Source organism: Cervus elaphus, chromosome 4 (assembly GCF_910594005.1).
Source record: "Cervus elaphus chromosome 4, mCerEla1.1, whole genome shotgun sequence".
Taxonomy (NCBI): Eukaryota; Metazoa; Chordata; class Mammalia; order Artiodactyla; family Cervidae; genus Cervus; species Cervus elaphus.
Genome location: NC_057818.1, coordinates 51,862,529 through 51,915,785, shown reverse-complemented (window position 1 = coordinate 51,915,785; position 53,257 = coordinate 51,862,529). Strand labels below are relative to the sequence as shown.

Here is a 53,257-nt window from a genome sequence, read left to right as displayed (position 1 = left end):
ATGGATATGATACGATCAACAAGCATTTTTAAATGTCTAAGTACACTGTACATGGACAGAGGAGCCTGGTGGGCTACAGTCTATGGGGTTGCAAAGAGTCGGACACGGCTGAGCACACACACACACACATACACACACCAAGTATACTGAAGAGGGGGGAAACCAAATAACAGTAGAAAATGGTTATTTCTCCCACTTTCCCCTCACCTCCTTCCTGGAAGGAGACCTTTGTAAGACACAAAGACTGTGCTTGACATAACTGAAGTTCTCAGGGTGAGCTCTAAGTGTGTGTGCTCAGTCGTGTCTGACTCTTTATGACCCGAGGGACTGTAGCCCACCAGGCTCCTCTAACTGTGGGATTTTTCAGGCAAGAATACTGGAGCGGGTTGGCATTGCCTACTCCAGGGGATCTTCCTGACCCAAAGAGCGAACTTGCCTCTTGCGTTTCCTGCATTGGCAAGTGGATTCTTTACCACTAGCGCCACCTGGGAAGCCCTAAGTGATTGTCTATATTAACAAGAGAAAAGTCTGTCTTGGGAGTGTCTTACATCAGTGCAGCTGAGAGACCAACCCAAAGTCCTCTCCCATGGGAAATAGGACCCAACATCCCTTTTCAAGTCCATAGAGGGGAAAATCAGATGGAGTGAACCGCTTAGGGAGCCAGGACTTGGGGAGACGATGGGGGTGAACAGATTGAGGGGACCTGGAGGAAGCTGCGGGAGGAGCCCCCTGATTAGCAGCCTTGGGGCAGACTGGAGGAGGACTCGATGAGGAAGTAAAACACCACCTCAGGCTCCATGTGTGTGCGTGACCTTCTATCAGAAAAATGTTTTCCTGATAATGGACTGCGCTTTCACATGCTTTCTAACATAGCAGGTCTAGATAAAGGCTTACAAAAATATCAGTCAGTTCAACAAATATTTGCAGAGCACCCACAAAGTGCCAGGCCCTACGTAAGTTTAGGAACTTACAAGTGAACAATTAACAGCCCTGCCTCAAAAATCCCCACCCAGTCAGCTCTGTGCTCCTTCTCAGCCCTACCCTCCTCCCTGCCTTCCATCAACAGAAACCCTACCCCACCCTCCAGACCCAGCCCAAGTTCCACTGAACCCCGAGGTTTTGGAGCTACTCATCGTCCACCGTGAACTGCTGCCACTTCTGAAATTTGATTGCACAATATCCCCAGGTTTTATGAAGTGTGTGTCGTCTCCCTGGTTAGACTTGAGGGTCCTGAGGACAGAGAGCATGGTTAGAAATTTCCAGGGAGTAGTGGCTCAGTGGATAAGAATCCACCTGCCAAAACAAGGGACATGGGATCGATCCCCGGTCCAGGAAGATTCCACATGCCACAGAGCAATTAAGCCAGGGTGCCACAGCTAATGAGCCGGTGTGCTCTGAGCCCATGAACCACAACAAGAGAAACCACCACAGTGAAAAGCACCACAATGAAGGGTAGCCCCCTCTCACTGCAACTAGAGAAAGCCTATGCAAAGCAACAACTCAGGGCAACCATAAGTAAATGAATAAAAAAAAATTTTTTTAATAGTAATTTTCCAGGGAGGAGCCACATTAGTGCTTTACACATTAGACCAAGCTCAGACGGCGCCTTCAACTCAAGGACAGTCTCCACTATCCAGTGAAGTGCCAGGCACCTGCCGATGCTTATAAACTTCATAGCAAAGTCTACAATCAAAGTCTCCAACAGGTCCACAGGTGAAAATCATCTGAAAATGACAGAGTAGGGATGAGCAGACAAAAGCCACGCCTGGCCTCTTCCCTCCTCTGGACTAGAACAAAGTCACACCACCTTTTCTCACACCTGCCTGGAGGAACAGGGAGGACTTCCTTGTTAACCTTCCCCTCAGCCCCACAAGGGCTTCCGCAACGGCTCAGCAGGTAAAGAATCCGCCTGCAATGCAGGAGACACAGGAGACTCGGGTTCAGTCCCTGGGTCAGGAAGATCCCCTGGAGGAGGACATGGCAACCTGCTCCAGTATTCTTGCCTGGAAAACCCCGTCGATAGAGGAGCCTGGTGGGCTATAGTCCAAAGTGTCACAAAGAGTCGGACATGACTAAGCACTTATTTTCTTTCTTTTAGCCCCACAAACAGCTCTCAGCCCTTAAGACCAGCCTCTCTTCTACTTTTGAGCCCAGTTCCTGAAGTCTTTGGAATGAGTCACGTCAGTAAGTGCTGCCCTTCTGGACCCTTGATGTTTGCTCCAAGAAATATCACTTCTCTCTTTCATCTTGGACTGATTTCAAACAAGATCTCGCACCAGGAGTCCCAGCAGCCTGGGCAGACATTGTCCCTACTGTGGCTTTTACTTCTCAAATCCTCTTGGACCTGAAGCCTTGAGGGTCTTCCGCCAACCCACGTCCCTCTCTGCTGGGGTCCAGCCTCAGCATGATCCAGGGGATACCCTCAGGATGAACGGCATCAGCGAGTGAGCGAGAGAAGACACGTGAGACCAGCCTTGATAGGGCCAAGTCTGTGAGGGAGACAGAGAGAAAGAGAGAGAGAGGGTAGGGGTGGGGGGAGAGAATGACCAGATGGGGGCTGCAGCAGAGTCTGGCAATCCTTTATTTTTACCGTGGCTTTTATGCCCTAAGTTAGTACATTTCTAAGGGGAAGATAGTTTAACATTACGTCAGCTTGTCCTTCACGAAACCAGGGTGTTTTCTGCCTACTTCTTTATGAGGGTCTTGTATATTATCTTCTGGCCTTGGGGCCTATTAACATTTTATGCAGGTCAGGTGAATGTAAACCTATTTTCTGTTTCTATGGTGACTGAAAGGTAGCAGTCTCATAGGGCAACAGTATAGAGTAGAAGTATAACCTTGTTAACACAAAAATTAATCCTTCTGCAGAAGTTGTCAGTTGCGTTTATCTAAGAAGTTTATCCCAGACTGACTCTGCGACTTTGGTGAGGCAGCTTCTGCCAAGCACTCTTGGCTGACAATTAACAGCCATCTCATTGTTACCACACTAGGGCTAAGTTCTTATTTCTCTAGATCTTTAACTATATTAACAACGGTTTCTATAACACAACCTTAGCACATTAAAAGCAAAAACACAGCAAGCAAATGTTAACCCAATAGCTACTTTTAGAATAATTTTTCTTATGTTTTCTAATAGGACTCCTTCACCCCTCAAAAATGCTCTATGTCTATTAGGGCTTTTATATAATCAGGTTGTTTATGCTATTTTATGATTAGGATATTATAAGCAATCATGCATATTAGTACCAAGGGCATAAATGCATTTGGCTAACAAACTACCAGCAAAGGAGTTTAAATTAAAACACTCCTTTCACCCTGAATAATCTCATAAAGTACCACCACCTGGGAAACTTATTGATTAAAGTTCTAAATTGATTTTTATTTGGGAAGAGATCGGGGAAGGCCTTCTGCCTGTGTCACAGAAATTAGGGAGTAGTCTATTGAAGCAAGCATCAGAAAGACTGATATCATCTTTAAGGTGAGCACCGGGGGCAGCTTTTCGAAATCCCTGAAAACCTGATCCGCCTTGCCTGTCAGGCTTTCTCCTCGTGACCTTGTCATGGGTGGGATCTCATGTGCCGGCTCCCAGCACCTCTCCTCTAGGCAGGAGCCATGAGCCCATATACCACGAAGTTCCAATACTTTGGCCACCTGATGCAAAGAGCCGACTCATTGGAAAAGACCCTGTGTTGGGAAAGACTGAAGGCAGGAGGAGAAGGGCACGATAGAGGATGAGCTGGTTGGATGGCATCACCAACTCGATGGACATGAGTGTGAGCAAGCTCCAGGCACTTTGACCCAGTGCCCCAGGGCAGTGTTTGGGCAAGAAGAGCCTCTCCTCCATCCTCTCTGCTTCCTTCCTTATGCAGCCACAGACTTGGAGGACGCTCTCCACAGTGGGGACACCACGACGTCTGATACTGTGCCAAGGCTGGGAGTGGGGAAGGCAGAGGGGAGACAGGCCGTGCCATCCTCTTTGTCAACCCTTAGCCCTCACTTTTCCTGCCAGACACTAAGCTAGAAAACGTCACTCAAACGTATAAGGAAATTCACACAAGCCACAAGAAGAAATCATAACACATTGCGGGGTGGAGAGGCGGGAGGGAGGAGGGAGGGGATGAGCATGGCTGCCAGGTTACCAGTCACCCTCTCGTGTTCCTACAAAGGCTTCATTTGTTTGGCCAGTTTTGCCTCCCAGATTCCCATAAAACACATGGTCCGACCTGTTACCTAACAAGGCCAGCGCCACTCGGCCCTTCCCGCCCTCTAATGAGAACGCTGGTCTGGGAGTAAAGTGCAGACCCCGCCCCCCACCCCAGCGACGTCCCACACACGGCCTGAGCCGCCGGGAGAAGTGGGGACCCTCTCACTGGGAGCTGCTGAAGAGTCGCCACGCGGCAGCATCGACAGGTGAAATGAAGGTTCTAATCTCCTCCCTCCTCCTGTTGCTGCCACTAATGCTGATGTCCGCAGTCTCCAGCAGCTCACACACAGGTAAAAAAAAAAAAAAAAAGTCCACTTTCTATGAAAGATAAAAAGGGGGCAGAAATGTGGCGACACAGAAAAGAGCATGACCACACACGTGGTAAAATGTAGCCCCTGCAGGCTATGGGGATTAGCGGTGAGTTAGCCTGTCTGCGTGCCTGTTTCTTCATTTATAAAAAGGAATGAACTAAACGTAAATCCTGAGTGTCGTGTAGTTAAAAGAGCCTGTGTGTATGGAGTGTCTGCAAGGGTAGCTGGCGGGAAAGGACCTTACCTCTCCCCCAGCCCCTGTTCGGGGGTATTGAGTGTCCTGGGGACCTAGCCTGGAGGCCGTGCAAGGAGGGTGTTGAAAGCAAGTGTGCGTCCAGTCAGTCAGTCATCCTCGATTATATTCTTCCTAGTACACCAGACATGCCCCAATAATTCTTAATGCTTTTTCATGGTAAGGTGATAAACCAGAAAAATCACACCACCAGGTAAATACCTGTGTTTGAAGCTGTGACCACACTGAGCTATTGAGGCAATCTGAGCCCCGGTTGGAAAAGAATTTCCAAACATAGAGCATTACAGAAGGGAGTGAGCTTATTAAGAACAAAGAGCAGAGATAACGTGGGCCCTGCGAGCACAGCGGGCCGACAACTCCTGACAGGCCAGGGAGAGTCGACGGTGTTAGTGGGTTAATAGCCAATTTTTATAGCCTCAAGACAAAGACAATTCCTGCTGGAAGGCTGGCGTTAGGGGACTGATTGGGGCTTTATAGGGTGTTTACTGGAGTGGGCATCTTTGACTAATTTGGAGTCAGGAAGCCTGTTAGTGATGATCGTGGGCTTTTGGCAATGGTTACATGTGTGTGTCACGTCACTTCAGCCATGTCCGACTCTTTGTGACCTATGGACTGTAGCCTGCCAGGTTCCTCTGTCCATGGGGTTCTCCAGGCAACAGTTACAAAGGGGCTCAGTCAGCTTTGGGGGTGACCTTGGTTCTCGGCTCTGCTTCTGTGTTCTGGGTACAAGGCCTCGCGCCTGTGGCCTGGGGCGGGGGGGGCAGGACTGCACACCAGCCCTGTTTGAACAGCTCACCTTTAGGAAGCAGATCCTGGGTTAGGAGTCCTGAATCCGCTCCACTGTTCCCTACAGCCGGAGTGGCCCAGCCCTTAGCAGAACAACTGTGCAGATGGGACCCCCTCCCCACGTATGTTCCCATCCTAAGTGACCATCTCCCCAAACGCTACTTTCAGGTGAAATAGCTTTGTTACACACTCAGCATCGAGTGGGAGAAGGCAATGGCAACCCACTCCAGTACTCTTGCCTGGGAAATTCCACGGATGGAGGAGCCTGGTAGGCTGCAGTCTATGGGGTCGCTAAGAGTCAGACATGACTGAGCGACTTCACTTTCATGCACTGGAGAAGGAAATGGCAATCCACTCCAATCTTCTTGCCTGGAGAATTCCAGGGACGGGAACCTGGTGGCTGCCGTCTATGGGGTCGCACAGAGTCAGACACGACTGACGTGACTTAGCAGCAGCATCGAATGGGTTCTAAAATCAGGAGTCTACCCTCCTGCACCCATTTCCAGAATCTTCTCCCTTATAGAGTTCTCTGGAAGCCGCTGGGGCCCATGGCCCGGCGGGGGTAGCCCTAGACCAGCATTCTGGGAGGGAAGTCTTTTCCACCGCTGTGACAAGCCCCCAGGCTGGAGACGTCAGCCTGGACTCCAAGCTCCAGTCATGGCCACCTTTCCCGACCATCCCCCTGCACCCCCGCACTAACAAGGGCCCGTGTTCCTCTCAGCCGGGATCTCGGAAACTCGGCTGCTCCCCAGCTGCCCTTGCGTCCTCCCACCAGCTCAGTTCTGCTCCCATAGCCGCCCTGATGTGTCCCAGAGGCAGACATGAGCCCTCCCCTCCCTGCACAAGCTGGGCCCCGACTGGACTCTCTCTGCACGGTCCACGTTCCACCTTGAGTTGAGTGTTGGTGCGTCTCCTACCCCAACCCCTGCCCTTCTGAGCTGTAACCTCGCCCCTGGCACCACCTGGTATCTTGTTTCCATGTCCCTCCCATGACCCGGCAAGGTGCTAGGTAAATACATCTAAGTGGAAGAATAAATCCTCAGGTTTCTAAGTTCAAAATGTTCCCCTTAAGAGACTGGACACCTGGGTTTCATAGCAGCTCTGTTGACATTAGAGATTAAGTCCTCTTGTAAGAGGGGCAGGGTGCACTGTTCTGGTCTTTCTAACCTGTTTAGCAACATCCGAGTGGCCTCTACCCTCTAGAAGCCAATAGCAGCCTTTCCGCGCCCCCACCCTGTTAATACAGCCAAAAATATCTCCAGACATGGCCAAACATTCCCTGGAGGGTAACCCACTCCCCAGGGGAGCCACTGCTTTACCAATAATTCTCAAATATGGTGACACATTTAGACTCACCCAGACCTTTAGACTCAGACTTGAATTCAGGGGATCGACCGTGATCCAAATCTTGGCTCCATCACTCACTTTTTAACCCTGGTGTGTGTGTGTGTGTGTGTGTGTGTGTGTGCGCGCGCTTGCGTGCTTAGTCATGTCCGACTCTCTGTGACCCCATGGACTGTAGCCCATCAGGCTCCTCTGTCCACGGGATTCTCCAGGCAAGAGTACTGGAGTGGGTTGCCATTTCCTTCTCCAGGGGATCTTCCCCACTCAGGGACCGAACCCTCGTCTCCTGCTTGGCTGGTGGATTCTTGACTGCTCTACCACCTGGGAACCCCTTGGAATCCTGGACAAGATGCTTAAGTTTTTTAAGCTTCATTTTAAAATGAGTAAAACACCATTTAGCATGTACAACTGTTGTAAAGAGTAAATGATGGATAATGTGAACCTAGTAAGTGTTCAATAAATCGAGTGAGTAAAATTTCATTCTCAAGTAGCTTCAAAGGCATAACGGCAATGAGATGCAGAAAGCTCACTGAGGCCCCCAGGGAATGCAATTCCAGGCTCAATTCCCGTTTCCCAGGCAAGGGTAGTTGCAATGTTGGACCCAGTCTGGTGAGCAGAAATAACACTACATAATCCTGCCCAGAAATCTCCAAATAAAATCTGATCTTGCTTTATCTCTTAAAACAACCACATACCTGCTTAATATGCTTTTCATGGGGAAATGGGGAAAAAATAAATAACTGAGAAGCAATGACAATGTTAAGAAATAAATTGCTTACAATAACAGACTAATTCCTTATAAGATTACCTATTAATTAGAAAATTACTTATGATAAATAGCTCCCATGACATTAGGTCATGTAGGTTCGAAGAAAGACTAAAAGGCTAAGAGCCTTGGACCTAGGTTTTAGCTCCAGATGAGTCACCATTAACGCTGTGAACTTGGGCATTGCATTGACTCTCTCTGGGCCTCGGTTTTCTCACCTCAAAATAAAAGAGATGGTGATTCACTTAATTAGTGCAATGCTATAACAACAGCTTGGTAATGATATCAAGAAACACAAAACGGGCATAAGAGAGCATCAGGTGATACGACAGACTTGAATAGAGACAAAAGGAGAAATGGGTTTGTTCCAGAGGGACAAAGGTAAATACCATCCTCTTATGTTAACAGTTGAACGGGGACTATGGATTCAAATACAACCAAACACAGAGGTCAGGTGAAGTTCTTGACTGGTTTATGGAATAATCTACTCTTTGCTCTTATTTCTTAAGTCAGGAGAATAACGTGTGTAGGGTAGGGACTTTAATGGGGGAAGTTGTCAGGTCTTGATCAATACCCCTACCTTTTGTCCTCTCTTCTATCCAGAAGCTATTCTTTCTCTGCCTACCTCCAGCTAAGCTTTTCTCTAGGCTGGATTTTATGCTTCGATTCCTTATCCATTGACAATACCCCTCTCTTGAAGTACCCTAGCTCCCTCAGTAAATAGGAAGCGCGATGGAGCTGCGCGGACCCAGAGGCACAGGGAAAAGGGCCTTGGAGCCTTCCCTTTCCAGTTCCTGGAAGTGACCAGTTTCCTTCCCACAGGGGTCGCCAGAGGCCAGAGGGACCAACGCCAGGCTTCTGGGAGGTGGCTCCGAGAAGGAGGCCAAGAATGTGAGTGCCAAGGTCAGTAACACAATATCGACAACAACAGTGCACCGCCGAGATCCCCACTTGCTCCCCTGAATCTTTCTGAGAGCAGAGCAGATATTACCAGAGCTGCCCTCGCCCCCTGCCCTCTCCCCCAGCCCACCACTCATTTCTTCCTGAGTCTCATGTAAGAGCCAGACTCCTCCAGGGTCCAGGGTCCAGGCTGAAGGTCTGGCTGGCCCCCTCTCCCTTACCTTTTCCCCCAACAACCCAGGGCTGCCTTCCAAGACCTTCCTGGACCCCATTCTCAGCCTTATTTTACTCACAGGCAAGACTGAAATCAGAGGGGCAAAATGGCTTAGTCGAAGTAAAGCAGCCACTGAAAGGCAGACACCTCTTATTCCTCATTTTTTAAAATTTATGTTTAATTGGAGGACCATTGCTTTACAATATTGTGTTGGTCTCTGCCACATAACAACGTGCATCAGTCACATGTATACTTATGTCCCCTCCCTCTTGAAGCTCCCTCCCACTCATTGCTCATTTTTTTGGTCTCCCTAATGACACTCTGATGCTTCCTCCAAACCTGCCACCAAATTCTTGCCCATGAAAGTGAAACACGCTCAGTCGTGTCTGGCTCTTTGCGACCCCATGGACTGTACAGTCCAGAGAATTCCCCAGGCCAGAATACTGGTGTGGGTAGCCTTTCCCTTCTCCAGGGTATCTCCCCAACCCAGGGATCAAACCCAGGTCTCCTGCTTTGCAGGCAGATTCTTTACCAGCTGAACCACAAGGGAAGCCCCAAAATACTTGAGTGGGTAGCCTATCCCTTCTCCAGCGGATCTTCCCGACCCAGGAATTGAACTAGGGTCTCCTGCATTGCAGGTGGATTCTTTACCAACTGAGCTATCGGGAAAGCCCATTCTTGACCATACAGGTCAGCAAAACAACTTAGAGACCCTGGTGCTCATATAACTGTTCTGTGTTGACCCTTTCCCACTGAAATATGAAAAACCTGGGAGGTAAGGAAGATGGCAAGTCAAGTCCTAGCCCTCAAACATGTGAACCTTCCTAAGCAGCAACCCCCTTATTTCAGATTGGTTCCTGAGAGGCCCTAGAAGAACACTCATGACAGCGCCCAGGCTGACAAAGAAGCCATGTCCCTGTGATCATTTCAAGGGCAGGATGAAGAAAACCAGTAAGTTGTCAAAGAACGACCCTCCTTAAACCAGAGTCGCTCTGTGGAATCGACTAGGGATGAGAGTGCAAGCATCAGTCATTCAGTCGTGTCTGACTCTTTGCGGCCCCACGGACTATAGCCCCCCAGGCTCCTCTGTCCTTGGGGTTTTCCGGGCAAGAATCCTGGAGTGGGTTGTCATTTCCTTCTCCAGGGGATCTTCTTGACCCAGGGATCGAGCCTGGGTCTCCTGCATTGCAGGTGGATTCTTTACCGTCTGAGCCACCAGGTAAGCCCCAGCTAGGGATGAAGCAGGGGTTAAGAGACAAGAGAGATGAAATGAAGATCAGGATTAGCTCATCCTACTCAAGGTCAACGAGTGGGGAAACAGGAAGAGCAGGAAAAGCAAAACACAATTCCCCTAATACTAGAAGACGGCTCACCAAAGCCTCTGATGATAGAATGCCATTGCTTACCAAAATGGAGGGAGAGGGGCTGTTGGTGACCTGGTCACTGATCTCTGACAATGACACTGGTGTCGGAGTCAAACGATGAGATCTAGACCTACCCTGGTCTAGGTATAATGAAATGTCATATAAAAAGTATACTGTTAAGTGTTAAACTGATCGATATTGTGGCATTATTATGATATTACATGATCAAGAACGGGATGATACCTGGAGAAATAAATGGCAACTCACTCCAGCATTCTTGCCTGGGAAATCCCACAGAGGATCCTGGCGGGCTACAGTCCATGGGGTGGCAAAGAGAGGCCATTCAGCGACTAAACAACAACAATTACATTTATATACAAAAGGTTTGGAAAACCATACAGCAAACTAGTAACAATAGTGCTCACCAGAATCAGGAGTGGAAGCAAGGGTTGGGGTATCTTTTATCTCCTTACTGTAGATATTTTTTCATTTACATTGTTCCCCCATGGGGGAAATCATGGGGTGAGTCTCACTTGTAACATTTTAAAAGTTCTCATTAAAAAAAATTAAATTCTAAAAATGTTTCTAACTGCAGTGTCTCCCTTTTCTCTTCACCCTAGGACACCAAAGACACCACAGGAAGTCAAACACGCCCTCCAAAGCCTGCCAGCAATTTCTCACACGATGTCTGCTAGAAAGCATTGCTCTGCCCTTATAGGCGCTCTGAGACCCCACCCTCCCGATGCAACATTCTCAGTCAACAAAGCTGTGAGTGCACCTAGAAGACACTCTTCTCCCACCTCACGTCCCCCCATTCCTGTCCCCACTCCCTAAATCATCCCAAAAGCATTTTCCCTGAGATTATTGCCCCCTCTAGTGCCTTCTTCATTTTCAGTCTTTTCCTGGGGCTGCCCCTGACACAGCCTTAAGCTTACTTACCTGAAAGAAACCAAGAATCTCTGAGTACCTAGAGCTGGTCCTCCCTGACTATAAACACAAACAGGAAAACAGCAAACAAAATCAATAAATATACTTAAATGTAATAGATCAAAATCATTTTCAAATGGGGTCTCGAAACACACGTTCAATCCAGACGGTCCACTTTACCCTGTTCATTCCAAACCATTTCCAGATTATATACACACCTCTATCCAACACCACCTTCAGTCTCTCTCTGCTGCCCAAATTTTTACTCTTTTACTCATCCAACAAACCTTCCTGAGGTAAGAGCTAGGTAGGGCAAAGAAAGCAGTGAAAGCAATGAATCAGACATTGTCTTACTAATGATAATATAAGTTTAAAAAGAACCTGGCTCCATTTCCTAGCACATAAAATGCCTACCCAGTATTTATGATTATCACCACCATCATCATCATCAATGGTCACCGGACTCTAAGCTTCCAGGCAACTACAGAAGATATATGTGCAAAGGCAGAGCTCAAGGCTAGAGTGTTCAGTCACCAGTCATGACGGACTCTTTGCGGCCTTACGGACTATAACCTGCTGGGCTCTGCTGTCCGTGGGATTCTCCAGGCAAGAATACAGGAGTGGATTGCCATGCCCCGCTCCAAGGGATCTTCCCAACGCAGGGAATCGAACGAGCATCTCCTGTGTCTCCTGCATTGCAGGCGAATTCTTTACCACTGAGCCACCTGGGAGAGACAGTATGTAAGATCTCAAATGCCACTGAAAAGGGCTTTCCAGCTGTAGAAATGGGAAGCTGTCTTTTTTTTCTTTTTTAACATGGGAGTAAAATGATCAGAACAATAATATAATGAAATAAAAGTGGGAACCATTAGAATAAATAAAGAGCGGAAAGTTACAGTGGGGTAGATCCCGCTTCCCTCTCTGACCCTTTCCTCAAACATCAGAAGGAGAAGTAAGAAAAGGAACACTCGAGACTTCCCTAGAGGTCCAGTGGTCAAGACGCCGCATTCCTGATGCAGGGGGCCCCGAGTTTGGTACCTGGTCAGGGAACTAGATCCCACATGCTGCAACTGAGAGTTTGCATGCCGAAACTAAAGATCCTGCCGACAGGAAGATGTCAACAGGAAGATCCCACGTGCTACAACTAAGACCCAGCGCAGCCAAGAAAATTTTTTTTTTTAATCGAGAAAGAAAAGGAACATTCCTCCAGAGTCTAGCTTCTGTCATCTGGATGAAACAGAGGACTCAGCTGGGATGCTGCCCTTATGACAAGAAATATTTTATCTGAGTGGGGAGTGGGATGGGGCCCCTTTAAGACATAACCCTCTGGTGGTCAGCCCACTTGCCGACCACCTCCAAAAGGAAGACCAGGGATGCCAGGTTGAAGGAGTGGAACCCAAGATGGTGGGGGAGCCATCATGAGTAACCCATGAGGGATCTGTGACAAAGGAGGTCTGTGGGGACCCAGGGGGATGAAGCTAGGGAGATCAATATCTCCCACAAGGGCTTCCCTGGTGGCTCAGGGATCAAGACTCCACTTGCCAATGCAGGAGACACAGGTTTGATCCCTGGTCCGGGAAGATCCCACATGGCGCGAAGCAGCTAAACCCGTGCACCTTCACTACCAAGCCTGTGCTCCACAAGAGAAGCCACCGCAACTAGAGAGCAGCCCCTGCTCACCACAACTAGAGAAAAGCCCGTGCAGCAGCAAAGACTCAGCCAAAAATAAATGCACAGCCAAAAATAAATAAATAAAATTATTTAAAAAATATATATCTCCCTTGACCAAAAAAAAAAAAAAGCACAGCAGAGCCAGGTTCTAAGTTGGTATTTAAGCCTGTTAGAGAATCAAAGCCACACCAGACAACTATAACCCAGTTGGAGCCTGCACCAGAAAAAACATCCAGACCAGCCAGTATCCAAGGATCAGCAGGGACCCAATAGACAAGGATCCAATAGCCCACTGCACAGCAAAGACCCTCACTCAGCAGGAGCCCCTTGCCCATCACCAAGCTGAAGCCCAGCAGGAACCTCGAACACAACAAAAGTCTGCTCTGTACCAAGAATTTCATGCCCCACAGGCCTCTGCCCTGCAGACGTCACCTCCCATCCAAAGGGTGCCCTTCAGTAAACAGGAAGTTGCCTCGCAGCACAGACCTGGGCCAGGAAAAGAATCTAGAACTCAACAGGACCCAGAACTGAGACAGGGATCGGGAGCCCAGTCAGAACCTAGTCCTATAGAGCCTCTTGTAGCCCCACAAGAACCACCTCTGGCCCAGCTAAGATCCCCACCCAAAACTGAACCACCAGCCCAGACTAAACCTATGTCCTGAGAAAGATGGCAAGAGTCAGACCCTGCGGGCTCAGCACACAGCTCCAGCCCAGGGAGCCAAAGGCCAGCCGGGGTCTTTACCGTGGAGATTTCTAGCAAAACCAAACCAGGGCTTCTCTGCTGGTCCAGTGGTTAAGAATCCACCTGCCAATGCAGGAGACACGGGTTTGATCCCTGGTCTGGGAAGATCCCATCTGTCGAGGAGCAACTGAGCCTGTGCTCTAGAGCTCGGAAGCCACAACTACTGAAGTCTGTGCGCCCTAGGGCCCGTGCTCTGCAACAAGAGAAGCTGCTATGATGAGAAACCTCACACTGCAACTTGAGAGTAACCACAGCTGGCTGCAACTAGGGTATAGCCCGTATAGCAAAGAAGACCCAGCATAATAATAAATTAATTAATTAAATTACACACACACACACACACCCCCCAAACCTACCACCATGCAGAAACCCACTTCAAAGACATTTCTTGAATGGGTAATAGAGTTTGGTGCAGGTTCGGATGTGGGGTTTACTTTAGAGACTGATTTGCCAGCCAGGGGGGGTGAACAGTGACCCCCCAGAATGAAGCTGGCCTTCAAGGGGCAACCTGGTTATGAAGTGATGCCAGGATTCAGTGGGCCAGCAACAGTTCAGTTCAGTCACTGAATCGTGTCCGACTCTTTGCGACCCCATGGACTGCAGCACGCCAGGCTTCCCTGTCCATCACCGACTCCTGAAGCTTGCTCAAACTCATGTCCATCAAGTCGGTGATGCCATCCAATCATCTCATCCTCTGTCATCCCCTTCTCCTCCTGCCTTCAATCTTTCCCAGGGTCTTTTCCAATGAGTCAGTTCTTTGCATCAGATGGCCGAAGTATTGGAGTTTCAGCTTCAGCATCTGTCCTTCCAACAAATATTCAGGACTGATTTCCTTTAGGATGGACTGGTTGGATCTCCTTGCAGTCCAAGGGACTCTCAAGAGTCTTTTCCATCACCACAGTTCAAAAGCATCAGTTCTTCAGCACTCAGCTTTCTTTATAGTCCAACTCTCACATCCATATGTAACTACTGGAAAAACCATAGCTTTGACTAGATGGACCCTTATTGGCAAAGTAATGTCTCTGTTTTTTAATATGCTATCCCTTGGACCGCAAAGAGATCCAACCAGTCCATCCTAAAGGAAATCAGTCCTGAATATTCATTGGAAGGACTGATGCTGAAGCTGAAACTCCAATACTTTGGCCACCTGACGCGAAGAGCTGACTCATTGGAAAAGACCCTGATGCTGGGAAAGACTGAAGGCAGGAGGAGAAGGGGACGACAGAGGATGAGATGGTTGGATGGCATCACCAACTCAATGGACATGAGTTTGAGTAAACTCTGGGAATTGGCAATGGACAGGGAGGCCTGGCGTGCTATAGTCCATGGAGTCAAAAAGAATCAGACACGACTAAGCAACTGAACTGAACCGAACTGAGGTTGGTCATAGCTTTTCTTCCAAGGAGCAAGTGTCTTTTAATTTCATGGCTGCAGTCACCATCTGCAGTGATTTTGAAGCCCCCCAAAATAAAGTCTGTCACTGTTTCCCTTGTTTCCACGTCTATTTGCCATGAAGTGATAGGACAGGATGCCATGATCTTAGTTTTCTGAATGTTGAGTTTTAAGCCAACTTTTTCACTCTCCTCTTTCACTTTCATCAAGAGGCTCTTTAGTACTTCTTCCCTTTCTGCCACAAGGGTGGTGTCACACCAACACCCAGGAAGAAAACCAGCAGCCAGAATCCCAGACAATAACGGTACACAGGTGAGTTGAGCTTGAAGGAAGGGAGAGGGGGAGAGGCTCCCAGGGATTGTTTTTCATTCAGTCAAGAAGAACTAAGACCTGCCAGAACGTCAGGTGAGCTCAGGTGACCCCCCAACAGTCCGGACACAGAACCAGAGCCCCCTTTGATGGAGGAGGAAGCTGAGGCCTGGAGAAGAGAGGGAGCCTGTAGGGGGCTGGGCAGGAGGGGTGGCTGGCGGCACCAGGATCCCCAGCCAGCCTCGGATTCCTTGCTCGGCTCCAGGCCACCTCCCCGCGGGGACACGGGGGAATCAAACAGAAACTAAGAAAGGCTGTGGGCGAGGGCGAGTGCTCATCCCCCGGGCCCAGAACTCTGAGCACCGCTGGGGCAGGCGCCTCGCCGACCGGGCGGGTTTCCACGCAGGCCAGGCCAGACACCGGGCAGGGGCAGCCTTTCAGTTCTCTGGGGTGCCCAGTGGGCAGGAGGACACGCGTCCTGGGGAGTCCCAGCCCTTCCAGGCCCGTGGCCACATGGGGTATGATCTCAGGAAGTAAGTCAGCGGAATGGAGCTGCCTTGGCCACTGGGGACCCAGCCTGGAAAAGGGCCCAAGGGGGGTCCAAGAGCCATAGCCACCACCGTGATGGCTAAAAGGCAAAGCAAGTGTGAGCGGGCGGGGCTGTGGAGTGGCCCTGATGGTACCTTAGACATCCTACGAGAAGCAGGACAGAGGGCCCTGGCCCACCGTCACGAGAAGTGGGGAGCCCATGGACTGGCTCACTGGGTGGGTGCGGGGATAATCCATTGAGAGAAGGGGGTGATGTGTGAACAAAATATCACACCCAGCATAGAGACTGTTGGATCTTGGGAGGAGAGTCCAGAATGTGAGTGTCCCGAACCAGGGTTCCCTCTCCGGCTCCAGACTTGCTGCATGACCGTGGGCGACTCCTGCCCTCGGCGTTTCCAACGTGAGAAATGGTTCAAGTGCGATTTTCCTGTCTCTAACGCTCTTGAGACGGTAATGGGGGAGAGGTTTAGAAGCTCTGGCCCAAAGAGGAAGTTAGGCAGTGAGTCAGGGAAAGGTAGGGGGAAGGGGCATGCCTGGAGGAGGGGTGAAGTACAGCTTCAAACAGCCCTGTTCCAGCGTTCTTCACTCAATCTGCTCATCTATGGCCAGTCCACCCTCAGTTTCCTGACTCCTACTCTTAGGACAAGGGGTTGTGGGTCGACTTGGGACAGCCTGACCTTCACTTCGGCTTCCCTGGTGACTCAGACCGTGAAGAATCTGCCTGCAGTGTAGAAGACCCAAGTTCAATCCCTGGGTTGGGAAGATCCCCTGTAGAAGGGAATGGCAACCCACTCCAGTATTCTTGCCTGGAGAATCCCATGGACAGAGGAGCCTGACGGGCGACAGCCCATGAGGTCAAAAAGAGTTGGACACGACTGAGAGATTAAACTTTCACTTTTAACCTTCACTTGGGAGAAAGAAGAGCTGCCCCCAAGGTTCCCTAGGGTGTCACATTATTTACAAGTCTCAGCAGGCTGGAGAAACTGACAGACAAGACATGCTGCCAGCCTCAGGCCCACATGAAGTCCTTGCTGGATTAGGAGTGTTGACCCACGTGAAGACCTATGGGAATCTCCTCTGCAGGAAAGAAGCTGACTTAGCCCTCGGACCCAGAGACCCCAGACTCATCGCCCTCCCTGCCATAGACATCATTAGTAGCCAAGGGTATAAGTGGAGCTGGCTCTAGACACACACAGGAAGGCTCAGAGCTCACACTGGGGCCCGAGGGCATTCCTTGTCACTGCAGGACACAGCTTCACAGACAGGACAGAGTGCCCAGAGGCAAGACAGTGATCAGGAAACGGGCCTTGGAGACCTGGTCCCTCAGCTGTGAGGGGGTGGTACACTGGACCGAGGCTCCCTCCCTCCCTGCCTCAACTTCCTGAGCTATAAAATGGGCATAATGACAGGAGTGCCTATCACTGGGCAATTATGAGGTCGGGAGAGTGTAGGAGGGTGTTTGGTGCTACAAGCCCTCAAGAGGTTGGAAGTGATCCTTACTGTCACCCCGGCTAGCCTGTGAGTTCCCTGCGAGCTGGCTGTGTCCACTTTGTCTACCCCACAATTGCAGAGTCAGGCACACAGGTATTCAAACATTCATTTGATTAATAAGGGAAGGCATGCATGAACTGTAACTGTGTCCACTATATCCAGGGAACTGGAAATTCAAGGACCCTGCACAGCCCCAGACAGGCATCAGGATCAAAGCAAAGGGATGGAGTGTCCCACGTGATGTCTCGGGGACAGTCTGAGTGACAGACTCACTCAGAGTATGCTGTGAGGGCTGAGATGGAACAGTGGTGGACAGATGGTTTCAGAGGGGTGGGCACTGCGGGGAGTGGGGAGGGGTGTCAAGCGTAGGAGTGGTGTCATGAGAGGCGGGGTGGCAGGACCTCACCGTCCCAGCACCCTGGGTCCTAATCTGGGGTTGATGGTGAACCTGGGACCCCACCTGCTCCCTCAGGCCTCGGAAGAACCTGTGCCGCAATGATGGACGCATCTCCCCTGACTCTTCCTGGCATGGGGCTCCTGAAGTGCCCAGGAGGACTCGTCTCCTGCTGTGGGGGGTCCATTCTGGAAGGTTCCTCAGCAGCCCAGCCAAGGCCACATGCACAGATCCTCAGTGATGGGGCTGCAGGCTCACAGCTGTTTCCCCCAGTGCCCGCGCCGGTGGCCTAGGTGTCTGGGCACCCGTGTCCAGCCCACACTGCCCTCTGTGCCTGAAGCTGTCCCCTGCAGCAGTGACTTGGGTCCTGCGGTGGGTTCCAGGTCATCAGTCCACCCTGCCACCTCCTCCAGATGAGGTTCTTCCTGAAGGACCCTGATGTCTGTCCCAGGAGCTTCGCCCCCAGCAAACCTAGAGAGCGATTGAGGGCTGTTGGTTGTGGCAGTGAACACACCTGCATTGGCCTCAGGTGATGGCAAAAGCGGAGCGTGAGTGCCCTCTAGTGGACTGATCATGCTAGAAGAGGCGCAAAGAGGACCCCGGGGAGCTGAGACTGGGGCTGACCTTGGACAAAGGGCACAGTCGGGTTCAGGAGGCATATTTGGGGGGGTTAATTTATGGCTGCCTGTGGCACTAGTGGTAAAGAACCTGCTTGTGAATGCAAGAGATGTAAGCGATGTGGGTTTGATTCCTGGGTCAGGAAAATCCCCTGGAGAAAGGAATGGCAACCCACTCCAGTATTCTTGCCTGGAGAAACCCATGGACAGAGGAGCCTGGTGGGCTACAGACCATAGCGTGGCGAAGAGTTAGACACAACTGACTGACTAACATTTTCACTTTTCACTTTCATTTCCACTTAAAGTCAAGTGAAAAACTGGAGGTTGCTCCTGGGCCGTCTCCCAGAGCCAACTGCCTGTGACCAGTGGCAGGATAAGCTGAGGCTCGGGCTCTGCTGGTCCTCAGGACAACAGAGAAGCCACCCCCACCTGTCCCCTGAGCTGGCTTTCAGCCACGAAGCCCCTGAATTCACTGGGGGGCTAATTGCTGGATGCAGGGCCCTGCGGTTGCCCAGGGCGGTCTCTGGCTCTTTTAGTCGCTCAGTCTAAAACATCACCAGAACCATAGGCTTCACCTCCAGCCTTGTCCAGGGACATCAGAAACTCCTGAAGCTTAATCCTACTGGAAGGCAGTGATTCTACCCTCAGGTCTCATGGGCACCCGAACACCTCAAGCACCTGATCTGCGCCCCCTGCCAAGATGCCACTGGGAGGAACCCACCAGTTCCCTCAAGTGGTGGTCGTCAAGCCTCGGAGGCAACTTCCTACAGACTGCCTGATGCCGTCACCTGGACCTTCTCCCCGGTACTAGAAGAATCAGCTGAAGCTCTGGGTTGTGGTCGACTCGGCTTCAAGAGCACCCAGCACCCAGACTGTTGTGCCAGGGAGGCTGTGTGAGACCTCGGGCAACTCAGGGATGGGAGGCAGAGTGATAATGAGGACTCGCTCTTCTTTGAGAGCCAACTAGGAGACCTGGGGGCGGAGCCAGGGCAAGGGACTTCCACGTTAAGCCCCTGACGGCAAATGTGTTCATCGGGTCTTCCCTGGTGGTTCAGATGGTAAAGAATCTGCCTGCAAAAAAAAAAAATTAAAAAATTAAAAAAAAAAAAAAAAAGAATCTGCCTGCAATGCAGGAAACTCGGTTTCAACCCCCGAATTGGGAAGATTCTCTGGAGAAGGAAATGACAACCCACTCTAGTATTCTTGGCTGGAGAATCCCATGGACAGAGGAGCCTGGTGGGCTGTAGTCAATGGGGTTGCCAAGAGTCGGGCACAACTGAGCAACTAACAGTTACTTCCTTGAGATCACGGGGAGCTCTGAACAGAAGGTTCTGCTCTGGAATGATGAAATGGAAGCCAGACAAGATATTCAACAGCATGTGTGCACTCAGTCATAGATGATCAATAAACACTCATAAAATGGATGAGGGATACCACACAATGGTCCACCCCTAGTGTGACACCTAAAGGTCAGAGAATATTTCCTGGGGACACAGGGGCACTGGCATCAGCCTGGGAGGAGATCTGCAAGTGTCTACGGCTGCTGCTCCATGACAGGACTTGATTCCTCGAGGAATCAGGAGAGAGGACACGCTAAGTGCTAAGTCGTTTCAGTCATGTCCAACCCTCTGTGACCCTATGGACTGGAGCCTGCCAGGCTCCTCTGTCCGTGGGATTCTCCAGGCAAGAATATTGGTGTGGGTTGCCATCTCCTTCTCCAGGGAATCTTCCTGACCCAGGGAGATGACAGGGTCCTCTTAACTGTGAGGAGTCAGACAGCTGCTCATTCTGAGATAATCACACCCCCTCCCATCTCTACTGGGGAAGAATCTTGTAGTCTCTCTAGAAGGCCTGGGCCAGCAGCTTGAGACCTTCCCCTTCTCATGGAGACCTGACCTGGCTCAGACTCCCAATCTTCCATCCCATCAAGAGTCACCCTGGGGAGGGGGAAGCCCCAGTGTGAACTCACAGGAAAAGGAGAGCAGCTCCTCATCACAAGGCCCCTGATCTGTGAGGACACCTGGGTCTGGACCCTGAAGACATCTCAGCCTCCCCAGGCATCTGGGGAAAGTTGGGGAACTTCCGGAGCAGCGTGGAAGAGGCGAGCCCAGCTTCTGCAGTTGCTCCATCTCAGAGGGGCTGGGGTCCCAGGAGGGTCTCCCACCCCCTGACAGGACAGCCTGTGTGACAGAGTCTCCAGGTGGAGCTGCCCCAGGTCCTGGTACCGTGGGGAGGCCAAGAACAGACCACTGATGGGGACACAGACAACTTGAGGGCAGCCCCAATGCTGTGAGAGGGGCAAGAACAGGGCCTTCTGGGGTCCAGCCCACAGGCTGCCACCCTCTCCCCAAAGCCCCAGAGACCACCCCCCCCCCACCGGCCCTTCCTTTGAAGCCTCAGGGACTGAGAGCTCGTCCTGAGCACATGTCCACCTGGATGGACGGTTCTCCTCACACTGGATAACGCCCATCCTCTCCCTGGGCTCACCCTGCTCTGGGATGGAGTCGGGAAGCCTGGGGACCCACAGTGACCTGGGCCCTGGCTGACCAGCCCCAGGCTGGGGGTCAGAGCCCGCCTCTGCCCGGGGCTCAGGTCTGGCTCACACCCTTTGGAGCCTGATCAGCATACCTGGTACATCCAGACACTGGCCCCAGGTCTGCTCATGACCTCCAGGGGGTGACATCGGGTCAGACAGAGAACATACAGGAAATTAACAGGTGAACTTCACTTTGGTTAAGGAGGCAGAGACATTACTTTGCCAACAAAGGTCCATCAAAGTTATGGTGTTTCCAGTAGTCATGTATGGATGTGAGAGCTGGACTATAAAGAAAGCTGAGCACCGAAGAATTGATATTTTCAAACTGTGGTGTTGGAGAAGACTCTCGAGTCCCTTGGATTGCAAGGAGATCCAACCAGTCCATCCTAAATGAAATCAGTCCTGAATATTCATTGGAAGGACGGATGCTAAAGCTGAAACTCCAATACTTTGGCCACATGATGCGAAGAACTGACTCGTGTGAAAAGACCCTGATGCTGGGAAAGATTGAAGGCAGGAAGAAAAGGGGACGACAGAGGATGAGATGGTTGGATGGCATCACCAACTCAATGGACATGAGTTTGAGTAAACTCTGGGAATTGGCAATGGACAGGGAGGCCTGGCGTGCTGCAGTCCATGGGGTCGCAAAGAGTCGGACATGACTGAGTGACTGAACTGAACTGAAGGAGGTGGAGAAGGAGCCTGAAATCCACCCTTCCCTCTAAACAGACCCTCGGGGCCCCTCCTATTGTGCCTGCTCTGTGCCCCACGCTCCTTCTACGGGCCTAAGGACACCCTGCCACACTAGCGCCCATCCCTGCCTGGCACCACCCATGGGAAAGGTCACAGTGACCACGGGAAAATCAGCTAGGGTGACAGGGCTACCTCTAATGGCAGGGAGGAACATGGACAGTTTATGAGCCAAGACATGAAGCAGGAGGGTCTCCCCAAACACTTCCTCCGAGGACCAGGGAGCCCACAGTCAGCCCACCCCCCAGCACCAGGTTCCTCTCTTCCCAGGACACACAGGAAACCTTTCCCTTCTCACCTGCAAACTGCAGCTCTTCTGACACCCAGGTCTGGGTCTCTGTCCCTGAAAACAGACTCCAGGCTGGTGACACTCTAAGGTGGAGGTCAGGTCCCCTCACCAGTCATCACTCAGCTGACCCCTTTCTCTCCTCCAGAGTCATCTATAACCTTAACCTTCTCAGATATTTGAGAACAATGGGAAGACCTGGGGCACCCATCTGGGTTTCTATGTCACCACAGAAATTATCACCAGTTTTGGAGATCCCAGGGTCATGCTGGCAGACCCCAGACCAGAACACGGCAGAGGCCGACACTGGGGGGAGGGCGGCGGCCTCTCGGTTGACTTTCACCATCAGCCTTGCTATTGAAAGTGTGCTCCACAGTCCAGTATGGTCAGCAAAATCACCTGAGAGCTTGTTAGATGCAGACTCTCAGGTCCACCCCACCCCTGCTGAATCAGGCTCTGCATTTTAACAGGATCTGCAGACCCTCCCTGTGCATTGAAGTTGGGGAGAGGCTGCCCCGCCCCACATTATGAAGTCTCAGCCAGGCTGGGCAAGCATATGACCTGAGCGACTGCTAAAACATTTCGAAGGTGTCACCTGGGGGTTCGCAGTCTTCATGAAGCTCCACAGGTGATTCCCATGCATCGTGGGGATGATGTCCCTGTGACAGGAGTTCCTGATGCGCCTCCCCCGCCAGGCTCCTGCTCTGAAGGGAAAAGCCAGAGGGGATGAGGGAGGGCTGTGGGGGAGGCTGTGTGTGCATCTGGTCCAGAGGAATGGGGACCCCGGAACTGGACACCCCAGGTTTGTGCTTGTCCACGCAAGTGTGTGTGTAGGGGTGTATGTGTAGGGATGTGTGTGTGTAGGGATGTGTGTGCAGGGGTGTGTGTGCAGAGGTGTGTATAGATGTGTGTTTGTAGGTGTGTGTGTGTATAGGTGTGTGGAGTGTGTGTGTGTAGGGGTGTGTAGGGGTGTGTAAGAGTGTGTGTAGGGGTGTGTGTGTGCAGGAATGTGTGTGTGGGTGTGTAAGGGTGTGTAGGTGTGTGTGTCTGTTATAGGTGTGTTGTAGGTGTATGTGTGTGTAGGTGTCTGGATGTGTGGATGTGTGTGTGTGGGTGGAGAATCACTGCTCTAGAAGGCAGAGGACTCAGCAGAGTTCAGGGAATAGAAACAGACAGAAGGGGAAGGGGGCGGGGCCACTAGGGAGGGAAGGATGAGCGGGGAGGGAGTGGGAGGGGCCTGGGCAGAGGCCCCGCCCCCGGGCCACGTGACCCAGCCAAGTGCTCCTGCCCCGGGAGGAGGCCCAGCACAGAGCGGGAAGGACAGCAGAGCTCACACAGCGACTGCAGGGCCTGTGAGCGTTTCTGGACCGGAAGTTCTCCTCAGAGAGAGGGACCAGCACACAGCAGGCCCCATGGAGCCCCCGTCAGGCCCTGCAAGCAGGAGGCATGTCCCCTGGAACAGGATCCTCCTGGCAGGTGAGAGGGGCCAATTTTCAGGGGGTGGGCAGAGACTGGAGAACAAGAGACTGGCTGGTCTCTGAGGGAGACGGGGCTCTGAGAGGGGACAGAGGACTTCTGTTCAGGCCTGAGGGCAGAGGGCGGGGAGCAGGGAGGGTGGGGGGCTCAGCCACAGGAGACTCCATGAACTAGAGTTGGTGAGGGGCGGGAAGACCTCAAATGGTGTAGGTTTTAGAAGTTATTTAAGAAATTATTCTTCACCGAGCAATAACTGTTGAAGACTGATGGCAATAATAACAATTTATGTCTGGGTGTTACTCCAGAAAGAATATACCAGGACACTTAGACAACACCCTTTTCTACAACTCCTAAAAGGACAAACACCAGGCTGTAGAGGTTCCTTCACCAGGAATTGGGGTACAAGAAAATCAGACAAGCCCCTGCTCTCACGGAGTTTACACTCTGTGGGGAGGAAGACAGACAAGCAGAGAGATCTAGAATGTGCTGTCAGGTGCTGACAGGTGTCATGCAGGAAACAGACAGGGAAGGGTCAGCAAGTGAACACGGAGGGTCTTTAGAGCAGGTGGTGGGGGGCATCTCCCAAGAGCCCCTGAGTGTGAGCAGGTGTGTGAGGGCAGTGAGGGAGTGAGCCGGGGGACAACTGGGAAAAGAGAGGAAAAAACGACCCCAGAGGGGCTGAAGTGATGGGGTCATGCTGCTGACCTTGAACCACACACACACACACACACACCCCCAAGGCTGAGGGATGAAGAGAGCTGCTCAGAACCCGGGGCACCATTTCCCCATCCCCCACACAGGTCAGAATATTAACTGGTTTCTCTCTCTTCCCTCCAAGTCGTGCTCTTATCCTTCTGGCCCCCGCCCACCACTGCCCGCCTCACTGTTGACACGGTGCCCCCACTGGCTGCAGAAGGGTCGGTCGTTGTTTTCAACATCCTCGGAAAAGAAGGGCTTGTCCTAGGCTATGGCTGGTTCAGAGGGAACAGGGTAGATAGAGCAACTGCAATTGACGTCTACCAGGTACTTAACAATTCATTTACACCTGGGCCTGCAAACACCGGTCGAGAGACAATAAAACCCAATGGCTCCCTGATAATCCAGTCTGTCAAGAAGCGGGACTCAGGAACCTACACTGTGATCACTGTAAAGGCTGATTTAACAAACGTTTCGGCATCTGGAGATCTCCAAGTATACAGTGAGTGCTTCCTCTCTGACCTCAGGGTGTTGGGTGAGGTGAATTCTGTTCACACTCGCAGGACTGACAGACCCGAATGGTGCCTCCATCTCCCTCTACATTACGTGCTGTGTTGGGGTTTGAAGACTTAGTGCAGGACACACACAGTGGAGACAAACTCCAATGGGTCAGAATTCCACTCAGGGGATCTGGACCCTGCAGACACTGCAGAAAGAAGGACGGTCTGATGGGAGGGACTCAGCAGAGGGAGAGAACTCTCAGTCCAGCCCCCCTGGGTCCCTCCCTGAGACCATGACCCTGAGGAGGAACCTGCAGGTCTCAGTAGGGGCCTGACCTGAGGGATCCTCACAGAGAAGCTCAGGCCCACAGGGAAGCCCCTCCCCAGACCCTGTCCCAGGGTCCCGGCTCCAGTGACCACGGAGAACCTGTGCCGCTGGTGGGTGTTGGCCTCCCAGGCGGGGCTGACTGGGGCGGATGATTCCCAGCTCCCTGAGGCCAAGGTCTCTCTGGATGCAGAGTCCTAGGAGGCTCTGGCCACGCCTGCCGCCTGTCTCTCCAGGGAGGGGACCGGTGTTTTATCCTCTGACCACCTGCCCCTAAAGCGCACTGGGAGCCGAGTCTCACCGTGGCTGTGGGGCTGCTCTGCTGTGGGAGGGTTTCCAGGGGTGGGGGGCAGGGGGCCTGCTTCTGGGCAGTGGTGGGGCTCTTGGACCTCTGGATGTTTGAAGTCACTTGAAACCCCCACTTTAAAGTCGCTTGTAAATGGACATTTCTCACTCTCTGATCTTTCCATGTGTCTTACCTTCTTTCTCCTTCATTCCATCAAGGACTGGCCCTGCTCTGCACAGCTTCCCTGCCCTTAGATGCAAACATGTGCGCTCAGTCATGTCTAACTCTTCACGACCCGATGGACTGTAGCCTGCCAGGCTCTTCTGTCCATGGGATTCTCAGGGCACAAATACTAGAGCAGGTTGCTGTTTCCTTCTCCAGAGAATCTTCCCGACCCAGGAATCGAACTCACATCTCTTATGTCTCCTGCATTGGCAGGCAGGCTCTTTACCAGCTGAGCCATCAGGGAAGCCCCTGCCACCGCCACCACCCCCCCCCCCCCCCCCCGCCCTTAAGCCTTCCACAGGTATTTCCCCAATTGACTGACTACCCTGTTCCCAGCCTGGCTTGTGGCCAGGCACACCCTCTTAGGCGATAGTAAAGGACTCAGAAATCTGGGAGCAGCAGCCTCTGTGGGGCTCCAGCACGAGCCACTTTCCCCAGGTTACCAGGAGAATGAGCTTCTGCTGTCATCATTTTATGATGGGAGTAACACATTAATGTCTCAGACGCAGAGTGATGGAAAATGAGGGGTGGTTGTGGTTGGAAATCTTTCCAACAAGATTGTACCAAGCTCAGAGGGTCACTGTCACTATATACATCTAGACCGGGAGACTGGACATGGTCATCCTCATTCCCTAATAAATTATTTTGTTGTTTTTTCTTAGTTGCTCAGTCAGGTCTGACTCTGTGACTCCATGGACCATAACCCTCCAGGCTTCTCTGTCCATGGGATTTCCCAGGCAAGAACACTGAAGTGGGTTGCCATGCCCTTCTCCAGGGGATCTTCCCAACCTAGGGATCGAACCCACGTCTCCTGCATTGGCAGGCGGATCTTTTACCTCTGATTCTCCGGGAAAGCCAGTAATAAATTTTTTAAAGAGAAATAATTGCCTTTCCTGCTTTGTGTAAAGTTCTCTCGGCCCCACAGAAACACAGGTGTGGCACAACTGTCTTCCATAACATACACAGAAGGGTATATAACGAATGAGACCTGAAACTTTTTAGAACCAAAGGAAATTCTAGGAAAGGGTCCATCAAAGTTCACAGGAAAAATTTCACTTTAGGCTGAGGATGCTGTATACACAGGTTGAGAAGGTACTACAGAGATGTCTCATGGACGGGTCAGGGTCATCGAGGTATTGTTGGGGTGAGGGAGGAAAGGGAGCCTTCTCCTTACACATCCTCTCTTGAAGAGAGACCCACGACCTTGTTCACAGGCTCAGGGTCCTCCTCGGGGTCGCCTTTGCAGAGCTCACTGGGCCCCGGCAGTGGCTAAGACACCTGAGGAAGGAGCATGGCCCCAGGCCACTGACCTAGTCTCAGTCACCTCTCTGTTCTCTCCACAGGCCTGCTGCAGCAGCCCTCCATCCAAGTCAGCGACCCCATGGACAGAGATAAAGAGAACAAGGTGGTCATTACCTGTAACACAAACGAAACTGACATCAGCATCCAGTGGATCTTCAACGGCCAGTATATAAAAGCCGCAAAGAACATCTTCCTGTCCGAGGACGGGAAGAAACTCACCATAGACCCCATCAAGAAGGAGAATGCGGGGAAGTATCAGTGTGAGATCTCCAACATAGGCACTTTCAACAGAAGTGGGATCTTTGAGCTGAAGGTGAAGAAATGTAAGTGACTGCGTGTCCTGTGTTCCACCTTCCCAGCAGGATGGCTCCACCAATGGGAGGCACGATGGCTTGAGGTCACAGCAGGCAGAATATCAGTGAGGAGACCATTACAATAAAAAGCCAGCAAAATCTTAATAACTCCATCTCTGAAAAAAAAGGTGGAGGGGCTTCCCTGGTGGCTCAGAGGATGAAGAATCTGCCTGCAATGTAGGAGATCCAAGTTTGATCCCTGAGTTGGGAAGATTCCCCTGGAGAAGGGAATGGCTACCCACTCCAATATCCTTGCCTAGAGAATTCCATGGACAGAGGAGCCTGGCGGGCTACAGTCCAGGGGGTCGCAAAGAGTTGGACAGGACTGAGCGACTAACACACACACAAACATGCACACACACACACACACAGAAAAAAAAATACAGTAAGTTTCTAATCCTGGGGCTGGCATTTACTCTGTGACCTTACACAAGATTTTTTTTTTCTGGTACACTGTCTTTATAAGGTAAAAAAAAAAAAATGTAAGATTTATCATGTAAATAATTTTGAAGTTTATAGCTCAGTGGTATTAAGTCCATTCATGTTGTTTTGCAGTCGTTACCCACATCTATCCAGTACACCTTGCTTAGTACTGTCATCTAAGCAATATTAAGTCTTCCAGTCCATGAACACTTTACATTTATTCATATCTTCTTTAATTTCTTATACTATGTTTTTCCTTTGAAAAAAAATTTTTTTTAGTTTCTCTTGTACAAGTCTGTCAGCTCCAAGATTCCTAAATTTTATTCTTGTTGATGCTGTTGTAAGTGGAATTTATTTTTATAAAAATGGTGGTTAGATACTATGATTCAGGTAGCAATGCCTTAACTGTATGCATATTGTCAGGTCCAAAGGCCTCTGCCATTTTTGTTAAGGGGAGTGTTAGGCTTATCTCCTTCGTAAAATATATAAAGGGAAGTTTTAAAACTTTCTTTTCATATTGTTCACTGTTCATATATACAAATACAACTGCATTTATGTGTTGGTTTCATATCCTGAAGCTCTATCAAATTTGTTTATTAGACCTAACAGTTTTTTGTGAAATTAGGGTTTTCTGTTAATATATAAGGCCACATCCTCTGCAAACAGTTAATTTTGCTTCTTAATTTACAGTTTCAGTATCTTTTCTTTTTTCTTTCTTTGGCACTGGTCTATTACTTTTTTTAAATGCTATTTTTTGTAATTCACAAAGTTTTATTAGAATTAAATGAGATACCTGGTATAGGTTCTTAATGCAATGGGCACTTTTTTATTAATTAATTTTAAAAATAATTTTTTAATTTATTTTTGGCCGGGCTGGGTCTTTGTAGCTGTGTGGGCTTTTTCGCATAGGCTTAATTACTCCATTGAATATGGGATCTTCTCAGACTGGGGTGGAACCCATGTCTCCTGCATTGGCAGGTGGACTCTTTACCACTAAGCCACCAGGGAAGTCCTGTCTATTACTTTTAATATTGTTTTGAATAGAAGTGGCAAAAGTAGGCATCCTTATCTTGTTCTTGATCTTAGAGGGAAAACTTTCAGTCTTTCACACTTAGAATGGTGTTAGATGCGGGTTTTAATATATGGCCTCTATAACACTGGAGCTTCCCAGGTAGCGTGAGTAGTAAAGAACCTGTCTGCCAAGGCAGGAAATGTAAGAGCCACAGGTTCAATCCCTGGGTCAGGAAGATTCTCCTGAAGGAGGGCATGGCAATCCACTCCAGTATTCTTGCCTGGAGAAGTCCATGGACAGAGGAGCCTGGCGGGCTACAGTCCATGGGGTCGCAGTCTTTGTGATTCCACTTTGGTAGCATCTGTGTTTTTAGGAATTTGTCCATTTTACTGAAGTTATGCAATTTGTTGGCATGCAATTATTCATAATACTCCTATAACTCATCATTTCTTGAGAATTAGTAGCAATGTCCCGACTTTCCTTCCTGATTTTAGTAATCTGAATCTTCTCTGTTTTTCTTGATCAGTCTAGTTAAAGTTTTGTCAAAATTGTTCATCTTTTGCCCCCAGTTATTTATTTTCTTTGCTGTGCTGGATCTTCATTGCTGTGTTGGCTTTTCTTGAGCTGTGGTGAGTGGGGTTTACTCTCCAGTTGCAGTGCACGGGAGTCTCATTGCGGTGGCTTCTCTTGTTCTGGAGAATGGGCTCTAGGGCCTGCAGACTTCAGTAGTTGCAGCCCATGGGCTCAGTAACTGCAGCTCCGTGGCTCTAGAGCACAGGCTCAGTAGTTGTGGAGCACAGGCTCAGCTGCTCTGCGGCGTGTGGGATCTTCCCAGATCAAGAGTCAAACCGATGTCTCTTGAATTGGCAGACAAATTCTTTACCACTGAGCCACCAGGGAAGCCTTTCTTATTCTTTTCTGAAGAACCAATTTCTTGTTTTATTGTTTTTTCTCTATTACTTTTCCATTCTCTATTTTATTTATCTCCACTCTGTTATTTTGTCTTTCCTTCTGCTAGCTTATGGTATGGTTTGTTCTTCTTTTGCTGGTTCCTTCAGTTGTAACATTTGGTTTTTGATTTGAGATCTTTCTTCTTTTTTAATTGTAATATAATTACAATTATAAATTCTTGCATGAGATTCTTAACTTCACTGAGCCTCAGAGTCCTCAACTGAAATCATACTAAAAAGTCTCTGCTTCATGTCATTGTTTCAAAGATTTAACGTACTATTCAATTAAACCCTTAGTAAAATGCCACACGCTGAGGAAATGTTCTGTAACTATTAAATGCTATTATTACTATTACTACCATTGGGCTCTATAAAATCAGGTATTCCTACAGTCAAGGACTACACTAGATCCACCTCTTATTAGTTATATGACTTTGGGTACCTTTTTTTTTTATCATCACTGGAAGTCTCGGGTTTTTCATCTATCAAGTGGAATAATGTTGACCTGCACTCAATATGCCAGCAAACTGGGAAAACTCAGCAGTGGCCACAGGACTGGAAAAGGTCAGTTTTCATTCCAGTCACAAAGAAGGGCAATGCCAAAGAATGTTCACACTACCATACAATTGCACTCATCTCACACGCTAGCAAAGTAATGCTCAAAATTCTCCAAGCCAGGCTTCAACAGTACATGAACTGTGAAATTCCATATGTTCAAGCAGGATTTAGAAAAGACAGAGGAACCAGAAATCAAATTGCCAAAATCCATTGAATCATAGAAAAAGCAAGAGAATTCCAGAAAAACATCTACTTCTGCTTTATTGATCACACCAAAGCCTTTGACTGTGTGGATCACAACAAACTGTGGAAAATTCTTAAGAGGTGGGAATACCAGACCACCTTACCTGCCTCCTGAGAAATCTGTATGCAGGTCAAGAAGCAACAGTTAGAACCAGACATGGAACTACAGACTGGTTCCAAATTGGGAAAGGAGTATGTCAAGGCAGTATATTGTCACCCTGTTTATTTAACTTATATATAGAGTACATCATGTGAAATGCCAGGCTCGATGAAGCATAAGTTGGAATCAAGATTGCCAGGAGAAATATCAATAACCTCAGATACGCAGATGATACCACCCTTATGGCAGAAAGTGAAGAGGAACTAAAGAGCCTCTTGATGAAAGTGAAAGAGGAGAATGAAAAAGCTGACTTAAAACACAACATTCAAAAAACGAGGATCATGGCATCCGGTCCCATCACTTGATGGCAAATAGATGAGGAAACAGTGGAAACAGTGACAGACTTTTATTTTCTTGGGCTCCAAAATCACTGCAGATGGTGACTGCAGCCATGAAATTAAAAGACTTACTCTTTGGAAGAAAAACTATGACCAACCTAGACAGCATATTAAAAAACAGAGACAAACAAAGGTCCATCTAGTCAAAGCTATGGTTTTTCCAGCAGTCATGTATGGATGTGGGAGTTGGACTATAAAGAAAGCTGAGCGCCAAAGAATTGATGGTTTTGAACTGTAGTGTTGGAGAAGACTCTTGAGAATCCCTTGGACTGCAAGAAGATCCAACCAGTCAATCCTAAAGGAAATCAGTCCTGAATATTCATTGGAAGGACTGATGCTAAAGCTGAAACTCCAATACTTTGGCCACCTGATGCAAAGAACTGACTCACTGGAAAAGACCCTGATGCTGGGAAAGATTGAAGGCAGGAGAAGGGGACGACAGAGGATGAGATGGTTGGATGGCATCACCGACTCAATGGACATGAGTTTGAGCAAGTTCTGGGAGTTGGTGACGGACAGGGAAGCCTGGTGTGCTGCAGACCATGGGGTCGCAAAGAGTCGGACACGACTGAGCGACTGAACTGAACTGAATGTTGACCTGGCAGGGTTATTATATGAATCAAATGTGGTATGTGTAAAGTATATAGCAGAGAGTCTGTCATATAATAAGTACCTCATAACAATAGCTAACATCAGCATTCATCTTCAGATTTGAGTTGACTAGTGAAGAAAACAGAAATAAAAGAGAAAGTGATGCAAAAAACATTACATATTGGAAGGGAGGGAAAGGATAAAACAAAAGACTCATAGGAACATGTTACTGACTAAATATGGGAGAAGAAAAAAAAAGGATTTGACTGCAAGGTTTCTTGTCTGATATGATACTTTTCATCCTTCAGATGCAGCCAAGATGGCACTAGACATACAAGACATTTACTGGGAGAATGCCTGTTTAGGAAAGTGGGGCAGGAGTGGGAGGAGCCTGGGAAAGTCCTCAGACCACAAGGCATATCTGACCCAAGTGAAAAAGAAAGAGAAGGAAGGAAGCTTTAGGCTGCAGTGCAGTTTTAGAGAGTGTCTGCAAAGCTGATGGGGAGTCCTTGAGCTAAAGTTACCCGTGGAGGAAGAGCATTTCTCATCAGTTCAATTAAGTCGCTGGAACTGGAATTCCATCACCTCCACTAGCTTTGCTTGTAGTCATGCTTCCTAAAGCCCACTTGACTTTGCATTCCAGGATGTCTGGCTCTAGGTAAGTGATCACACTATTGCGGTTATCTGGGTCATGAAGATCTTTTTTGTATGGTTCTTCTGTTTATTCTTGCCGCCTCTTCTTAATATCTTCTGCTTCTGTTAGGTCCATAACATTTCTGTCCTTTATTGTGCCCATCTTTACATGAAATGTGCCCTTGGTATTTCTAATTTTCTTGAAGAGATCTCTAATCTTTCCCATTTTATTGTTTTCCTCTATTTCTTTGCAGTGATCACTAAGGAAGGTTTTCTTATCTCTCCTTGCTATTCTTTGGAACTCTGCATTCAGATGTGTATATCTTTCCTTTTCTTCTTTGCCTTTGGCTTCTCTACTCTTCTCAGCTATTTGTAAGGCCTCCTCAGCAACCATTTTTCCTTTTTGCATTTCTTTTTCTTGGGGATGGTCTTGATCACTGCCTCCTGTACAATGTCATGAACCTCCATCCATAGTTCTTCAGGTACTCTGTCTATCAGATCTAATCCCTTGAATCTGTTTGTCACTTCCTCTGTATAATCATAGGGGGTTTGATTTAGGTCATACCTGAATGGTCTAGTGGTTTTCACTACTTTCTTCAATTTAAGTCTGAGTTTTACAATAAGGAGTCCATGATCTGAGCCACAGTCAGCTCCTGGTCTTGTTTTTGCTGACTGTGTAGAGCTTCTCCAGGTGAGAATAGTGCAGTGGATAGCCTATCCCTTCTCCAACAGGTCTTCCCAACCCAGGAATCAAACCGGGGTCTCCTGCATTGTAGGGAGATTCTTTCCCAGCTGAGCTACCAGGGAAGGCCCTATCATTTCTCATAGAATTATTGAATTCACATCCTTACCGGGAGCCAGTGTGAAGGGTGTTCTCTGTGCAAAGGGACAGTGAATTCAGAGGGCTTTCCATCAATAAATGCCCACCACAAGACACCTGAGAGGCGTATATTTATAGCTGTCACACCTGGTACCCAGAGAAAGATGCAGTCATGAAAAGGTGGGAAGTGATGTGTGGGTTAGTCACTCAGTCGTGTCCTACTCTTTGCGATCCCATGGACTGTAGCCCCCCAGGCTCCTCTGTCCATAGAATTCTCCAGGCAAAAATACTAGAGTGGGTTGCCATTTCCTCCTCCAGGGGATCATCCCGACCCAGGGATCAAACCCATATCTGCTACATTGCAGGCAGATTCTTTATCAACTGAGCCACCAGGGAAGCCCCAGGAAAAGGTGGGAAGTTATAACGTACAAAACCATGAAAAGGGGGGAAGTAGTAACATACAAAAATAACCATCAGTCCTTCTTACATTTCCAAAGCTTTCAGAAATATATGTGTGCAGAAAAGGCCAGATTGGAACTGAGGCAACTCTGGCCACCAACCTAGAAATACATGGAGAGAGAAAGAAAATCACAAGGATCTAGTCACCTAATCACCACACAACAGCTGTCCCAGAGAAAATCGATTTCTTGAAGGCACAAGTAGAGACTACTTAATGTTGACGGCTCTTTCGTAGAGCACCTCCCACTGTAAAATAATGTCACTTTCATTCATTCTTTTCTTTTCTTTCCATGACAGCCTCTCTGTTTGACCTCACAACTGGTACTGTTGTCGGCATCCTGACTGTAACCTCAGTTTGTTTGGGTCTGATAGCAGCCCTGGTGTATTTTCTGTTTTTCAAATAAACAGTAGGGTATGCTGCCTTTCCTCTTGTTCCACTTTCTTCGAGACTGACTGCCCTGCTTGGGAGAGGGAAGGAGACTTCGTCTCCATCTCTGGCCTGGATCTGTTCCTCAGTCTTCCTAAAGCCCTACTTCTCAGCACTGATTTTTATGGGTCTCCTCTTCCCTGGTCTTCATGCTTCCTGAACCCCCCTCTCTCTTGGACATGGCTATTCCCACCCCCATCTGATTTAGAGGGGTGTCAACTAAAAAAGGTGAACAACTTGAGAGCTGCGAGTTACGTTTTATTTGGGGCAAAATGAGGACTGCAGCCCGGGAGGCAGCACCTCGGATAGCTCTGCTAACCTGCTCTGAAGAGGCAGTCGGGGAAGGTCAATATGTAAGATTTCGTTGAAGGGGGAGTTCAAGGCAATTAAGCGCTTACTTTATAAGAGGCTTTCTGCAAGACATGAGGAGGTAATGTCATCATGACGGGATTTAGTGCTTTTCTAGAGATGAGGAGATGCAAGGATGGGAATCATGAAATCAGTTCCTGAAAATATCCAGCTACCCCACCAGATTCCCTGGAGCACAGAGTGCCTCATGCCACCCTGAATTCCCTCAGTGGGTGTTGAAGGTCAACAGCTGCAGTAGCACAGGGTTCAGTCTCCACAGAAAGTGAAAGTGTTAGTCATTCAGTCGTGTCCAACTCTTTGTGACCAAACGGACTATAGCCTGTCAGGCTACTCTGTCTATGGAAGTCTCCAGGCAAGGCGACAAGGGAAGCCACCCCAGTGAAAAGCCTGCGCACTGCAATGAAAAGGAGCCCCGGCTACCCACAACTAGAGGAAAACTGTTTGCAGCCACGAAGATCTAGCGCAGCCAAAAATAAATAAATTTTTAAAAACCTGTTTCTAAAAAAATCTATGAACTTTCAGGAGTTGAACAATCCAGGTTAGCAACACCGAAATCAATCAATTAATGTGTCATTCCTACCCTAAAGAAGACCTCCAGTTAGTTCCCTTCAAAGAGTAACCAGCATCCTCACTTCCAATGCATGAGATAGGTCTGCCTGTTCTTGCTCGTCCACACAGGAAAAACACAGTACGTCCTTAATGTGTCTGGTTCTCTCATTCAAAATCATGAGAGTCCTCCATCTCATTGTATGCTGTTGTGCTTAATTTATTCTCATTGCTCTATCATTGTATCTGTTGTAACCACGAGTTCCGGGAAACAAACTCACTCAGAAGGACGATGCAGATAGTGGAGCGCAGTTTATTACACTGGCGGGCACACGGCAGAGTCTCTTCTTAGCCAAGGACCCCGACCAGTTTTTGTGAAAACCTTATATACCCTAAGTGTACGTGCCCAAACCCACCTCCCCAAGATTCCCTGAAACTAGTCTGAACAAGGGAAAAAGAAAGATACAATCAAAGTTAACCCATGATTCATATGTCTTAAGCCTAGGTAGTTAACAGTGGACAAATACCAATAGGCTTGTGATCATACCCCAATAAACATAATAGAATGTATGATTCTATTCGGTTACACAGATATTTAGGGGTTTTTTAGGTGATGGAGAGCCCGGCTCTCCACCCAGGGGGCCTGGTTTTCCAGTTGGTATGTCGTTTCCATAGATACTGGGCATATAGCTCAAAGTCCACAGTACGGCCCAAGGTGGAGTCCTGCTTTCAAATGGAGCCTGTTCTGTTTCCTCCTTCATATCCATTGTAGAATTTCATAATCTATCTCTTCTAATGATCACCCAACAGAACGTTAGAAAGCAGAAAAAAAATGGGTAATAAAAGCCTTTCTCTGAAGCTAAAAGTTTCAAAGGGATGGAAGCCTGGGGTGCTGAATCACCCCGCACATGGTGAGGGCCTGGCCCGTGACGCTGACTTAAACAACCACTGTTGATGCCTTTCAGACTGACAAAAGTGCACAGTCTTCTCTGAACTTTAATGCCCAGGAATCAAACAAAGCAACTTCAGGTCCCCCATCTCCAACAGCCACAGAAGCAGTTTATGGAGAAGTGAAGAAGAGGGAGGAGGAGGGGAGACGAGAAACAAAAAGGAGGAGGAGTGCAAAAAAAAGAAGAGATAGTGCTCATGACACTGCTGACATCTCAAGGTTCTTATTCCATCACCAGGAGATTCTTTCACCATTAGGGAAAATGGAAGGCAGTCTTTCCCCAACTCTCCTGTAATCCCCTAACAAGGCTCCTCCAGGCTGCCTGGTCACAGTCCTTTCCTTTGGTGTCAGTAGATGAAAAGGCACATCCACAAGGAGGTCTGTAGGAAACCCAACCTTCCTGGTCATTGAACTTTGGCAGAGAGGACCTTAGGAGACAGTTGTCAGAATCTCTGCCCCTCCCCGTTTGCTGACCTAGACCAGCTGTAAATTTGCTTATTCAGAGCACACTGGCTGAGTAGTATTCCATTGTATGTATGTCCCACAGTTTTATCCATTCATCTTGTGATGGACACCTAGGTTGCTTCCATGTCTCAGCTATTGTAAACTGTGCTTCCCACCCCAGTCCTGGCCTATTGGGGTCTAACTTGAATTTGCCACAAAGTTGCAAGTTATGTCCTTCTCACTGAAATGCATGTGTCAGAAGAGGCGAGAGAAGAAAAGGAAAAGCTCTTCAAAGTCCAGTATGAACTCAACATCCACAGGAAATACATATATAATCGAGTTAGGACTACAAATTTGACAGCTTTGTCCCCTATCAAGGTTGTCTACATGCAGGACCAGGGCTTAAACACCTTGATGCTTACCTAGAAGACCACCTGAAGGAAAGTTACATGGCTCAAAATAGCCTGGAGTTAAAACTCCCCTCTGGGTCCTCCCCACCATTTTATGCAAAACAAAGAACTCTCTCACTGAAGGAAAAAGAAAATGGACATTAAGGTTGATTACGCCCAGCTTCCAGCAGGTCCAGCCTCTGGCCGATCTCCAGAATTCCTTGCCACAGCCATTTAAGAGATAACTACTCCAAACAACTTGGAGAAGAACAGGCCCCCTTAAGACAGTAGATTTCCACAAATATGCCTATATATACTTACTCTTTTCTTGGGTTAGTGCAGCAGCTCACTAATCTGACTGTTGCCTCTTCTCGCCTCATTAAAAGTGATCTGTTCCTGTAAAGTGCTGGTCTCATTCTTTTCCCTAACCTCGCCTTCTCCAACTCCTTTACCCTACACCACCAGTTCCTTTGGAAAGCTTGTCTTTAGAGATCCTACTGCGTGAGTGCATGCATGCTCAGTTGTGTCCTGTTCTTTTGGTCTCCATGGACTGTAGCCAGCCAGACTCCTCTGTCCATGGGATTTCCCCCAGGCAAGAATACTGGAGTGGGTTGCCATTTCCTCCTCCAGAGAATTTTCCCAACCCAGGGATTGAACCCGTCTCCTCATTGGCAGGAGGATTCTTTATCACTGAGCTACCAGAGAGCCTACTAAAAGTAACTAAACAACTACTTGTCTAGGTCCATAAGTAATTCTTAGTTTTAAAAATGCAGGTATGTTTAAAGAACTTCATGGGCTTCATTTCAAGAAATGCCCACAGAAGAAGGGATTATCACTTTGGGGTGGAGGGGGCAGTCAACTCTTGGTGGTGGTGGTTGTTCAGTCTCCCAGTCATGTCCGATTTTTGTGACCCCACGGACTGCAGCATGACAGGCCTGTCTGTCCCTCACCATCTCCCGAAGTTTGACCAAGTTCATGTCCATTGCATCGGTGATGGCATCCTGCAGTCTCATCCTCTGACATCCTCTTCTCCTTCTGCCCTCAATCTTTCCCAGCATCAGGGACTTTCCCAATAAGTCAGCTGTTTGCATCAGATGACCAAAATGCTAGAATTTCAGCTTCGGCATCTGTCATTCCAACAAGTATTCAAGGTTGATTTCCCTTAAGATTGACTGGTTGGATTTCCTTGCTGTCCAAGGAGCTCTCAGGAGTCTTCTCCAGCACCACAGTTTGAAGGCATGGAGTCTTTGGCACTCCGCCTTCTTTATGGTCCAGCTCTCACAACCACACATGACCACTGGGAAGACCATAGTCTTGACTATATGGACCTTTGTTGACAAAGTCATGTCTCTGGTTTTCAACACACTGTCTAGGTTTGTCATCACATTCCTGCCAAGAAGCATATGTCTTCTTGTTGTAGCCACACGTTCTGGGAAACAAACTCACTCAGAAGGACAATGCAGATAGTGGAGTGCAGTTTATTACACCGGTGGGCCCAAGGTAGAGTCTCCTCTTAGCCAAGGACCCCGACCAGTTTTTGTGAAAACCTTATATACCTTAAGCGTACGTGCCCAAACCCACCTCCCCAAATTCCCTGAAACTAGTCTGGACAAGGGAAAAGAAAGATACAAAGCCAACCCGTAAATCATATGCCTTAAACCTAGGTAGTTAACAGTGGACAATTATCAATAGGCTTGTGGTTGTTCCCCAATAAACATAGAGTGTATGATTCTATTCGGTCACACAGATAATTAGGATATGCTTTTAGGCGATGGAGAGCCCTGGGGCTCTTCCTTGCAGGGGCCTGGTTTTCCAGTTGGTATGTCGTTTCCATAGATACTGGGCATATAGCTCAAAGTCCACAGTCCGGACCAAGATGGAGCCCTGCTTTCAAGATTGAGCCTGTTCTGTTTCCTCCTTCATTGTGATTTCATGGCTGCAGTTACCATCTGCAGTGATTTTAGAGACCAAGAAGAGGAAATCTGTCACTATTTCCACCTTTTCCCCTTCTATCTGCCATGAAGTAATGGGGCCGGATGCTATGATCTTAGTTTTTTTAATATTTACTTTTAAGCCAGCTCTTTCACCCTCCTTCACCCTCATCAAGAGATTCTTTAGTTGCTCTTCGCTTTCTGCCATTAGAGTGGTATCTGTATATCTGAGGTTGCTGATGTCAACATCAACCAGATACAATCTGGTTTCATCTATCACCTCTCATCAGATACAATCTGCTGGGACTGGGGAAAGGACTCAGAAATTTACCCTCTAGAGATTATTTAAATAATGGTCAAACAATGTACAATTTGGGTTATTGTTTTTTTCCCCCTTCCTTCTGAGATATTCTGCCATTTTAATTTTTGTAACTGCTTGTTTATGTGAAAGGGGTTCTGTTTAACTTGCTGCATAAGCCAGTCTGACTGCTTTAGAGGAAAGAAGCCACCAAGGTCCTGCACGTCCCTCTGACCAGGAGCTCCCCAAGGCTTCTGTGTGAGGGGCCCCACACAGAAAATGAGAAGCAGCAGTTTTCTACATTCATGCCCGGAAATGGATCCCACTCCCGTTCTCGGCACCTCAGGCCAGTCATCTGCTCAGTTGCTCAATTACATCCGACTCTGTTCGACCCCATTGACTGTAGCCCGCCAGGCTCCTCTGTCCATGGGATTCTCCGGGCAAGAATACCGGAGTGTTTTGCCATTAGCTTCGCCAGGGGATCTTCCCCACCCAGGGATCGAACCTGAGCCTCCTGCCTTGGCAGGCCGGTTCTTTACCACTAGCACCACTTGGGAAGCCCCAGGCCAGTCACCAACCCCCTCCTCTTGCGTCCGTCTGCCCCGCTCACCTTCTCAGGATGACTTGGTCTCTGCTGAGGGGTGTTTGGTCCTTGAGAAGCTGGAGCGCCCTGAAGGGAACACGGCCCCTTGCGCTATTAGCATTGTTTACAGCCCAGGAGGCCGCACTGCTGCGCACGCTCCTTAGGACACAAGGTGCAGATTATGACTCAGCCCTGGGTTTCTTGAAGAGCCTCTGGAATTCTTCTCCCATGGGGTGCACGGGACCCAATGTGTCTGCAAAGAAAGGGAGGACGGGAGGAGGAGAGGTGCCCCTGCTTCCCACCAGCCTTCTGCACAGACGGGGCCTCCTTGGGCTGCTGAGAGAAAGGCTTTATTCCACCTTCATGACGGACCTCCTGCTGTGCGGAACCGGCCCCCGAGAGGGGTGGCTGGGAGCGCTCTGTACTCAGGTACTTCTTTCAGGGTTTTCTCACCCTGATACAGACTGTGTACACCTCCCCTCATGCAAGCACTTCTGCGTAATTTAATTTTGCCTGGCTAAGGCCACTTCTGAATGATTTGTAAAATTTGCTTTATTTTATAATAAAAATTATATATCAGACACCAACATGTTGCCTCGCAGTTGGTACTGCTTTCTGCATTACCTTCTTTACAGGCAGAAGAAACAGAAATTGCTCAACAGAGAGTCAGAGTAAGCCTGTTTCTAAGTCCAGAGGTATTGGATCCTGGGATCCGAGAGCTCAATCAATTCATGTGCACACCTGCTGACAAAGTGCGTCCACCTAGAGCCACAGGTCACTGCTCCAACCTGCCTGGAGGACCTGCCTGTCTTCCTCTGGGAGAGAAGGAGAGAAGATGATTTCATGAGTAAAAGGTCTGCTGGGCTCTTCACTAGGGACACACCACACTGCCCACGCAGATGGCTCCAGTGCATCCCATGCCTGATCCAGCGTTCACTCCCACAGTCTCCATGGGCTCAGGTGTGTAGAAATCTCTCCAGCACGTCCCACCTCCTTGTTCCGTGTCCCTTTTTCTGCCCCTCAGAGAGTCAGAGCTCTTCCAACAAGGATAACCTTCCTTTATTAATTCCACCAAGAATTAGCCTGTCATCTCATTTCCTTCACTTCCAAGCAATTGGAACATGTGCTGTCTTTCCCCTCCTCAGCCCCTGACTTCTCCTGGCCCTCTGCTGTGGTGCCTCCTTCCCAAGACTGCTGGAAGCAGCACTAAAATCAGTACCCAGGGGACTTCCCTGGTGGTTCAGTGGTGAAGAATCTGCCTTCCACCACAGAGGGCACCAGTTCAATCCCTCGTCCAGGAAGATCCCACATGACATGGAGCAACTAAGCCCATGGGCCACAATTACTGAACCCATGCTCTGCAACAAGAAAAACCACCCCAATGACAAGCCAAGCACCACAACTAGAGAGTCGGCCCCCACTCACTGCAACTAGAGAAAGCCTGAGTGCAGCTACAAAGACCCTGTGTAGCCAAAAATAAATAAATTTTTAGAAAGAAATAACATGCTGGCTTCTAAGTCTGTAAGTGAAAAAAGAGTCAAGCAGACTTCATTGTGGTCTTATTCCAAGAAATTGCCACTGACACCAACCTTCAGCACCCACCAGGTGCTTCAGATGGCCCAGACGCCCCCACCACTTCCTCCTCAAACTCCTGTTACCATCCAGAGGAAAACCTCATCTCTCCTGCCACACAGCTTCTAACCCAGCCACACAGGATCCTTGGCTTGTCAATGCGAGGCCCCAGAAATAAACCCAGGTTCTCTTTATCCCCAACCACACCATGTACTCAGATCCAACATTACCTGACAGGCCTGGATAGCACCACAGTCAGAAAATTGGGGTCTCTAATAAGTTGTCCCTTGAGCATTCTGACTGAGCCTCAGGTGGAGATCTCTCTGGTTTTCTTTCTTCTTTCTTTCTATCTTCTTTCTCTCTTTCAAGAGAAGGTTGGAGGGGTGGGAGGGAGAAATAGAGAGGCAGAGACAGAGAAGTGAAGTGAAAGTGAAAGTTGCTCAGTCCTGTCTGACTCTTTGCGACCCCGTGGACTGTATAGTCCATGGAATTCTCCAGGCCAGAAAACTGAAGTGGGTAGCCTCTCCCTTCTCCAGGGGATCTTCCCACCCAGGGATTGAACCCAGGTCTCCTGCATTACAGGCAGATTCTTTACCAACTGAGCTATGAGGGAAGCCCAGAGACAGAGAAGGGAGAGAGAAATAGAGAATTGGGAGAGAGAAACAGGGAGAGAGACACAGAGTGAGGCTTCTCTGGTCTTCTAAAACATCCTGGGAGTAATTATTAACCAAGCAGTGTCCCATAGACAGTTCCCCTAGTTTATAGAAGGACTAGTTTTTACAGCCTTTTGTTAAAACCATAACCACTTCTCTCTAGAGATTTCCTTCACCATGATATTCACTCCACAGGCCAGGATTAAAAGACTTCTTCAGATTAAGAAATCATTCAACTATAATCTCCCGTGGTCCTAAGATCATGAAAACTAACTGGATCATTTTTATTCCAACTAAATTATTTCACAAATGGGAACACGTTCCTTAATAATATAAATCTGTTCTGCCCAAAACATGGAGAGAGCGGGCAAGCCTGCCTCCCCAAAATAAACAGATGTGTGAAGATCCATATAGTCAAAGTTATGGTTTATCCAGTAGTCAGATTTGTGTGAGAATTGACATAAAGAAGAATGTGAGAACTGACCATAAAGAAGGCTGGGTGCCAAAGAAATGATGCTTTCAAACTGTGGTGCTGGAGAAGACTTTTAAGAGTCCCTTGGACAGCCAAGAAATCAAACGAATCAATCCTATAGGAAATCAACCCTGAATATTCATTGGAAGGACTGACGCTGAAGCTGAAGCTCCAGTACTTTGGCCACCTGATGCAAAGAACCAACTCATGGAAAAGACCCTGATGCTGGAAAAGACTGAGGGCAGGAGAAGAGGGCAACAGAAGATGAAATGGTTGGATGGCATCACTGACTCAATGGACAAGAATTTGAGCAAACTCTGAGAGACAGTGGAGGACAGGGAAGCCTGGTGTGCCGCAGCCCCTGGGTCACAAACAGTCAGACATAACTGAGCAACTGAACAACAGTGTACTGAATGAAAGGGGCTAACATTTATTCTGTCACAGAAGACCTTTGGATAGGGTCACATGGAAGCATCCTAGAAGATTTCCACCTGATGATGAGGTTGCTGGATACATGGGCTGAGAAGAGGTTCCCAGGGCTGATTCCACAAGCTGTCCAATACTACAGTGTTGTCCCAGCAACCAGGCAAGAGTCGCCCTGGTGTGATCTGGGGGTCAGAGGAGATGTGCAATCATCTCTTTCCTGTTGTCACCTGAACAAAGACTCAGGGCCTTCCTTAGAGTTACCTTTACAGAGGTCACTGGGCCCCGAGACTGAGGAGGGAGCATGGCCCAGGCCCCTGACCCCCTCTCAGCAGTCACCCCTCTGTCTCTCCACAGACCCAGTGGCACGGCCCTCCCTCCAAGTCAGCAGCACCACAGTCACAGAACATGAGGGTCCCGTGGTCCTGACCTGCCTCACAGATGAGACTGGGGTCTCCACGCACTGGTTTTTCAAAGGTCAGAGAAGATGACAGAGGGGATGACCCTGACCCCCAACAACAGCACCCTCACCATAGACCGGGTCAGCACAGAGAATGCCGGGAATTATCAGTGTGAGGTCTCCAGGGGGGGCAACTCCAGAATAAGTGACCCCGGTAGGCTGAGTGATTAACCATCATTACCTCCTGTGTTGGTCGTTCAGTCCTGTCCGACTCTTGGCGATACCACAGACACCACAGCCCACTAGGTTCCTCTGTCCATTGGATTTCCCAGGCAAGAATCCTGGAATGGGTTGCCAGTCCCTTCTCCAGGGGATCTTTCTAGCTCAGGGATTGAACCCGTGTCTCCTGCATTCTTTATTGTCTAAGCCTCAGGTGAAGCCCATTTTAACCTGGATAAACTTCTTTTATTAATTCCACCAGGAATTAGCCTATCATCTCATTTCCTTCACTTCAAGCAATTGGAACATGTGCTGTCTCTCCCTTCCTCATCCCCTGATTTCTCCTGGCCCTCTGCTGTGAAGCCTCATTGCCAAGACCACTGGAAACAGCACTAAAATCAGTACCTGGGACTTCCTGGGCAGTCCAGTAGTTAAGACTCCACCTTCCACTGCAGGGGTTGTCGTGTCCTCCTCCAGGGGATCTTCCCCACCCAGGGATTGAATCTGTATCTCTTACATCTCCTGCAGTGGCAGGCAGGCTCTTTACCACTAGTTCTACCTGGGAAGCCCCAGTGAGGTATTAAAGTCTAAACCTCCCTTTTTCTTATGTGTACAGTGGTGTTTATATGCACTTTTATAAAGTTTTGTGATAGGCTTTCCAATGAAGGTGGAAATCACACGGCAGATGTGTATTCAGGAGGTAGGGCTTCTCTGGTGGCTCAGCTGATAAAGAATTCGTCTGCAGAGCGGGAGACCTGGGTTCAATCCCTCAGTTGGGAGGATCCCCTGGAGAAGGGAAAGGCTACCCACTCCAGCATTCAGGCCAGGAGAATTGCATGGACTGTATAGTCCATGTGGTCTCAAAGAGTCCAACAGGACTGAGCGACTTTCACTTTCACTTTTTCGCTTTCAAGTGTTCAGTATGTTAGTTGGCACTGGTGTTATTATTGGCTTGCTGTCACATTCAACTCCAGGTCCCTCCACTTGTCTTTCTTAGTTGCACCATCATCTCTACAGTGGAAGTGACACCATTTCTTCACAGGATGGACGGTGGTCATGTGTGGTGAGAGATGGGAGCCTTGAGGCTGTAATTTGCACAACATAAACTCCCATGATTGTGTGTTGCCTATTGGTTGGTTAGGTCTCTGCTTACAGTGCTTTCATGTTCTCTAGTTTCTCACTGAAATTCTCTCGGATGCTGTGTCCATTATTGAAAGTGGGGTGTTTTAGTGTCACTATTATGACAGAGCTATTTCTCCCCTCGATGATGTCCATTTTTGATTCACAACTCTGGTGCTGTGTTGTTAGGTGCATGATGCTTATAATTGTTCAATTTCCTTGGTGAATGGAAACTTTTCTTGATATATAAGGTCCAACTTTGTCTCTTGTAGGCTTTTTAGATTTAGAGATGATTATGTCAGACACTCATACAGCCACCACAATTCTCTTTTTATTACTATTTGCATAGAATATCTTTTTCCAATCTTATTTCAACCTTCTATGTCTTTGTATCTAAAGTGAGTCCTTTGAAGAGAGTAAAGAGAGGGTCATAATTTTAATCCATTCTGTCAATCTCTGCCTTTAATTAGAAGGTTGAATCTATCTATGATTCAAATACTTCCTGGTAAGAAAGAGCTTCTGCCATCTCGCTACTTGTCATATGTCCTACAGGCTTTATTCATTAATTCCACTATTACTTCCTCTTTGGTATTTAAGTGATTTCCTTTCTTAAGTGTCATTTTGGTTCTATTCTTTCCCTTTCCAATGTATTTCAGTTTTTTTCCTTAGTGGCTAACTTGAAGATGACAATATCTTAAACATGTATCTATCGAGTTGAAATAGCAATTAGATTCTATAATGTATAATATAAACAATGTGTAGTATACATCTCCATTCCCCCCATTCTATACACTTATTATCATAGATTTCAGCCATCATTATACAATGTATTTCCATTATATAGATTTATAAATATTGTTTCATGAAATACCTTTGAAATGAGAAAGAAAAACAAGTGATTACAAAAAAGACAATAATACTGGCTTAAATAAGATATTATGTCACTTTGACCACTGTTCTTTATATATTCCAATGACTTTGAGTTACTGTCCAGTGTTTCTTCAGTCATCTTAAAGGATTCCTTTTACATTTCATATGTGGCTTGCATCCAAGGACTTCACTCCCTTGACTATCGTTTATCTGGGAAAGTCCTAATGAGCTTCATTGAAGGAGACTTTTTGTGTACATTGCTTTCCTGGTTGACAATCTCCCTTTTAGGACTTAAATCAGTGGTCCCACTACCTTCTAGCCCCTTTTCTCTGATGTGAAATTTGTTTTTCACATTATTGAAGAACCATTGTGCATGATAAGTCACTTCTCTCTTGCTGCTTTAATCATCCCCTCTTTCCCTCGGTCTTTCAGTGATTTGACTGATTTGTGTCAGAACATCTGTATCTTGAAAGATCCTTTTCTGGAGTTCCTTAACCACCCTTGATATGTAATCTCTCATCTAGTTTAGAAAGTTTTAAGCCATTAATTTTTCATATTTTTTTTTCATTGCTTTTTTCTCTCTTCTACTTCAGGAACTGCCATACTGCATATGTTTGTCCACTTGATGGAGTTCTGCATAATATTTTGCCTGGTTTCACTATTCCTCATTTTTTTCCTTTCTACTCCCGAGTCTGAATAATTTTTTTTCTATCTTCATGTTCACTAATTCTTTCTTCTACCTGCTCAAATGTCCTGATGAATCACTCTTGTAAGTTATTGCTTTCAGTTCTTGTACTTCAGCTCCAGATTTTCTTCAACCATGGATAAATAATTTAACAGTAAGAAAGAACATGTTCTTCTTGAGAAGCAGGTTCTTCTCAGACCTCTCCAATATGGATGCAGCCATCCTCCCACACTAAGGACTCCAGTGCTTTAGACATGAACACTGATTATAAAGCTACCTGGGTCAATCTCAGACAAGCACATTAGGAGTAGAAAAACAGAACAGAGAGGAGGCTAGTTTTGGACCCTGAGAAGGAAGGCTCATCCCAAGGAGCACTCAGATGGCATCGATCAAGGAGCTGGACTTGTCCTCAAGTTTGATGTACCTTCTTCCCTCTCTAAATGATCAGGAACCACAGACAGAGTCATGCTCTTCAGTAGTCAATTCCTCCCTCCTAGAATTCCCATGCACATTCCAAGCTGGGTGCAAACAGGCCAAGTGACATGGGGACATGCATCCAATGGTCAGTGAATCAATGAGCAGAGTTTACGGCTCACGGAGAAGATGATGCTGGTCTGAGACAAGCAACCATGTCAGGATGGAGGATGCAGGGTCCCATCAGTGTGAAGTCTTCCCCCAGTCAGAATCTGTAGTTGTGACCCCAGCTCCCCAGATGAGCACTGTGAATGACCCTCAACACCTTACATCTTCCCTTGTAATTTCACTGGAAGTGGGTGTGTAATGAATGCAAATAATGAGGGTGTGGGTAGTCTCCTTTCAGAGCCTGTAGAAGAATGTGTCCAGTTAATTATGCAAGACTCAGCTAATCTTGTCATGGTTTGGTTATTATTTGTGTGAGTTGTTAGACTGTGAGCAACACACTGAATCTTGTGCTTCAGTTTCCTCACCTGTAAAACTGGAGAAGAACAGCTGGATCTTAGGGATGTTGCGAGGATGTTCACTAGGAAGTTGATGAGATTAAAATCCTTACCCGGGTACCTACACAGAGTCAGCATGCAAGAAACATTTTCACAGGTGATATTTTGTTTTTCAACGTTGTGGTTTTGGGCTGTGAAGTCAAACAACTTGATTACATTTTGTTTCACCCAGTCCTAGTTCTATGACTTCCATTGAGTTTTTGAACTACTGTGTGTCTCAGATCTATGTTATGGTCAGCAGGGATGACAACCCCTCCCTCATGGGGATGGAAAGATCCAAACAGATGCGTGTGAAGGATTTCCCACTGTGCCAGTCGCACAGGAGGACCTAGAAACACTTGGCTAATATTATCACTACTAATCAGTGTTGAGTGGACTGGAGAGGACCTGCCCTCTAAGACCAACAATAATGATAGAAAGAAAAAATCAGAGGGAGGGGGCATAATGTTTGACGAAAAGAGTCCTTCAAAGGAAAATGAACAGGATGTGGAACTAGCTACAGTGAGAGAATGGAGAGTTAGAGCAAGTCCAAGGTTTCAAATTTGATAAAGAGTGAAACGATGCAAGCACGTGCAGTGGGAGAGTCAGGAGGACACTGTGATGACAAAACATACAACTACATACCGATCTCAGAGCATTTCCTTCCTCCTAACCAGGACGTCTCCCTGTAAGACTCCTCGGGATATTCCGTCCATTGAACTCGGACCCCATTTCCCCTCTCTCTTTTTCTTCTGCTTTCAGGGCAAGGAAACACCTGAACCCTCAGCGTGGGGACCATTATTGGCATCATGATTGGGGTCCTGCTTGTGCTGACACCACTGGCTGTCCTGGGATGTTTCATTTTTCTCACAAGAATTCACAGGCATAATGGCATTTCTGGATGCTGCTCCTGCCCCTAGGTTGACCTAGTCCTAGAGGAAAGACACCCCATCCTCCAATTTTTGGCCTGGATCTCCAGGACCTTGCCACTTCCCCATGGATATTCTCTTTCATCCTTCAGTTCCTCCCTCACCAGGTATTGACCTGTGTCGGCTGCCTTAACACCTTCCTCATTTATTTTATTATTTAGTCGCTCACCTGTGTACAATTCTTTTTCCACTCCATGGACTCCTCTGTCCATGGAATTTCCCAGGCAAGAATACTGGAGTGGTTTGCCATTTCTTTCCCCAGGGAATCTCCTGACCCAGGGATCAAACCTGCATCTCCTGCATTGGCAGGTGGATTCTTTACCTCTGAACCACCAGGGAAGCCTCATCATTCAGTTAACACAGTTAAGACCCCTACGCCACCTGAGTGTTGTCCTATTTCCCTATATGTAGGTATAGAGGGAAAGATATCAGAAAAAGGTATCTCTTCCTGGATATTTAAATCCAACTACTCTGATGAGGGGCAGTCATAGGGCCAGGATCTGAGGGGCATCCTGACCAAGGTCACGCTTGGCCAGAGAGTGGAAGGCTGTAACAGCCACATGGGGTCAAATGCCCCCACGTGGCCGATGCATTAACAACAGCCCCTGATGCATGAGACAGGACATCGTGCCAGGTCAGCAGGAGGTGGGATGTCTTTACACTTAAGGTCCAGGTAATGGAGACAGAGGACAAGGCCACTGTCACATTTCAGCATCTCCTGGATGAGGGCAGGTGGCCACAGCAGCGACACTGCACTCAGTGAGATCCCAGAGTCACTGGCTTCCCCCTTCTTCCCCATGCACTGGCTCTGCTCTCTCCACAGGCGTGATGCATCCACTCAGACAAAGCCTTTGGATGGATGGATGCCTTTCCCAGCACCTTGTTGCCTTCACTGGCCACTTTCTCCTGAACCCTATTAGCCTATGGTACTGCCCTCTGGACACAGGGCAGATATAGCTTCTTAAGGACTTTCCTCATTTTCCTTCTGGGCCCTCCCCTCTAAGCAGCCTTGGTGGAGAAAGGAGGTGTCCAGCCTCTGCCTGGACATGGGGATCCTCCTGTCCCATGTTCTGACACCAAAGCCTTGACCTTCCTCTACACTCCTCACAAATAAGCCTGTTTGTTTTTTTTCCCTAACCCCGGTTGCCTGCACCACAACAGAGGGAACTGGCCCCCAGAATCCACCTCAGGTGAGTGTCTGTTCAGCCCAGGACAGCAGGGAGTCCCGATCAGGCCCTGCCACGTCTGTTCCTGCCTGCCACCCCCAAAGTCTCTGGCTCTTTCTCTGGGGCTTCAGCACAGGGGACCCTGATTGGCTAGTCTGCTTGTCCTATGGGTTCTAATCCTGGGAGCCTCCCTCGCACTCACTGGGAGGGAGTGTATTGCCAGAGTATCTCTTCCTTTGTGGGGATCTTTCTCCCATGCTTCTCTGGAAGGTAGATTCAGCCTCTCCTCAGACAATGGGCTAAGCTTCCTCACACTCCCAGTGCTAACCCCTGTCCCTGCTCCCAGGACGTGGTCCCTCTGGCGTCTCTGTCTCCCCGGTAAGTACATCCCTTCCTTGTCTCTTCTCCCCAGGGTCCCGGCTTCACAGGCTCAGGGCAAGGGGACTGTCCACCCCTGAAGCACTGTGCAGACACCCGTCACTCGAGGGCAGTTGAAAGTGAAAGTCATTCAGTTGTCTCCAACTGTGTGCAACCCAATGGACTGTAGCCCTCCAGGCTCTTCTGTCCCTGGGATTTTCCAGGCAAGAATACTGGAGTGGGTTGTCGTTGCCTTCTCCAGGGGATCTTCCTGACCCAGGGAATGAACCTGGTTCTCCCACACTGCAGGCAGATTCTTTACCTCTGAGCCAACAGGGAAGCTCAATAAGAGTTGTTAAGACATGGCAATTCCCACCATGCCAGAACCTGGATGTGTTTCAGGGACATGACCACCCACCACCTTATCCTGAGGCTGCCCTGGTCCCCTCACTTGGCCTCAAGAAAACCTTGGAGTCCAAAAGGAACTGAACAGGCACTGGATCATCAGTCAGGGGAGCCAGGCTAACAAGGGTGGGATACACAGCTCAGATGGGATTTGGGGTGAGGGCTTTGGGCTTGGAGATGGATGCTTGGGAGAAATGATTCTCCTTCCCTCTCCATTGGTGCCCACTTTCTCCCATGCCCCAGGCCTCCCTACCTGATGCCAGGCCACCAGTTCCCATCTACCAGGTGAGAGTGGGGATCCAAGTTCTGGTCTCATAAGCCCAAGGGGCTGAGGAAATGCCCCCTTTATGCCTGGCTGTGTTTGGATGTTCAAGCAATAGGAGGAAAGATGGCAAATGGGATGAAGAGGAGATCAGTCTGAACCAAAAACCTCTGACACAACCAGGCCCCCAACAGAGCAACCCTGGGGGACCCAGGGCCGGGAAGTCCCTGGTACAACATCTGAGAAGGTTATATGAGCTCTGAGGCATCGGTTTTCTTTTGCAGGAATTACTACGCCCTGACACAGATGTTTACTGTCAAATCAACCACAAAGCAGATGTGGGTCATTAGTTCCTCCAGACAAGTCTCCTTATGGACTGTGGGAAGGAGCTTACCGGAGACCCAAGACCTGAGTGAGGTCAAGAGGTGGAGCCTGAGGCAGAGGACCAGCTCTGAGCCCTGAGGCTATTCAGGAATCTGGGTCCAGCGTCCGGGTCCCTCCTGGATTCCTGGAGACCCTGACAGGCTGCTCTGAACCCTAGATGGACCAGAACTCAGGCTACCATTCCCACAGTTGGAGGGAGGAAGTCCAACAGGGCAAGTGACTGGGCCTGTGACCCATTGTGGACCTCCCAAGATCTGAATAAAGAGCACTTCCCCCTTGTGGCTCAGCTGGTAAACAAAGAGCACTTCCCCCTTGTAGCTCAGCTGGTAAATAAAGAGCACTTCCCTCTTGTGGCTCAGCTGGTAAAGAATCCACCTGCATTGCAGGAGACCTGGGTTCGATCCCAAGGTTGGGAAGATCCCTTGGAGAACAGAAAGGCTACCCACTCCAGTATCCTGGCCTGGAGAATTCCATGGACTATACAGCCCACAGGGTCGCAAAGTTGGACAGGACTGAATGACTTTCACTTTCACTTACCCCTTGCTTTGCAAAATATCCTGCACTTGGGTCCTCTCCAGCCAGTAATTCACCTGAATCTCTGCTCTGGTCTCTCCTGGGTCCCACAGGGAAAGTACTAACTCTAAGTTACCTGACCTCCCCGTCTATTGCCTGGGGGAAAGCACAGGGAAGAATGTGAGGATGGTGGGGGTGGGGACCATGCAAACAGGAAAGGAGGGTCACAAGGCCCCTGCCCAGCCACGTGGGCAGTCAGCTGTCCTCACACTGCCCTGGAGTCATGGACACCTCTCAGTGTTTGATTGCTTGTAACTGAGTCTCTGGAGCACAGAATATGGGACCCTTTGAGAGCCTCTAGAACATGAGTCAGGAAGGAAGAACAAGTCATGGGTGAGACAAATATTATGGGTGAGGCCTCTTTGCAGCCTCTTGGTGTCCTGAACCCTCTGGTCCTCCCCACCAGGCCCTGCTGGCCCCAACTGGTGGCTACCTCAAATGAATTTTTGTTGTTCAGCAGCTAAGTCATGTCCAGCTCCTTGGGACCACGTGGACTGCAGCACGCCAGGCTTCCCTGTCCCTCAGTATCTCCCGGAGTTTGCTCCAAATCATGTCCACTGAGTCAGTGATGGGATAGAAACATTTGTCTGTCCCCAGACCCAGGATCCAGAATGCCTACTCTCTCCATGGGTTTCTGTTGTGTCCCTAAGGGCCTAAGTCCTGAGAAAATCATTCCCTTTGGGGGACACAGAGGAGCAGTCAGAGTCACCGAAGTAGGAGGGACCCAGAAGCCATGCTCTGAGCAAGGCCCTCCCAGGAACTTCCCGTGACTTCCATCCACTTCCCACTGGTTTCCACTTTGCTTTCCAATGCGAATTGTGAGCCTCCCCTCACCACATACACACACACACACACACACACACACACGTTGGAGGGCAGAGTTGCAGGGCTCTACCTAAAACCCAACCTGGCTGCCACGTTGAAGGGCCCACCTGTCTCCTCCTCAAAGTGTCCCATGGGCCTTCCCCACCTGGATCTCACCTGCAGCCCCCACCACACACCTGACCTCAGTCTCGCCCTGAGGTCCCTGTGATAGGTGCTGTTCTCATATAGGTCCGCTCGGATCAGGTGCCCACACTCACATAAATGTAGCAGGTGTGTGCACTAAGGCTCAGAGCCCATAGAAGACAAGCATGCTCTGCCAGAGGCCAAGTATCATTTGTGCCGAGAGGAGAGGTCAGAAAAACCACCTGCAAAGCTTCTGATCATGATTTAGGTCTAAATTACTCCTTATCCCCCAGGCACACAGTCTTGGATTAGACAAGGTCACACCTCTTGTAGTTCCTTATTGTGCTGCAACAAATCAACATAAATTTAGTGGCACAAATCTACCCAAATCAAGGTGTCAATATGACCCTGTTCCTTCTGGATTCTACAGACAGTTCATTTCCTCACCTTTCCAAGCTGTGAGTGGTGGCCTACTTTCCTGGGTTCGTGGGCCCTTCCTTCATCTTCTAAGTTAGCAGTGGAGCCTCTTGAAGCTCCCCATGCTCTACTTCCATCATCCCAATTCCTCTGGCTCTGCCTCTCCTGCCTTCCCCTTTCATTTAAAAGGAACATTGTGAATGTATTGGGCTCAGCCAAATACATTCCCCACCATAATCTCCCAGTCACCCCCACCATATCTCCCATATACTCCAAAATAATCTCCCAGTCTCATGATCGGAATTTCATCTATAGGTTTCCTTAATCATGGAGCACATTCTCAGGTTTTTAGCATGAGGCTGTGCACATCGCTCAGGAGTCTTTGTTCTGTCTCCAGTCCTCTCAGGGTCACGGTCATCATCTTCCCACACTGCAATCTTCTCTGGGCATCTTGGACTTTTTCATCCTGATGTGGGGTCAAGTCCTGCCATGATGTCCACAGTACCATCACTGGCCCTGAGCCATGGAGATAGAGGCCAGTCCACACTCCCTGCAGCTCTCTCCACCTGTTCTTTTTTGTGAAGTGAAAGTTGTTCAGTCATGTCCAACTCTTTGCAACCCCATGGACTGTAACCCACCAGGCACCTCTGTCTGTGGGATTCTCCAGGCAAGAATACTGCAGTGGGTAACCATTCCCTTCTCCAGAGGTTCATCAAACCCGCGTCTTCTGCATTGCAAGCTGATTCTTTACTATCTGAGCCACCAGGGAACCCTCTTCTTTTCTAGCAATGCTCGATTTTTCAGAATGAAAAGAAAGCAGATGTGACTCAAAGACCACCACTCCCAAGTCAGTAGGTAGCCTGTGTTCGTCAGCACCATGGATAGTGACTCTGTTGTGCTCAGCCCTGGGCTTCAGCAAGAAGGGCTCAGTGAGAAGGGGCAGCTGGATATCCTGCCCATTTCTATTCTATGACAACAGTGAACACAGTAGAATGTGTCCAGGGGTAACCCAGTTGGCTCTAGTTTATCAATCAGGAGCACTTTCTCCTGTCTGTGTGTTAGTTATAGCTACACCCATGACAAGTCCCAGGTGAATGATTCCTGCACATGGAGGGTGTCCTCAAGGAGTTTGGGAACTAACTATCCTCTGAGAGTATCTCCCCGCCTCTGAGAGTCAGATAACTGTCTTGTATTCAACTTGGAGGGAACGTTTCATCATTAAGTCCTGATCCCCAATGCCTGACCTAGGAGACACGGCAATTACCTAGCCTGGAGGCCTCCTGAGCACAGCCTATTGTTCCCCCAAGCCCCAGATGAGGCCCCTCCCCCAGGGAGCAAGACTGAGCTGAACGCCT

The 53,257-nt window shown here is 48.7% G+C and overlaps 2 protein-coding genes and 1 non-coding gene across 3 annotated transcripts; 2 read left to right on the top strand and 1 right to left on the bottom strand.

The window, feature by feature from the left end:
* The first annotated feature begins 3,684 nt into the window (after positions 1-3,684).
* Positions 3,685-11,185, top strand: LOC122692112 (C-X-C motif chemokine 17). The gene is made up of 4 exons (XM_043899331.1): positions 3,685-4,494; positions 8,487-8,567; positions 9,628-9,729; positions 10,763-11,185. Exons 1-4 carry the CDS (start codon positions 4,416-4,418, stop codon positions 10,858-10,860), a joined length of 360 nt encoding a protein of 119 aa, XP_043755266.1. The 5' UTR covers positions 3,685-4,415; the 3' UTR covers positions 10,861-11,185.
* An 11,924-nt stretch (positions 11,186-23,109) lies between these two features.
* Positions 23,110-27,214, top strand: LOC122692111 (carcinoembryonic antigen-related cell adhesion molecule 6-like). The gene is made up of 3 exons (XM_043899330.1): positions 23,110-23,282; positions 24,121-24,480; positions 26,658-27,214. Exons 1-3 carry the CDS (start codon positions 23,219-23,221, stop codon positions 26,945-26,947), a joined length of 714 nt encoding a protein of 237 aa, XP_043755265.1. The 5' UTR covers positions 23,110-23,218; the 3' UTR covers positions 26,948-27,214.
* A 538-nt stretch (positions 27,215-27,752) lies between these two features.
* Positions 27,753-27,877, bottom strand: LOC122693003. The gene has a single exon (XR_006340808.1). It is a non-coding gene; the product is annotated as a U6atac minor spliceosomal RNA (small nuclear RNA).
* Between the last annotated feature and the right edge of the window lie 25,380 nt (positions 27,878-53,257).

Excerpts from the sequence above, each read along its gene's own strand:
- LOC122692111 (XM_043899330.1), top strand. The coding sequence starts at position 23,219 with ATGGAGCCCCCGTCAGGCCCTGCAAGCAGGAGGCATGTCCCCTGGAAC. Across the intron at positions 23,283-24,120 it reads GAACAGGATCCTCCTGGCAG|TCGTGCTCTTATCCTTCTGG; the intron begins GTGAGAGGGGCC and ends CTTCCCTCCAAG. Across the intron at positions 24,481-26,657 it reads TGGAGATCTCCAAGTATACA|GCCTGCTGCAGCAGCCCTCC; the intron begins GTGAGTGCTTCC and ends TTCTCTCCACAG.
- LOC122692112 (XM_043899331.1), top strand. The coding sequence starts at position 4,416 with ATGAAGGTTCTAATCTCCTCCCTCCTCCTGTTGCTGCCACTAATGCTG. Across the intron at positions 8,568-9,627 it reads CCAAGAATGTGAGTGCCAAG|ATTGGTTCCTGAGAGGCCCT; the intron begins GTCAGTAACACA and ends CCCTTATTTCAG. Across the intron at positions 9,730-10,762 it reads GGGCAGGATGAAGAAAACCA|GACACCAAAGACACCACAGG; the intron begins GTAAGTTGTCAA and ends TCTTCACCCTAG.